General features: G+C 34.3%; 3 protein-coding genes and 1 long non-coding RNA gene across 4 annotated transcripts; all 4 read left to right on the plus strand.

Moving 5' to 3' along the window:
• The first annotated feature begins 32,165 nt into the window (after nt 1-32,165).
• Nucleotides 32,166-34,605, plus strand: LOC126702856 (putative receptor-like protein kinase At3g47110). Its single transcript, XM_050401719.1, has 3 exons — nt 32,166-32,967; nt 33,112-33,783; nt 34,506-34,605. Exons 1-2 carry the CDS (start codon nt 32,220-32,222, stop codon nt 33,252-33,254), a joined length of 891 nt encoding a protein of 296 aa, XP_050257676.1. The 5' UTR covers nt 32,166-32,219; the 3' UTR covers nt 33,255-33,783; nt 34,506-34,605.
• LOC126702855 (receptor kinase-like protein Xa21) lies at nt 33,791-35,990 on the plus strand. Its single transcript, XM_050401718.1, has 2 exons — nt 33,791-35,379; nt 35,504-35,990. The coding sequence occupies exons 1-2, from the start codon at nt 33,876-33,878 to the stop codon at nt 35,875-35,877; spliced, it is 1,878 nt and encodes a 625-aa protein (XP_050257675.1). The 5' UTR covers nt 33,791-33,875; the 3' UTR covers nt 35,878-35,990.
• Nucleotides 35,991-37,063: 1,073 nt separating this feature from the next.
• Nucleotides 37,064-39,143, plus strand: LOC126702857 (uncharacterized). The gene is made up of 3 exons (XR_007647865.1): nt 37,064-37,615; nt 37,968-38,131; nt 38,931-39,143. It is a non-coding gene; the product is annotated as an uncharacterized LOC126702857 (long non-coding RNA).
• A 20,257-nt stretch (nt 39,144-59,400) lies between these two features.
• LOC126703917 (uncharacterized) lies at nt 59,401-59,808 on the plus strand. The gene has a single exon (XM_050402970.1). It carries the CDS (start codon nt 59,401-59,403, stop codon nt 59,806-59,808), a length of 408 nt encoding a protein of 135 aa, XP_050258927.1.
• Nucleotides 59,809-60,130: the final 322 nt, after the last annotated feature.

Raw genomic sequence — 60,130 nt, forward strand, 5'->3', positions numbered from 1 at the left:
ATTTCGGCCGCCCAAAATATATTATCAAATAAACAATTATTAGCAAAATCTAAGAATTAAATTTCTATACATGCATTGCTATAAAATAATAATAATAAAAATAAAATTGCAAAAGTTAAAATTTGTCACCTATCCAATTATTTTCGTTTGGCTAACCTTTGCTTTTCTTTAAATAAATGGCATTATAGAGTACTTCTAATACAGCTATTAAGAGTACTTTGTCCACCACAAAGGATTAGAAAATAAACAAAAATTAGTAAAGTCTCATAGTTTAACATCTAAATTGAGCATTATAAAAAATCATGCTATGTAACAGAATAAATACCAAATTATCCAAATCATGCTATGTAATAGAATAATATTATATTTTTATATGCTATATTTAATTCTTTAGAACGCAATAGGATAACATTTAACAATCAAAGAGAATAAAAAAGAAAAAAGAAAACAACAACAGCAATTTAAAAAACAAAACTAAATCACAATTTAAAAAACAAAACTAAATCGCATTAACCCAAAATAGAGTTTTAAAAAATATAAAAAAATTATCAACCTAAAGTAGAGATGCAAGAAAAAAAAAATCCACCAAAAAATTTAGAGAGAGGGAGAGGGAACCTTTTTTTTTTTTTTTTTTTGTGAGGGAAAACTATACATAGAATAGAAGAGATAGTGACAAATTTATAGTAAGAGAGTGTGAATAAGAAGAGACAAAAATAATGGAAGATGAAGGGAAAGAGGAAGAATGGTATTAATGTAGGGGGTAGTGGGGAGATGAAATGGTAAGGGAGAGAGAAAGGTTGGAGAAGTGTAAATATTAAAAAAATAAATGTTAAAAACAATTATAAGAAAATTTTGGAAAAAAAAAAAAACCTAAAGCTTGAAAGGCTTCAACGTTTGTTTGTTTGTTTGTTTTTTTTTTTCTTTTAAGCTGAAAAGGTTCACACAAAACTCTAAATCTGAACTGAAAAGGTTTTGGGTTGGGCTTGATAGTGGAACTAAATAAATAAGAGGTGAGCTAGATTAATTATACAGATTTATTATAGGGTGATAGTGGAAGTAAATAAATAAGTAGTGAGCTGGATTTATTATAGGGTGATAGTGGAAGTAAATAAATAAGTAGTGGGCTGCATTTATAGGGTTGAAAATTGTAAAAACCATTTTAAAATTGTAGGAAAAATTATATTTTAAAAAAGAAAAGGAAAAAAAGAATGACGTGGCAGCTGATGTGGCGCAACGTGAGAGCAGCAGCATTAAACACTACGCTTCAGCTTTTAGTAATATATAGATTCTTCTAGTTTCCCTAGACTTAGAAAAACCATTTGTTAATGAGATTAAATTATGTATGGATGCGATGTAAAATTCATATTTTTCCCTTTCAATCCCAACATGCCACATCATTTTATCAATATTTAAGAATAAACTCAACCACACCCAATCAATTCTAATACCCATATATAAATCCAACAAAATTAGGAGTTTGTTGAGATGTTATTTAGATATGGTAGGTGTATTGAATTTTAAGAAAAATGCTGATGTGGCAATCTCTTATTGCATGATGTAAAACATGGGTTTTACACCCTATCCTTACCAAATTTGGACTCTTTGATAGTGGAGAACACAAGTTTCTTTTTTAAAGGCTAGACTACGAATTCGTTTAATGTCAACAAAAATCAGACAGTCATGCATGAACTATCAATATCATATCTTTATTCCCACAATACATACATACATACATACATATATATATATATATATATATATATTTATGGGTGCAAGTTATACCTGGTGTAACTTTATAAGAGTTACACCTTTTTGAGACCATTGATTTCTTTTAGATCTAAGGTTGAAAAAACACAGATGGTAATTTCATCATTGTTCTCTAAAAATTAGTGGTTTAGGCATTAACTATTCTTATTAATGGGAAACAACATTAACTCTCCATTCTCCTCCACATCATCATCTTCTTCCGCTCATCCTCTCTCACATCTTTGTTTCACCTCAGACTAAATTCATTTGTCCCAAAAATAAGTTGATGAAGCCAAAATCATCAGTTGGGTCACTCATCCAATCCGGAGGTTTAGATGATCTTGTAGGACCTACAAGATAAAGAGAGATAGATCGAAGAGACTATCGGGTTGTGCCCGATGGGGAAGCCTCCGATGCTTAAGTTAGTATCACCCTATATTTCTCGTATTTAGATAGTGTTTTGTTGTAACTTTTGACATACGTTAGCAAGTGAGACAGATTGTCCCTTTTATAGGTGACTTAGGTAGCTGTTGGACATAAATGAGGGTGATTATTACCCTAATTGTAACGTTCTTTGTCTTGATGAAAGGGTTTAAGGCATTTGATGATCGTTATTGAATGTGTTGGGTGGTTACTCATCTATCTTTGATGGCTTACTAATGACGCAATGACCATCCATTAAGATGGATGACCTTAATAATTTTTATGGACTCATCAATTGCCCCCCATTCCCAAGTTTGATTTTGCTTTGTGCTAGTAAGGCTTTGGGAATATTCTTGACTTGTTTAGATTCAGACTTTTTTATCTTCAACTACTTTCTTCTTCAAGAATGGTAGTATTTTTGCAATGACTTCTTAGTATCTGCCTTTTGAAGGTCTTTTTGGATGTTCGAAGGATCATAGCTTGATCTTGAAAGTAAGCTTTGGACGATTATTTTTATCACTGCTGAAGAGTCAGGTAATTTCTTTGGACGACCATTTTTTATTACTGCTGAGGAGTGAGGTAATTTCTTTTGACGACCATTTTTTATCACTGCTGAAGAGCGAGGTGATTTCTTTGGACGACCATTTTTTATCACTGCAAAAGAGCGAGGTGATTTATTTGGACGACCATTTTTTATCACTGCAGAAGAGCGAGGTGATTTCTTTGGATGACCATTTTTGATCACTTCGATGCTTCTTCTTTCATTCATTTTCTGGTTGTCACGTTTGATATTCTTGATTTGCGTGTGACTTGCGTTTATGTGAGAATCCTTGTCTGCTTACACTTGTCTAAGGGTATTTAGTCACTTAGCCACTTTTAGGTGACTTACATCTAGTTACGAGCTTTTAGCAGAATCTTGTCCATTTTTTTTTTGGTGACTTACATCCATTTAAGGAATCTTGTCACTTAGGCTTCGTCAGTGATTTACATCTGTCTTGGCGGAATCATATCACTTAGCCATTTTTTGGTGACTTACATCCATTTAAGGAATCTTGTCACTTAGGCTTTGTTAGTGATTTACATCCGTCTTGGCAGAATCTTATCACTTAGCCATTTTTTGGTGACTTACATCTATTTAAGGAATCTTGTCACTTAGGCTTCGTCAGTGATTTACATTCGTCTTGGCGGAATCTTATCACTTAGCCATTGGTGACTTGCATCCATTTAAGGAATCTTGTCACTTGTTACTAGAAAGATTCCTTGACGCTATGTCGTTTTGGACCTTCTTGAGGCCATGTTGATATCTGCATTAAGTATCACATGCACTTGACAAGACTTGGTTAAACAAGAATTTTAGAACAATTCGTATATAAATAATAAGTTACCAATAGCCTAGGTGGACCTTTTTCTTATTTCCTTGTAATCTTAGAGTTTTACCTTTTTCGTGATCTGTCTAGTAATGCATACATTTTTGCATGAAACTTTACTAGGTGTAAATTTTTATAGACGAATATAAAAGAGACAGAGATAAATGTGTGACGATATTATTTTGTCACATACCTCGATCTTCTTCTTGACAGACTCTTCCCTTTTTAAGATGATGAGCTTTTCTCTTTTCATGTTTTATTTATTTATTTTTTTAAGCTCAACATGATACTTCATGTCTAAGGCCTAGATCTCTTTTGCTTCAATTTTTTGAAGGCGTAAAAACTAGGCCACGTTTTTGCCCCCGTTCAAATGTGAAAAGTACAATTCTCGTTTGTTGATGACTAGAGGAATGGTCTATCACGATTGGAACTTTTCTTTTTTCTTTTTTTTTGGCATGCTTTGATGACTATGGTCATTGTTGTTTGTAATAGCAATTTCCTCTTCCTTCTTCTTTAATTGTACGCTTAAGTCACTTCAATAGTGCTAGCTGCATGACAATGTTCAAATGTGCAATTGTGTGCTATACAAGACGAAGTGCATTCTATACAAATCAAAGAGAAGTATAAAAATTGAAGCTATTTGACCATATGCTTCTTTAAATTGGTCTTTGTTTGGTGCTTGCACCGTATATGATTTTTAAAGCAATTTAAAAAGATTTTGGTGAGTGGAAATTTGTTGAGACTTAAACTCATGAGCATATTGTGAACACAATCATCTACATTTTAAGTTTAGGAAACTTAATAGAACTTCTTAGATTCATGATGATGAAGCATATGCTACTAATAATATAGTCATATTGATTGTGATAATTGTAACAATTTTATAGCAATATTTTCAACATGTTCCACATACACATTTGTAATAATCATGCAAGCTTGATATTATTTAGTTTCAATAAAATAATCTCATGGATAATTAAAAAGAAAGAAAGAAATGAATTACCTCAATGGAAGACCTTAAATCTCGATACTATTTTGTACATATCTCGATCTTTTCATTGTTGTGGTCTTCTTGAGGAACTCTATGTCATTGAACTCTTACTTATGGAGCTCTTCCTCGTTGGATTTGTACAACTCCATAATTTACCAAAGTTAAACTTGGCATTTGTGATGTAGGTGGAATTTTCACAACTTTTAGCTATATCTTTATTTTCTTTTTAAGGGTTTTTCTTCGTCAAGTTATGACACCCCCTTAGAAAATTTGGAATATCTATTTTTTGGAATATCTATTTTTTGCAAATCTGAAGCTAGTAATCTAGCAAACCTCTTATAGGTTTACATATTATACAAAATTTTGGGTGAATTGATATAGCTTACGTCCAAACAATATCATTTCATGTAAGAGTATGAAAACTTAGTGAGGATTAAAGCCACACTTAACGCCATGCAATCAAACTGAATTGTCTTATTTTATGTATGAAGCACATGCTCTATAGGCAATTTAACCATTTCCACTTTTTTCTTTGTTTTGACGGTAGTAGAATAGCAAAAGAAATGGATGAACTTAAGATCATTTGATCGGTTAGAGATCAAAAGTCTAAAATAGGGCGCACTATCTAAAGTAGATATTACTAATCATGCTTTTTAACTTTAGCAAGAAATTATCTAGTCTTTTGTGTCAATTGTGCATGTTTGTACTAATCTTGTGATTTAGCAATTTGCCTTCCAACAATCATTTTCATAACTATTATCCTATTCTTGTGCAACTAAATAACACTTGGCAAAGTGTTTAAACTTCTTAAAGAGTGTTGGAATTCAGTGTGTTTAATGATATTTGCCATTATGATAAATGATCATCATATTTTTCATGGTAAACAGTTATGATCTTATTTTAAATTTAGAGCTAGGTTTTTATTTGTCAATAATGATATTCGTCATTATGCCTAAAACTTGACTTCAAACGTTGTTGCAAATGAGCTAGAAGGAAAAGAAAATTTTAAATCTAACCTTAAGGCCCAAGAACTGGGCAGCATCGTTGCTATATTTTGTTCCAGCTGTTTGAAGATGTAGATATATCCAGAGGGTTTGACCCCTGTTCAGACATGAAAGGTGCAATTCTTATCTGACAACGACCAGAGGAATCGTCTATCATGGTTTGAACTTGTATTTTCCTTTCTTTGAGCTTAATCTTATTTTTGACTGGAGTGCTTTGACCATGGTCATTTAAGACGACTCACTTTAATAGAGCTAGCTGTCGGCCTTGGAGACTTTTTTAGAAATTGAATACCCGAGCCCACCTTTGCAAGGATGTTAGAGCATTCATGCTTGGCTTGGAACTACTTTGTGCACATGACAAGTGACTTGGATGAATGCTCTAACATGAATGCCTTAAACCCTCTCATCAAGACAAAGAACATTACAATTAGGGTAATAATCACCCTCATTTATGTCCAATAGCTACCTAAGTCATCTATAAAAGGGACAATCTGTCTCACTTGCTAATGTACGTCAAAAGCTACAACAAAACACTATCTAAATACGAGAAATATAGGGTGATACTGACTTAAGTATCGGAGGCTTCCCCACTGAGCATAACCCGGTGATCTCTTCGATCTATCTCTCTTTATCTTGAAGGTTCTACAAGATCATCTAAACCTCCGGATTGGATGAGTGACCTAACTGACGATTTTGGCTTCATCATAAGTTATAGTTTTCATAAACACTTTCCTTAAGTAAATTTTCATCTGATTGGGCCCTAAACCCCAATCAGATGAAAATTTACTAATCCCCTAATCCCCTATTTCACGCCTATTACACATCAGCTTTTCTCTCTCTTTTACCCTTTTCGATTACTTGAAACGGTCTCTTTCTTTTCACAAGTGGAATTTTGTAACAACTTGGAACATTACTACCATCACAGCACGCTACGCCACTCAATTATATAGAGATTTTTTTTTTTTTGAGAAGCTTATACAGAGAATTGAGTATGCTTTTTCTAAAAAATATTTCATAAGTACAAATTCTATTTTAGGATTTGTTTGGGATCAGTTTATTTCACTGAAATTGAAAATTTTTTATTGAAAGTACTATAAATAAAGGTAAAATGGGACCCATAAACAGTACCAAAAAGTGCAGTGAGACCCATAAATAGTAGTAAAAATAAGCTGAATAGTAAAATAAGCTGACAAAATTAAGTCATGCCAAATGCACACTTAGTCTAATCTAAATGTATATGTGCGCGAAGTTTCTTCTTGAAGACTTGAACTCCGACTCTTACCTCTCACACCCCACAAACATTTATATTTGTAAAGTGACCATCATGCCAAATGTGTGCAGTAGATATGATTTCAGATCTTAATTTGGAAGGATTCTAATTTGAACATGTAGTTCATTTAAGGATTTTTATAAAATTTTTTAATTAAAAAAAAATCTCTTTTAACTTGTTATAACATTAGAACATTCACAACAAATAAGTATAGAGTTTTATTAACCAAATTCATGATCTTCAAGTTACCACATTTGCATCTGTTCGTGCATAAATTCTTATCTATTTTAGCAAATAACTTACTTTATCTATTTTACAGTATGTTTTATTAAAATATTATTTCTTTATCAATTTTTTTTATTATTCTCTCTATATGAATAAAGAAATATTAAAAAATAAATTTACATGTGAATATAATTGTGTAAATATTCATGGTTACTATAATGAAAATGTAAATATACACATTTAAAAATTAATGTGGGTAGTTTTGAGACTTAAATGTGTAAATTTGACACATTTTTCTATTATACACACTAATATTTGTTGCTCTAGTTATAACTAGCTAAAAGTTTAAAAGTTTTAAAAAGTACATTGGATAGATATAAAATTTTATTAACCAAAGTACATGCTCTACCAAGTTACCATATAAGTTATAACTATCCTCTCTCTCTCTCTCTCTATATATATATATATATATATATATATCACCTTGTGGAAAAAGAGAATTTATTTTTTGGATAAATATGATCAGATTGATTTAAATATATCATTCAACAACAGAAAGTTGAAGTTCTTCATGTGTGGAATTAACCCAATCAGCATCTTGAAGTGCTTCATCCACCTTTTTCGGTTCAAATTGGGATTGATAGCATGAGTGAGTAATCACATTCAAGGCTTTTGATCTCAATCTCATGTTATCATTAAGACTACCCAATATATTTGTGGCAGGTGATTTAACTTAACTCTAGAAGATGGACCTTTGACCAGAGATGTGGAGGTATCTTTCTGTTCCAATGGAGGAATAAGCTCACTTTGTTCTTGTTGAGTTTCATGAACCGGTGTGGATGGTTCTGAACTTGATGGTACTGAAACTGTATCATTCAACAACAGCAGCTCTTCCTTACTATGCTTCCCCACATAATCAGCAGGAAGTGAATCATCAACTTCCATATTCCTCTCTTAAACTGGAGAATTGTTTTCTGAGAGACCTTCAGAACTTAATTCATCATTGATCACAACATTTGAAGATTCCATGACTGTTTTGGTTCTTAGATTGTACACTCCGTATGCTCAACTAGTGGAAAAGTATCCTAGAAAGTATCCCTTGTCATTCTTTGCATCAAACTTTTCTAGGTTCTCTCTATCTCGTAGAATGTAACAGTCACTGCCAAATATCCTGAAATATTTTACCCGAGGCTTCTTTCCTCTCCAGAGTTCATAGGGAGTTTGCTTGGAATAAAGTCTGAAATACATTCGGTTGAGTGTATGACAAGCAGTGTTAATTGCCTCTCCCCAGAAGGATTTGGGCATCTTTTTATTGTGTATAATGACACGTGCCATCTCCTGAACAACCCTATTCTTTCGTTCCACTATTCCATTCTATTGTGGTGTCTTAGGTGAAGAGAACTCTTGATGCATGCCTTGATCATTGCAGAAGGTAGCCAACTTCGTATTTTCAAATTCTCTTCAATGATCACTTCTGATTCTGGCTATCACAATACCTTTCTTAACTTGCAATTTCTTGCACAAATGGATCATCTTCTCAGGAGCCTCGGCTTTATCTCTCAAAAGCACAACCCATGTATATCTAGTAAAATCATCTACAACAACTAGAATATACTTCTTTCCACCCAAACTCTGAACTCTAGCAGGACCCATGAGAACAATGTGCAACAACTCAAGAGGTCTGGAAGTTTGAACCTCAATTGTAGACGGATGCTTGGACTTCACTTGTTTACCTATCTGACATGGTCCACATATGCACTTTTCTATCTACTCAAACTTTGGCAAACCAATAACTACATCACACTTGAAAATCTTCTCTAGTTGCTTATGACTTGCGTGTCCCAGCCGTTGATGCCATAAGTCAACTTGATTGATCTTTGTACTAAAACACTTGTTGGTTATACTTGGTATTATATCATAACAGTTGTCAGCTGTCCTTACACCAACACACATACAGTCACCTCCTCCATCAAGTATCTCACACTCATACTTAGTGAAGAGAACATTCAGACCATTATCACAAATCTGACTGATGCTGAGTAAATTAGCCTTCAACCCATCTACATACCAAACATCTTCAAAAATTGGCAACCCTGGAATGTCCACAGTTCCAATGCCTCTGATCACAGATTTGCTTCCATCTCCAAACGTGACTGTCCCAATCTTTCCTTCAAAGAGTGTCTTGAATAAAGCTTTATTTCCTGTCATGTGCCTGGAACAACCACTATCCAAATACCAAAGACAAGAATCACGTGCCTTTAAGGCGGTTAAAGCAGTATAACATACATAATTATCATCACATGTAATTATACCTAGATGCTCAAGGAAAGATTTAACAAAACCAACAAGTGACAGAAACAACAAGTAGACAAGATGGCATATAAGCAAAAAGATCTTCCAAGTAACCATGAGAACAGGGGTCAAGGATTAGCTCTTAGATCAAAAGATCTACAACAAGAGAGTAACCTGCTCTGATACCACTTGTTTGTTTTTAGACCCCTTAAAACACAACTAGATTAACCTAGTTATTTAGCCAAGTAATTACTTAGTCAAATTATCATATCTAAATTAACACAAATATATCATATCTAAGTTAACACAAATATATCATATCAATGTAAAATGCGAAAAGTAAAGAACACAAAGATATGATGACCCAAGAAACCAAACCGGTAAAAACCTAGGGAGGATTTAACCTAGCTATCCTCAAGGTAAACCTGAATCCACTATGAAAGAATTGAAATTTACACAATAGCGACTTAGACCACTAACATCCTATTGCTACCTCGAGTAGGAAACTTACTACCACGACCACGTGACAACTCCGAATTCACGGACTACTTCTTTCTTGGATTCCTAGCAAGTACAAGCACCCTCGCTTGTATTTCTTTAAGCTTCTTGAATGCAGCAACTGAATGATCACCAAGTTCTTGACATAATCTTGAATCTTGGAAATCCTAAGTATGTGTGAAGGCAAACACCTCTAGATCTCACAAAAGATTCATACACACAGCATAAGGAGCAACCTTAAAAACATGGCTAGGGTTTCCCTTTTATACCTAGGGCAAAACATAAAACCCTACATGTCATATGGGCTTAGGGCTGAGTTAGAAATTCTGAAAACAATCTGCATGACTTTCTATTGATCGAGTCTAATTCTTGATTGATCGAGCCAGACAGAATTGCACACTCAAATCTGCAGTAACTCGATTCCAACTTTTCATAAAAGGCCTATTCTTTGAGCCAGTCTAAAACAAGACTAAACCTGTTTTGATCATGGTTTGCCAACATACAAAATGAAGTTCTAATACATTAGTTCCTAATTACTTAGAACTTAACAATTATGAAAGTGAAATGAGTAGTGACCATAGAATTTCATGTGTTTAGGGAAGATAATTATAATTTCCCACGAGTTTTGTAAATAAATAAGTAGTCATGGGTTCACATGAAGATGTAACAAGCTCTAAAATAATTGCAATTATGGGTTTAGGTAATTTCATCATTAACATGTGGTTTTTTCCAAGTATCAACAATCTTGGGTTTTATACTAAATAGTGTCAATATAAATTGGGCTTTTAACATTGTCAATGAGAATTGGGTTTTTTCAATATTGCCAATGAAAATTGGGCTTTTCTTCAATATTGCCAATGAGAATTGGGATTTTAATATTGCCAATGAGAATTTGGCTTTTCAATATTGCTAATGAGAATTAGGTTTTTAATATTGCCAATAAAAATTGAGCTTTTAATAAATAATTTGCCCTGGAATTGAATCATGGTCTTTGATTATGGGATTTGAACCCTTTAGTAAAATAATTTGGTTATGGGTTTGAACTATAGGCCTCACAAAATATTGGGTCTTATAATATTTTATATTTGTGGCCCAGTTTAGTGGTGGCATGGAGAATACTTGTGGGTTAGCATGATAATAGGGTAAAACAATATTTAGAGAGGCACAATAATTTATTTGTGATGTTTAAGCATAGATAGGTGATATAGTAGTGAGATAATCATTACTTTAATTTTGTTGATTTCATAATATTGTACAACAAAATATTTCACATCTTACTAGTTGATTTGCAGCAGCTTCACATAGAAACACCAATAAGATCTTCAATGTTGGTGCAAGAGACTTTGCTTGGTTACAAAACCCAAAGGCATACAAGAAACGCAGCAAGAACTCTTTCTTCTGTAGGAGAAGGCTAGGGTTTCAAAAAGAAAATCTTATGAAGCTCTCTAGGGTTAGGGTTTTTCTTTTTCCACCTCCTTTAAATAGGAGCTTAATGGGCTCTCCTATTCCAAATAGGTTTACACAAACCTTGGGCTTTCCTAGTCCAATAAGAATTATACAAATTCACAAACCTTGGGTTTTCCTAGTCCTACAAGGATTATACAAAACCCATAAACAAATAGCCTTTTAGAGTAAAAACGTTGCTGGCTATAATATAAATCTCGTAAGCTCGATAGATCGAGACATCTGTCGAGCTTTAATGAATCTCGACAGATCGAGATTCTATTGAGGAGGTATCGAGACCTGTAGATTGCACTTTTCTTAAGCAATTCTTGAGTAATCTTCATGTCTTCAATTTAACCACTTGTAATGATCATCTTGAACCAACTTAGATTTACCCAAATACAAGTAAAGTGCGTTTTGTCAAAGGATATGCCAATCATATAGAAATATGTCCCTAACAATCACCATCGCTCGGGTAAGCCGCCACTCCAAGATCGTGTAAGCTTCTTGAATAGTTGGTCACCTCCAGCTTAAGATTCCCAGCCAACCATACCAACTCCTCATACTTTTGGATGGTAGGCTGCAATTCAAAGAAAGAGGGGTTAGTGACCAAAAAAAAAAAAAAACAACAACAACAACAAAAAAGAACATAGGGAAAGAAGAACTCACCGCCCGGGTGTTTGGAGGAAAAGGGTAGCCTATAACATTAGGATTACGGTGCATAACGCGCTCCCGAGTAAAGCCATCAAGGCCGTAAGTATAAACCGTCTAAGGAAGATGTGGAGAATCAATTAGCTCACTGATAACAAGCTCCTTCTGCTACAAGTTTTCCACCATTAGAAGCCATGACAAACAAGGTAAAGGAAAAGGAAAAGAAGAAGAAAAGATTGAGTATATACTTGAGCAGTAAGGGAAGGCATAAGGCGGGTGATGTTGAATTCCTCATAGTCCAATCCATCGAGGAGTCACCCAACGTATGGAACGCCATTCCCCCACGAGTTGTACTCAGCGTTGGTCATGGAGTGTGAGGCAAGCATGAACTCTAGAGGATCAATCGGAATTTATGGGTCATCTCTACCCACTAGTTGACACCGCACCCTCTCCGCCAAGTAGAGTGCCCTCAAACCCGCTCCTTCGAAGGGCCGGGTAATCTTCGAAGCAACGATGGCAACGGCTTCCAAATTCGGAAAAGCAAGAAGGGGCTAGCCGGCCCATAAAGCCCAATTGACCTATAGTGATACAAGGTTAGAAGAAGGGTATCCTAAGGGAAATGCATGAAGAAACATGAAAATTGGACCTTTTAAACTTACCTTATTCAAAGTTAACCCAACAAGGTAGGCCCTCACTTGAGGGAATTCCCTCAAACTTAGATCGGTGCTCAGAGTTATGAGGCCATACCTAACAATCCACAGCTGCAAAAGGAAGCACAAGCCACAAGTTAGATACAAAATGGTACAGTTTGCATGATGATAGTTTGCAAGATGACAGTTTGCAAGATGATACAGTTTGCAAGACAACAAGCTACAAATGAAAATACCAGAAATGGAAAGAGAACTAACCTCAAGGAGCTTCCAAGGCCCCAAAGCTACCCCAAGGTGCCCCGACTAAGAGTGTCGAGGGTAGAGTAAAGATAGGCAAGACATGCCTACCCTCAGTTGGCCCTCAGTGCATCTGCAAAGTCTTGAAAGAGGGTCAACCACCTTAAGGACACCATTTTCCCACCATTAGCGAAGAGATAAGCTCCCAACAAGTGTAGAAGAAAGGCCTTAGCCATCTAGACGTGTTCCTCCATAGTCTTTTGTGGAAGAAGCATGTAATCCGACGCCAAGTCAAAGTAGCATATGGTCTCGATGGAATACTTCCTCCCCAACATGTCAAGACCCAACTGGATACCCGACACGCCGTCCAAATTAATGATGGCCCCTTCAAAGCTAAGGTTGTTCATGCGGTAAAAGTCATAAGGAGTCACTGTCATCTCCTGCTCAGCAATATGGAAGGTATGAGTGGTATCCCACCACCTCTCAATGTGGCCACCTCTCAATGTGGCATTGCACCAAAGTAGCACTTACGGACCTTTTCAACAGGGGGCTAAGGATAGGCTCGAAGCCCGTTTCTCAGATGTAAGCCCTTGTTTCCAGAACGAGGAGGTTATACCACTCCACCACCTTGTTGGTGCTTCCCCTACCAGCATAAGGGGATGAGGACTGCAAAAGAATAAGATAACATTAGCTTCTGGATTCAAGCAAAAATGATGAAAAATGATGTTTTCGATGCAAGAATAGAGATAAAAAGAAGGATGCAGTGATGTTCAGGTGCAAAAATGACAAAAATGGGTGTTAAGGTTGCATATAGAAGTGAAACAGTTGAAAAAGAAGTGAAAATGGCCAGAATAAGGCCTCTACTAGGCGTCTCACGATGCGGGTCAAGGCCTATGCACGCAAAAGCACAAACAGGAAGTGTCCTTTGACATTTTCAAACATATATCATCCAAAATCAATCTTAAACATGTTCCTACCCCTCCTAATGTGTCAGGTTTTCATCTAAACCCATCCCACAACAAAACCCAAGCATTTACATGGCCAAAAACACATCAAAACGGAAGATCAAAGAGAAACTTGAAAATGTGAAAAGTTTGAAAAACTTACAGATTCAACCATAGGGATGTGATTCTCTGGCCGGTATGTCAATGAAGGATGCTCCATCAATCTCACTGCTCCACTCCAACAGGTGAAGACAAATGCATCAAAAGAAAGGACGTAGGAAGTCTTTTTGGCCTTGGGTGCCATTGAAGGAGATGAAGAGAGTCTAGAGAGAAAATGAGAGAATAAGGGAGTTTTGAGAGAATGGGAGAATTAGATGATGTGAGGAAAAGAGAGAAGGAGGAAGTTTTTGTAGATAAAAAAAATGGAGAAGTTGAAGAGTTATGAAGAAAATGAAGAGATGAAGGAGATGAAGAGAATGAAGAAGAAAAAGAAACAGTTGGTAACCGTTGGGAAAAATGAAGAGGCGGGAACACACCTAATGGCTAAACTACATGTAGTTTAGGCCTCACCACTAAATTATGTGTAGTTTAGTCATGAAAAGTAAAAAATCCAAAAAAAATCTCCAGATTGCCCCAATCAGGCTCAAAGTCACTAAGGACCCCGTAGTGAGCAATAAAGGAAGTAGAAAACCCTTCCCCCAATGAAGTATGTACACCCTAAAACCATTTCCAGCAGATCACATAAACTCAAGAACATTATCCCCAATAAGGAAGCAAAAGATTCTTCCCCAGTGGATCAAGCATATCTATAACATCATCCCCATGAAGGAGGCAGAAGATTCTTCCCCGATGGATCAAAGCATACCCCAGTGTAAAAGCAGAAGATTCTTCCCCAGTGGATCAAGTACACCTAAAATATCCCCAGTGAAGAAGCAGAAGATTTTTCCTCAAAGTCCTCAACATACCATGAAGGAAGCAGAAAATTCTTCCCCAGTGTATCACACATCTACAAAAGTTACACTACTCCTCAGCGAGTCCATTTCTACTACTCCTTAACGAGTTTCTTATTCCCAAGTAAGTCATGAACAAGGCAGAAGATTCCTCCCTATACATACCTACTCCTCAACGAGTTTTCACCACCCCTAATAGATCCAACAATCAAGACTACTCATGCATATATCCTCTAGGAATTGAACACGCAGTCACGGTAGAAAAAGGTAAAGATAGAGATAGAGATAGAGACCAAGGTCAACCCAAGGCAAGAGCCTCACCAAAAAAGGTAAAGAAAGAAGTGAAGAAAACAAGAAGAGCGAGTCACCCGAAGAAGTTTGAGGCAAGAGCCCCAGATGGACACCACAGAGACTGTATCCTTTTGTTGTCCTTTTTAAGTGACTCTAGGATAGTGAGTCACTCGTCATTTGCTTGCAAATGGCAAAACAGGTTCTAGGATAGCGAACCTATCGTTGCTCGTTTCCAGAGTAATAAAGGTGGGACTTCCGAGCCGTACGTCGAAACAAAATGTTTTGTCTCTTCTTCTTTTGATTCCATTAGCAAAGCTCACAAATCAAAAGAGGGGCATTTGTAGACATCGTATTTTGTACCCCTTACAACTCGAGCCCCCGTTCCCCAATGATGCCCAAACTCTAAGGCCCAATGCCAATTTAGAGCCCAATCAGATATCAAATTCACTTAAAGAGTGTTAAAATGGAAAATATAACCTTTTAAATGAGCAAAAATATATTTTTTGGAAATAAAATGACTAAAGTGGCCCTCGGCCCACGTACGTAGTTAGCAGCCTACGTTTGTGGGCCAAAGCATGCATACGTAGGCATAATCCTACGTACGCAGCTAGGGTTTCTGAGACATAAAAAATGTAAGTTTTCTGCAATAATGGCTGAGGTTTGAAATGAATCTCACATCATCTGGGAGTCATTCCAAACCCCATTTTTTCCACTATATAAAGCCTTACATGGTAAATTTTCAAGACAAAGAAATCCCACAGGAAAAATACAAGATTCACTAGAAAATAGTGAATCAAAAGGGAGGTTTTTACAAAACACCCTCAAGTCAATTTTTTTTTTTTTTTTTTTGGACCTTTTCTGGCCCCAATCCTTTTAGTTTAACGTAGCTAATCACTTTCTTATTGGTTTGTGAATAGATCTGACTGAGAAGAACGGTAAAAAATCAAGCTTAAAGAGATTTTCTTTGAGGTATCAAGTTTAAACTCTTCTTTTCCTTTCTTTCATTTTCTGCCTTTAAACCTTTCTGTTTGTTTGTTTCCTTGTTTTAATATGCTTTAACATGTTTATCTAGTGTAGGTCTGTGTGTTTGTATGTTTAAAATGCATGCTAGGTTATTGGGACCTTTTCTGGCCCCAATCCTTTTAGTTTAACGTAGCTAATCACTTTCTTATTGGTCTGTGAATAGATTTGACTGAGGAGAACGGTCAAAAAGCAAGCTTAAAGAGATTTTCTTTGAGGTATCTAGTTTAAACTTTTCTTTTCCTTTCTTTCATTTTCTGCCTTTAAATATTTCTGTTTGTTTTGTTTCCTTGTTTTAATATGCTTTAACATGTTTATCTAGTGTAGGTTTGTATGTTTGTATGTTTAAAATGCATGCTAGGTTGTTAGAATTCTACTTTTGAGGTTCTGCCCTATATTTGGCGTTTTTAGGGTTTCTAGGCAAGAACCTACGTACGTATAATTTTGGTTGCGCATGCAAGCTTGATTATGCGCACGTAGGCTTGCTCTTATGTGCGTAAGCTGCTACCCAGAAACCCTAATTTTTGTTTTCTATTTTTTTTTGCTTTTGCTTTCACATGTTTGTTTGTTTAGCTTCTCTTCCCCATGCTTTTATGCTTTCAATACCTCTGTTTCACATGTTTGTTTGCTTTTTTGCTTTCACATGTTAGAATTAGGGTTTATCTTGTGTTTGCTTTGTTTCAATGCCATGATCATGCATTCATATGCTCATGCATAATGCCATACTTGTTGAGGTGCTGAGTTGCTGTAAGGTAAGTAAAAGGTAAGTCATGCATTGGGAATGCCCACGCATCCGTGATATGGTCTTACTTTGATGATAGAGACGAATATGTTTGTTTGATGTGTGGTTTCATGTCTAAGAGTTTGGAATACATGTGATGATCTATGTTTGCTCACCATGTCTACTTTGCTGCCTTATTTTGTTGCTGCCTTGGTATAATATGATGGAGTTTGTGATGGAGCATGCTTAGATGTATGATTAGGGTTTTTAATGTGATAAATGGCTTGATGCCATGATTAGATGAATGCTAGGGTTGTATATGTGTGGATTGGATTCCTTATGCTTTATAGAAGGATATGTATGTGTTTTGGGATGAATCATGTCATGTTGTATGCTTAGATGTATGCTAGTGTGTGTATAGTTTAGAATACAAGTATTGAACATAATTTTATTGAGGTTAAGACGTAAGACACAATGATGGGAGGCCAGCCTTAGAGTTGGGTGGTCTTGGGTGCCTAACTCCTTCCTAAGAACGTACCCAAACTCCGAACCCATATCTTTAGTAGTAAGATTAATGGTCCTTACTCGAAAGGACGCTATATATATGGTTCCTAGACCATAACAAAAACTAGGTGGCGACTCCAATACTCTTCCGTTGTGTCCACACCTATCAAAAGCAAAAGACCAAAATCAGCTAGTGCAAGCATACGTCATGACCAAAAGCTGACAAGTGAGAACGGACATACTAAGCCCACATTATGATGCCAACATCATCTAAGACTCTCCTACCTTCACACGACTATTGATAATGGGATAGCTCCCATCTCCTACAAATTAGTTAAGGGATAACTCCCCACCTCCTACAGATCAACTATGGGGTAGTTCCTAACTCCTACAAGTTAGCTGAGGTATAACCCCATATCCCATATCCACAGACCCCTATATAAACACCAAGACACCCCAATTTCGAGGTACACAAAAAATATTATTCGGAAACTCCTACTTCAAAGTTCATTACGGGTTTTTAACTTAACCTTCGGAAGGTATTAGGCCGGCACCACATCGATGCTCTTTAAAGGTATATTTATTTTTTGCAGGTTCACTACTCTTCAGCTTCTTGAAGAAGACTGGGGGCTTGGGTGATAAACCAACTGACGATTTCAACATCATCAGTTGGCGCTGTTTATGGGGAGTTTGAGTGATAGGCCATCGCTCTACTCCTAAGAGAAAAGGCCATATGGTCTAAACTCGATCAATGGCATCAGTCAACCTAGAAACCAAAAATCCACCTACCACTGTAGAAAGACAACTATAGACGCTCTCGGCTACAATTGAATGACTTACACAGTAGAATGAAGCCCTAGTGCAGCAAAACCAAGCGCTGGAGGTTCGATTCATACAATTGCAAGAGCATCGGCCTAAAGCCAACAACCACCAAGTGCATAGCGACAAACACCAGTTAGGAATGACTATCGCGAAGAGGACAATGAGGAAAGCAACGCACCCAGTAGGCGGACCAAAAGAGAAGATGCACCACCTCACAAGCCAGAAGCAGGCAATACACGATGGAAGGCTAAGATGAAGGCGATGAAGGACAAAATGGATCTTATGATGAATTCTATGAAGGGACGAACAACCTCGCTAGACGACTTGGTACACCACACTGATTCTCCTTTCGCAACACAAGTCACATCTTGCCCTTTACTGCCTAAGTTTTGGATGCCATCCTTGGAGTCTTATGATGGGGCAAAACACCCACTTAACCATCTTGAGTCCTTCAAGACTCTCATGCACCTCTAAGGCATCCTTGACGAGATAATGTGTCAAGCTTTCCCTACCACCTTGAAAGGGTTAGCACGAGTTTGGTTTAGCAAGATCAAGCGAAACTCCATATCAACCTTCAAAGAGTTGAGCAATAGCTTCATCACCCATTTTATTAGGGGACAAAGGCACAAATGCTTGACACATGTGTTGATGCAAATCAAGCAAATAGAAGAAAAGAGCCTAAGGTCACGTTGCCCAATTCAACAAGGAAGCTCTACTAATAGATAAGGCAGACGAGATGGTCCTTGTGACAACTTTCTCTAGTAGGCTCAAAGAATGAGAATTCATCTTCTCTGTGCTGAAGAATGAGCCAAAGACCGTGGCTGATATACTTTTTAAAGCAACAAATTACATGAATGCGGAAGATGCGCTCATTACTTGTAAAGATTGAAAAGGTAAGAGGTAGAGAGAAAATGCAAAAGAGGCCCGATTTGACACTAGGAAGAAGACCTCCCAGCTTGATGGGAAGAAGGATGACAGGAGGACAAGGTCTCCCTCTAGGCAAATCATCAACTTCACCCCCTTGAATACTCCCCTGGATTAGGTATTGATGCAAATTGGAGACGACCCCGTGCTCTCAAGTGGCCAAAAAAGCTAAAGGGAGACCCAAAAAAGCGATCCAAGGATAAGTATTGCCGCTTCCATCGTGACCATGAACACGATACCTCCAATTGCTACAAGTTGAAGAGTCAAATCGAGGCCCTCATCAAGAAGGGGAAATTGCAGCAATTTGTCAAAGGCAAGACCGATATACAACCTCCTCAAGGAACAAAACAACTAGGGAGAGCGGAGAAGCAACCTAGAGCGCCCCTTAGAGAAATAAGAGTGATTGTAGGAGGCTCTGCATCAAGTGGAACTTCAAAGACATCAAGGAAGGCTTACTTGTGCATGGTGCAGAATGTCTGAATTACAAGACAACCTCCTAAAAAAATGTAGGATGGAAGATTCCCCAATCACTTTTACTGAAGAGGACGCTCGGCAGCTCCATCACCTTCACGGATGATGCTTTAGTAATCACCCTAATGATAGCTAACTACACTACTAGACGAGTCTTGGTAGATAATGAAAGCTTTGCAGACATCATTTATTACCCAGCCTTTCAGTAGATAAAGATTGATAAGGAGCTACTCAAGCCAGTAGACACCTCGTTAGTTGGCTTTGGAGGAACGAATGTGCACCCAGTTGGGACTGTCACCTTACCCATCACCATAAGTGCCTACCCAAGACAGCAGACTAAGGAAGTCAACTTCCTGGTAGTCAACTACTCATCTACATAAAATGCTATAATTGGAAGACCAACTCTTAACTCACTAAGAGCCGCTACTTCAACATACCATCTCATAGTTAAGTTCCCTACAAAGTATGGTATAGGGGAAGCAAGAGGAGATTAAACTGCTGTAAGGGAATGCTATGTAGCCATGCTCAACATGGACGAATAGTTGTCCACCATGAACATTGAAAACCGACAGTCAATGGTAGAACCGATGGAGAAACTGGAAGAAATCACTCTAGATGACAACCACCCAGAAAGGATCATACGATTGGGAACCCACGCAGCAAACACAACTCGACAGGAATTGGTACTCTTTTTCAAGAGTAGCATCGACGTGTTTGCAAGGAGTCATGAAGACATGCTTGGGATTGATCTTAGAGTAATGGTTCACAGACTCAACATCTCACCAGCTTGACCTCCAGTCTATCAGAAGAAACGTATCTTTGCCCCCAAAAGGAACGAGGCCATAGTAGAAGAAGTGCAAAAACTACTAGTCGCAGGGTTCATCAAAGAAATTTATCATCCAGATTGGTTGGCCAATGTGGTGATGGTTAAAACAGCTAACGATAAGTGAAGAACGTGCATAGATTTCACTGATCTGAACTAAGCTTACCCGAAAGACAGCTACCCCCTTCCGCGCATAGATCAACTGGTAGACTCCACAGCTGGACATTAGCTCTTAAGCTTCATGGACACTTTCCTAGGATATAACCAACTCAAGATGCATGAGCCTGATCAAGAAAAGACGTCCTTTGTCACCAGCCAAGGGCTATTCTGTTACAAAGTCATGCCCTTTGGACTGAAGAACGCCGGGTTTACCTACCGACGGCTGGTGAATAGGATGTTCCAGCCCCAAATAGGAAGAAATGTGGAGGTGTACATAGATGACATGCTAGTGAAGAGCAAGGAGGAGAGTCAGCACTAGGCCGACTTACAAGAGACATTTGAGACACTTCGACGCTATAACATGAAGCTCAATCCTAACAAATGCGTGTTTGGAGTCTCATCGAGCAAATTTCTAAGCTTCATGGTTTCACAACGGGGCATTGAAGCTACTTCAGACAAGATTCGAGCCATCTTGGACATGGCACCCTTAAGAACATCAAGGACGTACAAAGCTTGAATGGGAGAGTAGCAGCACTCAACAAGTTTGTGTCGAGAGCAGCAGATAAATGCCCACCATTTTTCAAGACATTAAAGAAATCATTTAAGTGGACTGACAACTGCCAAAAAGCCTTTGAAGAACTAAAGGCTTACTTGTCGTCTCCCCCTTTACTCAGTCCATTAAAGCCAAACAAAGTGCTTTTCCTCTACTTGGCGGTATCACCTACAGCCATTAGTTCGGCCTTGATCAGAGACGAAGAAAAGGCACAGATGCCCGTATACTACACCAGCAAAGCTATGAGGGGAGCTGAGGAGAGGTATCCCCCTATTAAGAAGATGGCACTCGCTCTAGTTACAGTTGCCCGTAAGCTTAGGCCATATTTTCAAGCTCATACAATAATTGTCTTGACAAATAGACCATTAAAGAAAGCCACGAATAGCCCTAACGCGGTAGGAAGAATGGTCATTTGGGCCATCAAATAGAGCAAACTTGATGTCCACTATCGACCGAGAATAGCCATCAAGGCACAGGCTTTAGCTGATTTCATGGTGGAATTCACACCTATTGAGGATGGAGAAGGCAAGAATGAAGGGCACCAACATGGATTGTTAACACTGACAGCTCATCCAACAAGCACGCTAGTGGAGTTGGCATTGTACTGCAATCGCCAAAAGGCGATGTATTAGAGTGTGTTGTGAGGCTTGAATTCCAGAAAACAGACAACAAGACCAAATATGAGGCACTCCTTACTGGCCTCGACTTAGCCAGAGCTGCTAGAGCATCTTCCATGGTTATTCACTGCAACTCCCAAGTAATCACTTGACAAGTCAATGGAAACTACGAAAGGAAGGAGAACGCATGATGAAATATCTACATCTTGTGAAGCAGTACATAGGCCATAACTCAAATGTGAAATTCGTGCAAGTTACAAGAGAAGAAAATACAAATGCTGATCGTTTAGCCAAGGTTGCTTCAGCTGAAGGCATGATACCAGACAGAAGAGTACTTTCTTTTGTACAGAAATGCAAGTGATTCCACCAGGGGACGACTGGATGACCCCCATCACCTTTTACCTAAAAGAGGGATGACTTCTAGATGATCATGTCAGTGCAAAAAAGTTGAAGATTCGGGTTTCACATTTCTTCTTGATGGGGGACACACTGTATAAGAGAAGTTTCATTCTTCCATACTTGACGTGTTTGGTTCCGGACGAAGCAAATTATGTGATGAGAGAGGTACATGAAGGGATTTGTGGTAACCACACAGGGGCCACTCCTTTGTTTAGAAGCTTAATGGAGCTAGATACTACTGCCCTACTATGCCAAAAGATGCCCAATCCGATGTTAGAGCATGCGATAAATGCCAACACTTCAGTAGCATCCCTCGATAGCCACCAGAGAAACTCACCCCAATGACATCTCCATGGCCTCTAGCATAATAAGGACTAGACATAATGGATCCGTTCCCAATAGCAATTCGATAACTCAAGTTCCTCGTAATTGGCATAGACTACTTTACAAAGTGGGTGGAAGCTGAGCCTCTTGCAACCATCACCAAGAGAAATGTTAGGAACTTTGTGTGGAAAAACATTGTCTACCGCTTCGAAATATCAAGAGTGCTAGTCTCCAACAATGGAAAGCAGTTTGACAATGAAGCATTTCGAGATTTCTGCCAACAACTCTCAATTAAGAACCACTACTCTTCACCGGCACATCCACAAGCTAATGGACAAGTGGAAGTGGCGAATCAATCCTTACTCAAACTGATTAAAACTCGACTTGAGCAAGCAAAAGGAATATGGCTAGATTGATTTAAATTTATTTTATAGGACCATCGTATCTCCTTACGATTTCTCATCTTTTTTTCCTCTGATAGTTGTGGCTATAAGAAAACTATAGCATCTTATAAATATTTAAGTGTAGTATTTTAATCAAGGAAAAAAACTTATTTAAGTTTTTTTTTTTCCACATATATTTTTTAATTCGCTATCTTTTTTTTATGCCAACCATCATTTTGCTATCATTTTTTTCATATATTTCTTTTAATTTGCTATCATTTTTGTTTGATTATAAGAATTATATTCTAATTAAATTATATTCAATCATGATTATAGGTAGCAAGCCCATGGTGGTGGATGCTAAAATGTGCCAAGTGGACCGGTTTCCATTTAGTTCTACATCGGATTGCTTGACGAGAGACTGCAACGCAGACTGTAAAACAAAGCACCCCGGATCTACTGGACTATGCGAGTCTACAATATATTGCAGCTGTTACAAGCCTTGCTAATTCGTTTCTATAATATAAAAAGAAATTATGACAGGAATGGTAATTTTATTACTGAGAATAAATGATTTTAGGATTTGTGCCCTAAAATCCTATTGTTTGACATTATCTATTGAATAATAATATTTATTTTATTTTTGACACTATTTGGACATTAATTTATATTTCATGAGATGCATAGTATGTGATTTAGGAATAGGGAAATGATGTGTGTGACGAAGATCAAAATACAAGTTCTTTATAAACTTAAAAAAAAAAAAAAAAAAAAAACCCTAATTCACAATCTGACATTTCCACAGTAAACACTTTTTTTTTTTTTCTTTTGCAAAAGGTCCCTAGTAAAGACTAGTTGTAAAAAGTTCAACCATTGATTCAAAATCCAATCTTAATAAATTAAAATGCATTGGACCTTGATCCAACTATTGAATATAATATACGGACAAAACTTCTTTTTTTTTTTTTTTTTTTTTTTTTTTTTTTTTTTTTTTCTGGAGAAACCCCTATCAGTGGGGAGTATTCTTAAGTACTAAAACGAAGTTTAAAATTGTTACCATTAATCGTGTCTGGAGGAAAAGACTCCATTCAAACATCCAATGGACTTGTTACAGCTCGTCTAGCTAGTCTATGAGGCTAACAATTACCTAGCCTCTTAATATGGCAGAAAAATACATGACTAAAAAAAGAACAAAGAATAGTAATGTCTTGTAAGATATGCCCATACTCAGATTGAGGCATATTGCCACAATTGATTGAGTTAATAATGACTTCTGAATCACCTTCAACTATCAATCTTCGAAATCCCAACTCCGTTGCTAACCAAAGAGCTCAGCTCGCTGCTAGCAATTCCACCATCTCTGTTGAAGCAGGTAGTGCAATCTGTTGTGTTAAAGCAGCCATAACCAATTCGTTATCATTACGGATTATAATGCCAAGGCCAGCCTTGTTTTCTTCTGCAAAGAGTGCTCCATCAAAGTTAACTTTAAGTAGACCTAACAGTGCAGGATGCCATCTGACTGACCTCGCTGTGCAATGGATCTTGGTGTGGATTGGACGCAGTTGTTGGTACTCCTGAAGACCTTCACAAGCCATAGAACTGATCTTTGCCAATGGGACTGTGTCTTCCTCTAGTCGGAGTTTGTTTCTACACATCCAGATCAGTGAAGTCGTCCATGCAAACAGAGGAAAGCGATACCTGTCTTGTTGTGCCCACTTTTATTTGGACAAAACATAAATGAGAGAATCTAATCTTATTATTCTTTATGGCACATTTCACTAGTTGAAAAAATCCAATCAAACATAATTTATTCTTGCCATATATTCATGTAATGTCTGTATATATTTAAACGTATTGTTATTCACTACCCAACTACCCCTCGCCTCACTTTTCTTTCATTGGCAAGATTCAACAAGAGACCTAAATTGAGAGAACTCTCTGAAGAAAGTCAATACCGTACCAATACCAATCGTACCGGGGAAATATACCATGCTGGCTATTAAACCGGTATCGGTACTCCTTCAAAACGCACCGAAAAAAATACTGGGTTGTATCGGCCTGTATCGGACAATATTGGCGTTTCGGCTGATACAATAAAAAAAATTCTTAAAAAATATTTTCTTTAATCTAATATATTGGTTAATGTAATTAAGCTAATACGTAGGCTTATAAAATATGTGGATTTTAATTTTATTTTGATAAACATAAAAATTCATAAATTCATACTTACACAAATAATACAAATATATATTTACGTATAGAAATATATAAATAGCAATAATCCCGAAACGGTACACCGGCATCAAGAAACACACATCTACAAGTGGTTAAACGTTCATCTTGGGTAGTTTTAACATTTCATATAATTTTACCTTTACATATTCATCTATTTTAATTTAGATTTTTTTCCCAAAAAAAAAGACGTTAATTTAGATATTTATAAGTAAACAATGAAATAATGATTCATGGATAATATTTTTTTAAAAAAAATTATCTATACATATTTATCTTGTGCGGTTTTAACTTTACATATAATTTTGCATTTATGCATTCATCTACTTTAATTTAGATGTTTATAACTTAATAATGAAATCTATAAATAAGGTAATTAAAACAATCATATTTCTATAATTCAAAAAGTCACAGTTTCTTTTTACAAAAAAAGGCCTTTTACATTTCCTTGGAATTATTTTTAAAATTTTTTTATAAAAAGTTTGACATACCACTAACCTAACCACTTCATACATTAAAAAAATTTAAGGCTCATTATTACTTCCGTTAATGTAATATGGATATCTTAATTGATTGAGACCAAATTAGAGAAATGCCATTCATATTTCCTTGAAAATAAAGAAGGGGGAAAAAAAAAATTCTTTGACATACTACTAATGTAACTACATCTATAACTATTTAAGCCATCCATAATATCTATTTCTTATTGATAACCATAAAATTTACAACTAGCAAGGGAATATACAAAGTAATAAAGAATAAATGAAGGAAGGAAAAAAAATAAATGAAATTAAACGTCATAATAACCCTTTTTTGGAAAATAAAAAGGTGGTCGAGAGGAGTAAGAAATAAAATAGAGATGGCTATACAGAGGACATTGAAAACTTTATAGTGCAATAAAATCAACAATTAAATATAATAATAATAAATTTAAACTTAAAACTAATCAAACTCTACCTAGGGAAATTATATATATATATATATATATATATATATAATCATAATCTTCATACACCATGACTTGAAAAAATTTAATATATAGTTCTACCTCTTATTTAATGTCTATGTTATGCAAATTAACAGTAAATATATAATAATGGTAAAAAATGTTATAGACAAGATTATGAAAAATATGATAAAAATATTTATAAAAAAAAAACTCTTTATAAAGTCTAGGGACTAAAATAGTATTTTATCTAAAAAAATTATTACGCACAATGCGTGGGTCTGCGATTAATTGATAATTAAAAATAGTACTTATTAAGATGGTGGTTTGATGTGTCAACAATCCCGTTTTATTGAATTAGACCAAAGGAAAGGTGGGAACCATGATGACAACTTGAATTTAAAAGAAAATCATTAAATGCCCATTGAACAAAGAAGGAACCATTAAAAATTCATCAAGATTTATACAAAAAGATCATTTCGGACCATTTAGCAGCATTCGATGAATAAAACTGATGCAAAATTCAAATCTAAAATTGAGTAAGGAAGACCAGTTTCGTCAATTGGTTTAGCATTAGTTCATGGTGTATGATTTTGCATATACCAACACTACGCAAGAAATCATTGTTCATACCAATATTTCAAGCTAGACTTTGAAAATTTTCCCCACTGAGACTGTTAGAAGTGGATCTCTATCCACTTCACTATCCCCACTTAGACTAATTCAAGATACTAAGATGCTACTACCATTATTGAAAAAATAGACTTTTTAAAAATAAAAAATAAAACAATCCGAGGATTGCTCAACTCTTTCGTTGAAGCACCACAACACATTCATTGAAGCGCCATAGCACAAACTGCTCAACTCATTCTAAGCAACATGCAAAATGATACGAGGACTTCTACCACTAAATTACAGCCATCGTGTTATTGAAAAACTAGATAGCATTTTTCATATTTTATTCTCTTGCTAGTATCTATTATGAACAAATTTGTAATAAGGAAATCACGTAGACCGCAAGATTCATTTTTTTATAAAAAAATACATCTTCTTACTGACCCCTCTAAAAATATATCCTAGAGTCGCCACTAATTTACAAATTTTTAGAAACTCGAGTTTACTGTATAACTCAAGTTCTAGAAACTTGAGTTTTCAGAAGACCTGTTAACAAGTCTTCTGAAGTATAAAAGAAGTTTGAAGCAAGACCAATCTACTAGAATTAAATTGACTCCATTTAAATTGACCAATCTACATATTTAATGTTTCTACGTTCACGTTGAGCCATATCAGCAGCCATGTTATCATTTTTTGTTTCCAATTTTTCTTATATATTTTTTAAAACATTTTCTCATTTAAGGAGACTTAAAAGCTCCATTATTTAAAAATTAAAATATCTTTTAACCATTATTTTTATTATTAATTTTCCATAACTCTCCCTCTCTTTTACCTCTTCATCTCCCCACTACATTCTACCTTAATATCATTCTTTCTCTACCTTTTTATCTTCCTTTATTTTGACTCTTCTTATTATCAACATTTTACTATAAATTTGGCATTTTCTTTTTCATTCTATGCATAGTTTTCTCAAACAAAGAAATGTTACTTCTCTCTCTCTCTCTCTCATTTTTTTGTTTTATTTTTTTTATTGCATCAATTCTTTAGGTTGATGAATTTTTGTGTTAATTAGAATTCTATTTTGGGTTGATGCAATTTAGTTTTGTGTTTTAAGTTGTTATCTTTTATATTCACTTTGATCAAATATTATCCTACTACATTATACATATAGTATATAATAATATGATGTTATTATATTACATAAAATGACTTGGATAATTTGCTGTTTATTGCTATATATTTTATTTTTACTCTTTTTTCCTCTCGTCTTATTTTATTCAACATTGAAATTCAGTCACATCCTCCATACTATTAAATTATGCAACACAAATCAAGAAAATGGCTAGATACAAACCTGCCTTCCTTTACCATACATTGGGGGAATCAATATATTTATGTGATAAAGGGTCATATAATTTATAATTTAGATAGCACCCTTTGAATGTGTCTAGGCCCATAGATTGAGCAATTTGTAGACTTAAATGGCTATTGAGAATGAACTTTTTGAATCAAGTCTAAAAAAAATGAACTACTATATATCATTTAGATAAAAACTTTCATGATAGATACATTAATATTTTTTTTGCCAAAAATTTAAATCACGCAAACTTAATAATTTTATATTATGTGTTTGCATCGTCTCTGCTTCTTCTTCTTCTTCTTCTTCTTCTCAAAAATATTATGTATCATCTTTAAAGGATACCAACAGTATTGATATTATGTGAAAAGTTACATAAAATATTGAGAAAAAAAAATTATATTACAATCTACTAATTAAAAATGTTTTTTAAATATTTAAATCTTTCGATTTTTATATCACTGACATGTTTTACAACTACCACATGTGTTAACTTAAGTCTTAATATTCTTAAGTTGTTTCGGCAAAAAGAAAAAGAAAGAAAAAAAGGTTGTCACAAAAGAGGAGTTCATGTAAAGTTTTTTGCAAAATGAAATATCTGTTTTGTAAAGCCACCAAATTTGATAATTTGCAAATGATGGAACCACTCGCAACAATATTTGCATAGTTATATAGTTCCAGCTAAAGCAATTGTGTATACTTTTAGTCGTCAAAAAACACAATCTACAAGTGGTTAAACATTCATCTTGGATAGTTTTAACTTTTCATATAATTTTACCTTTACATATTCATCTATTTTAATTTAGATATTTATAACTGAACAATGAAATAATGATTCATGAATAATAATTAAAAAAAAAATTATCTATACATATTTATCTTGTGCGGTTGTAACTTTATATATAATTTTGCATTTATGTATTCATCTACTATAATTTAGATGTATATAACTTAATAATGAAATCTATAAATAAGGTAATTAAAACAATCATATTTCTATAATTCAAAAAGTCACAATTTTTTTTTTTTTTTAAAAGGCCGTTTACATTTCCTAGGAATTATTTTTAAAATTTTTTTATAAAACCTTTGACATACCACTAACCTAACCACTTCATACATTAAAAAAATTTAAGGCTCATTATTACTTCTGTTGATGTCTTATGGATATCTTAATTGATTGAGACCAAATTAGAGAAATGCCTTTCATATTTCTTTGAAAATTCAGAAGGAAAAAAAAAAAAAAAAACTTTGTCATAATACTAACGTAACTACATTTATAACTATTTAAGCCATCCATGATATCTATTTCTTATTGATAACCATAAAATTTACAACAAGCAACATAATATATAAAGTAATAAAGAATAAATGAAGGAAGAAAAAAAAAAGAAATTAAACGTCATAAAAACCGTTTTTTCGAAAATAAAAAGGTGGTCAAGAGGAGTAAGAAATAAAATAGAGATGGCTATACAAAGGACATTGAAAAACTTTATAGTGCAATAAAATCAACAATTAAATATAATAATAAAAAATTTAAACTTAAAACTAATCAAACTCTAACTAGGGAAATTATATATATATATATATATATATATATATAAAATCATAATCTTCATACACCATGACTTGAAAAAATTTAATATATAGTTCTACCTCTTAGTTAATGTCTATGTTATCCAAATCAACCAATAAATATATAATAATGGTAAAAAATGTTATAGACAAGATTATGAAAAATATGATAAAACTATTTAAAAAAAAAAAAAAACTATTTATAAAGTCTAGGGACTAAAATAGTATTTTATCTAAAAAATTATCACGCACAATGCGCGGGTCTGCAATTAGTTGATAATTAAAAACACTACTTATTAAGATGGTGGGTTGATGTGTCAACAATCCCGTTTTATGGAATTAGACCAAAGGAAAGGTGGGAACCATGATGACAACTTGAATTTAAAAGAAAATTATTAAATGTCCATTGAACAAAGAAGGAACCATTAAAAATTCATCAAGATTTATACAAAAAGATCATTTCGGACCATTTAGCTGCATTCGATGAATAAAACTGATGCAAAATTCAAATCTAAAATTGAGTAAGGAAGACCAGTTTCGTCAATTGGTTTAGCATTAGTTCATGGTGTATGATTTTGCATATACCAGCACTACGCAAGAAATCATTGTTCATACCAATATTTCAAGCTAGACTTTGAAAATTTTCCCCACTAAGACTGTTAGAAGTGGATCTCTACCCACTTCACTATCCCCACTTAGACTAATTCAAGATACTAAGATGCTACTACCATTATTGAAAAAAATAGACTTTTTAAAAATAAAAAATAAAACAATCCGAGGACTGCTCAACTCTTTCGTTGAAACACCACAACACATTCATTGAAGCGCCATAGCACAAACTGCTCAACTCATTCTAAGCAACATGCAAAACGATATGAGGACTTCTACCACTAAATTACAGCCATGGTGTTATTGAAAAACTAGATAGCATTTCTCATCTTTTATTCTCTTGCTAGTCTCTATTATGAACAAATTTGTAATAAGGAAATCACGTAGACCGCAAGATTCATTTTTTTATAAAAAATACATCTTCTTACTTACCCCTCTAAAAATATATCTTAGAGTCGCCACTAATTTACAAATTTTTAGAAACTCAAGTTTACTGTATAACTCAAATTCTAGAAACTCGAGTTTTCAGAAGACCTGTTAACAAGTCTTCTGAAGTATAAAAGAAGTTTGAAGCAAGACCAATCTACTAGCATTAAATTGACTCCATGGCAAAGCTGGATTAGCCATATAGAACAACTTTTTATTATTATTTTTTTTTTGGTAAGTAGAAAAAAACCCACTTATACTATACCATTGAGTCACTGTCCAAAAAAAAACCATTGATTCATTCCTTCCTTTTCACTCTCACAATCTGACCTTTTTTCATTGCCCCAATTTATTTATTTATTAAAAGCAATGAATAAAAATAACATCCATGTCTTTTAATTTTTTAAAATAAATAAATTTTCTTGAAAATTCGGAACCTGTTGAAATGTAAGAGAGCTACTTAATAAGAATCCTTCACGAAAATTTCAAATCCTGGTTGTCAAGGTGATCAATCCTATGCTAATAAATTGTTTCATCTTGTTTAGGCATTCTGTGAATAACTTCCTCCATTAGTATGTTTAGGGTGATAAGTTCTACAATCTTTGCTCCTTTTCAATAATTTCTTTCTATCTAAACATAGAGTAAAAATGAAACAAACCATAAAGCTTTAAAAGGTCCAAACTTGAATAGAAAAACAAAATCGCATATAATTACATCTTTATTCTTTGTAGAATCTGAATCAAACATTAGACGGTTAATAATAATAATATATAACTTACTAAATTTCATACCATTATCTACTTTCTAGTCACCTACACCTCCACTCCAGTACAAGAAGGATCAAGGTTTCTATACAAGATTTGAGGAGGATTAGATTATATTATTATCAACTCTACGTTGAACTCCTTTGAAAATAGAACTAATTCACTATTGTAGAAAGCATTGAAAAGAGTTGCATATTCTTTTAACTTTTTTTTTTTTTTTTGAGAAATAAACTCATGCACACACAAGAAGGACAAAAATTCTAACAAAAAGACATACCACAAAATCTATTCAAAAGCCATACATATTCTCATAACCTAGTGATTTTAGAAAATGACATTATATATTGAACAATTACCTACTCATATGATTAGCTGATATTCTATTACTTTGACACAGGCCAATTATTTATTTTTCTGGTGAAACTCTGAATTTTGAATTTTGTACCATGCAATTATGTACTTCCAAAATCCAAATGTTTTGAATGCACAAACAATGAATTAGTTTTATTTCCATGGGAATCCTAGTGCACCCAATTCCTAATGAATTAATTAGTTAATTATCATCAATAAAACTGGTTACCTACTAAGATTGGAAGAAAATTTTAATAAAAATGGCGATTGCAGTTCAACCTCAACAGCCACCTCCAAGGGCAAATGGGTAATCAAAGTTAGTCATCAACCAAATACTGCCAAAAGAAGTCTTGGTCTTGGTCTTTGTCTCAGTAGGGGAAAAAATGTATAATTAATTGGTTACCCACAAAGAATAATTGTAGCTCAGCCTCAAAAGTTGACTTCAAGATCAACATCAACGGCCCATGGACGAGAATATCTTGTATGTCGTCACAAGTAAGGCATCAACCATATCCCACACCAAAAGAGTCTAGGTCTTTGTAGGATTGACGCCTATTTTGTCGTCATCAGGAGGCTGGTGCACCCATATTTCTACTTTATAAACGCCTTATTTTGTTAGGTAAACGTAAATTTTGCATACTGGAAATGAAAATGCAAGCAATGAATCTGAGATTATTGTGCTCAATTCAATTCCAAACCATCCTTCTCTTGTTGGTTGTACTTCTACATATTAAAACTCTTTCTGTTTCTGGTATTAGTATTGCCACCTCAACTTATTTCGGTGGGAATGAGACTGATCATCAAGCTTTGTTGGCCTTCAAGAGACAGATAACACGTGACCCTGAAAACGTTTTCAGCTTATGGAATGATTCCTTCCATTTCTGCGAGTGGGAAGGTGTTACTTGCGGCCGCAAGCATAGAAGAGTTACTGTATTAGATCTGAGTATCAGAGGTTTGGTGGGTTCCTTGTCTCCATACATAGGCAACCTCAGCTTCATTAGGGAAATAGTGCTGGCAAACAACACCATTGGAGGTAGAATCCCTGATGAAGTTGGCCGTCTATTCAGGTTGCAAGTATTGTGGTTGTCTAATAACTCCTTCCAAGGGGAAATTCCTGCAAACCTTTCCCATTGCTCCAACATTAAGATTCTTAGAGTCGGTAGAAATAAACTTTCGGGGTCAATCCCAAAGGAGCTTGCTTCTTTATCAAAGCTGGAGTTTCTAGCTCTTCGCGCTAACAATCTTGGGGGAGGAATCCCACCTTTCTTTGGGAACTTTAGCTCTCTCCAAGTTTTATCTGCAGGCGGCAATGTCTTGGGAGGACACATTCCAAATGCCTTGGGTCACTTAAGAAGCTTAACGGTCCTTGAACTGTCTGACAATAAACTCTCTGGTTTGATCCCTCTATCTTTATATAATCTTTCGTCCATTACTGAATTATACTTGTACAGAAATAACCTCTAGGGAAAAATTCCAGCTTTTATTGTGAATCTTAGCTCTCTACAATTATTAAATGTATTCGACAATGTTCTGGCAGGACATATTCCAGATACCTTGGGTCAATTAAGAAGCTTAACGTACCTTGCACTGGATGGGAATAAACTCTCTGGTTTGATCCCTCCATCTTTATATAATCTTTCGTCTATTACTGAATTATACTTGTACAGAAATAACCTCTAGGGAAAAATTCCAGCTTTTATTGTGAATCTTAGCTCTCTACAATTATTAAATGTATTCGACAATGTTCTGGCAGGACATATTCCAGATACCTTGGGTCAATTAAGAAGCTTAACGTACCTTGCACTGTCTGGAAATAAACTCTCTGGTTTGATCCCTCCATCTTTATATAATCTTTCGTCTATTACTTATTTTTATCTCTATGAAAATAAGCTTAGTGGAAGTCTTCCTACAAACTTATTCCTCACCCTTCCGCATCTCCAGTGGTTTCTAATCTATGAAAACCAATTTACCGGATCTCTTCCAGTCTCATTATCTAATGCTTCAGAGCTACAACAATTCCAAGTTAGCAATAACAATTTTACGGGAAAAATTTCAGTCAATTTTGGAGGCCTGCACCGTTTGGAGGTATTATTAATTGAAGATAATAATTTAGGAAGTGGAGATGATGATGATGAAATGAATTTCTTTCAATCTCTAGTCAATTGTAGCAGTTTACGAAAAATAAGTCTTTCAGGGAATCAACTCAAAGGTACATTGCCTAATGTTTTGGGTAATCTTTCAACCCAGCTTACCACTTTTGCAATTGACGAAAATCTTCTTTTTGGAGAGATACCTATAGGGATGGGTAATTTGGTCAACTTGACAACCTTACGGATGAGTGGTAACAAGTTTTCAGGGACAATCCCAGATGATATTACTGGTCTTAAAAAGTTGCAGCGTTTATGGTTAAATAACAATAGGCTCTCAGGAATATTACCAATTACCCTCGGAAACCTAACATTGTTAAATGAACTGTACTTATATAATAACAAATTGCAAGGAACTATCCCATCAAGTATAGAAAATTGCCAAAATTTGTTGTTGTTAGATCTTTCACAAAACAATCTCACTGGCATCATTCCAAAGCAACTCTTTGCGGTTTCCATGCTGTCAATTGGACTTGGTTTAGCTCAAAACTTTTTCTTAGGATCACTACCTTCTGAGGTCGGCAATCTTGTCCATTTATATGAGCTGGACTTATCTAAAAACAAGTTGTCTGGTAAAATTCCAAGCAGCCTAGCCTCTTGCACAAGCCTTGAGTACCTTTACCTGGAGGGTAATTTATTTCAAGGAGAAATTCCAACATCCCTGAGTTCTTCGAGGGGTATTCAAGTCATGGATCTTTCTCGGAACAACTTCTCTAGTCAAATTCCAAATTTCTTGGAGAAACTCTCCCTCAAGAATTTGAATTTATCCTTCAATGATTTTCAGGGAGAGGTTCCAACAAAAGGGGTTTTCGCAAATGCTAGCGCAATATCACTCATTGGAAATAGTAGATTGTGTGGGGGCATATCGGAACTAAACTTGCCGAGGTGCTTAGTAAAAGAAGAGAAGAAAATAAAGTGGCCTTTTTCAGTCAAAGTGGTAATCTCAATGGCATGTGTGATTTTGGTAATAACCATAGTGTCATTTTTCTTATTTTATTGGCGCAAAAATAAAAGAAATGATAATTCTTCAAAATCTTCCTTGAAGCAATCATTTTTGAGAGTGTCTTACCAAATGCTCCTTAAAGCAACTGATGGATTTTCATTAGCAAATTTGATTGGTGTTGGTAGTTTTGGCTCAGTGTATAAAGGCATCCTTGGTGACGATAGATCAATTGTTGCAATTAAGGTACTAAATATTCAACGTCAAGGAGCTTCCAGGAGTTTCGTCTCCGAGTGTGAAGCCTTGAAAAATATTCGTCACCGAAATCTTGTGAAGATCATAACTTGTTGCTCAAGTATGGATTTTCATGGCAATGATTTTAGGGCTCTAGTTTACGAGTTCATGCCAAATGGAAGTCTAGAAAATTGGTTGCATATGGATCTAGAAACAAATATCATGCAGGTAGAGATACGAAATCTGAACATTCTTCAAAGAACAAACATTGCCATTGATGTCGCTTGTGCACTTGATTACCTACACCACCATTGCCCAATGCTAGTTGTTCATTGTGATAAAAAGCCAAGAAACATTCTTTTCGATTGTGATATGATTGCTCATGTTGGAGATTTTGGGCTTGCGAAGTTTCTTTTAAGACTTACCGATTTGAAAGAAAGTAGTTCGATTGGAATAAGAGGAACAATTGGGTACACCCCTCCAGGTAAACATGATTTACTGTACTTTTTAATTGTTAACATATGCTTTCCCATATTTACAATGATTATTTTTGAGCTCCCAAAATATAATGTGAATACATTATCTATATTAAATATTCTTAATGACAGAGTACGGTTTAGGAAGTGAGGTGTCAACCAAAGGAGATGTGTACAGCTATGGAATTTTATTGTTGGAGATGATAACAGGAAAGAGACCCACAGATAGTGTGTTTGAGGGAGGCCTTAACCTTCACAACTATGCTAGCATGGCCGTACCAGACGGTGTAATGGAAGTTGTGGATCCAAAACTTTTAAATAATGTTGATGAAGTTCTTGGAAGTCACAATGGTTGCCTTGCAAATAAAATAAAGGAGTGTTTGATATCCATGGTCAAGGTCGGAGTGGCATGCTCTATGGAGTTGGCACAAGAACGATGGGACATTAGCAAGGCCATCTCTGAGTTGCATTTGGTTAGGGACATTATTCTTGGTGCTAGGATTTAGCACATCATGCTTGGCTATATGGAAGGTAAAAATCAAATTTAGCTTCTCACCATCTTAATGTTGGTATTAAGTTGTTTACTTATTTTGATCTTTTCTCTTAATGTTGTTTACTACTAACTATTCGCAGGTCCGACTCCTTCAAAGTGTTACATTGGATGGAAAGACTTTTCTGACAGTCTAGATAGGCTTGCCTATGGTTATTCATTGAATAAGAAGTATTTTGCATGTTTCATATACCTTGTCTTCTATATGTTTCTTTTATACGCCTGAGTAGCTCAAATAATTTCCTACAATCTCGTATTAGTGTATTAAATCTATTGTTATATATTATGCTTGGAAAATTAAATACCAACTTTGTAGATGTAAAATAATTTTCTACAAATAAGAAGAATTATTTTTCCCTTGCTAATTTCCATTCTTCAAAGCTTGAGCTCATAAAATAGAGGGATGGTCGATTTGGCTTATCAGTGTAAATTACATAACATGCTATGTTTGCCTAATTTTCAATAACAAAAGTAATCTGATGATCATGCTTGACAAGATAGGGCACACAGTAGATACCATACACATAATTTCAAGATCTTGTTGGCTAGTCAACTCTATTATGGATTTAATTCTATTATAAAAGTCGAGCTATAATTGTTAAGATGAAACTAAAAAATTTGGAGTCACCTAATCGTGTTGAATAACAGTTAAATTAAAAAGACAGTTTATTAATTATACAAGACTTTTTTTAGAAGCTCCACAAGTAATTAATGCTCTTGTTGGTCAGCTAAGATGGGTTTGTGTTTGACCTTGACGAGTACAAAATCATATCGGGTATGAGCAACAAGTGTATTAGATTAAGATAAGTTGTTATTCTGATAGCCTTTACCTGGTATTTGACGTGAATGACAAGAAAAAGCCAATAGATGTGCTCAAAGGATTTTTGATTCTCAGTGGAGTCTTTCTTCAAAGTGAAAGTGGTATCATTCCTTAACACATCATGCCCACAAAGACCACCACTCCACTCCTATGGGATTTCCTCCCACTATCCTCAAGTTGGTTTGTCTCTGTTTTCCATTTTCTTCCATTTTTCCAAAGATGCCCATTTGTTTTAATTAATTAATTTATTTTTGTGGGTTTTGTGCAGCTTGATGATTCATTATTTGTAGGAATTGAGATTGTTTTATCCTCAGGTTTGTCTCTGTTTTCTACTTTCACTATCACGGTTTTTGATGTCAATCAGTGCCTTGGTAGTCTAATTAATCACGGCTTTGTGTTGTATTTTGCTCATCTGGGTTTTGTAGAAATTGTCTTATTGTTGGATATTGCATATTACACGTATGATTCTTTGGTTATACAGGTTTGATTTTATTATATGTATGATTTTTTGTTTTTCGTCCAAGTTATTTTTTGGAGGAAAAATTCTTACCATTAGCAAGAGGGTCAAAGGCAAGTTTAATAAATACTAGCTTATAACTATAATAAATAAATAAAAACCTATAAAAATCACAAGGATAAAAGTATCTGATTGTATATGAATTTGTCAAAAAAAAAAAAAAAAATGAACGAGAAGCCCTTCTCCATCATTGATGATGATTGAAATTGTAGGTAAAAATGATCGAGAAGCCCTTCTCCATCATTGCTCTGCAGCTTTGTTAATTTCTTTATGGTTATTAAATAATGTGGCTTTGTTGGCAGGGACATCGACATGGCTAAACATGTACATTTATCAAGGTATTGAAAGATTCACATAGTAAGAATACTCTGAATTTGAAACTTTCTAATAAATTTGTGTTACAGTTTTACCAAATAACGACTATGTTTGATGATTGTTTTAAATTGAAATTTAAGTCAAGCACACAAGTTGTTTGACGAAATGCTTCTTCAGAATATTGAACTTGCTTGCTAAGATGTTTCTAACCTATGCAACTCATTGCACCAATTGTTAAGTTTTGATTGTTAATTTTTACAAAAGATAATTTTGTTTGATTACTTCTTTTCTTGTGTGTTTTAAATTTTGATATTGTTTATTGTCATAGATGTTTCTTTACTTTAATTGATTCACTGAATAATATTACTTAGATTGTTCATTATTTTATTGAAAGGTAAATGACAACCGGACAAGAATGCATTGAACTTGTTGTCAAGAAAAGTGAAAATCAAATTGGCACTAAACTATGGCTTCAAAATGGGCCACTTGTTCTTTGGTTATCCTTTCTCAAAGAAGCTATTGCAGCAAGTTAAGTCATATTGTGTAATAAAATCCAAGGTATATAACTGGTACTAAGTAGTTCTCTGATGTAAAAATAAGTTGAAGGGCAGAAGTTTTAGAAGCACCATAAGCAAACTTGCTAGGTTTGCAATGGTTTATTATGGTTGGCTTAACATAAATGCTTGTGTATTCTTCAGCAATGTCAAGTCTAAGGAAGCATTAAGGCCAATGAGTTTGTAAAGAGAAAAGTTTTTGTTACTGTATAGAGTCATGTTGTAATTTGTTTTTTAGGGGGTGGGGGCAGTGGGGAGGTCCATTTCTATGATTTTGATGGTAGCATAATTGATCGATTTAGTTTGATTCTTTGCACGTTAATTGCAGCTTCTATTTAATTTCCTGCTTGCTCTGTTTTTGTTGTTAGGTGTTTGCTGTTTGTATAGTTTGTTTCGTTAATAAATTTAATTTTTCATCAAAAAAAAAACTTATGGTTACCTATGATTTTCCTTGAGGACCTTGGCCTTTTTCTTTTTTAGTTACATATTTTCTACGTTGCTAAACAAATCAAAGAAGGTGTGGATGCAAACCTGAATTCTCTTGCAGCCAAACCTCAATTTTAAGTAACTTTTTGTATTGATTGCATTGCTCCTATGGTTACTGTATTTTTCCATTTACTGTCTTTTTTTCTTTTTTCTTTTTGGTTTAGTTGTTGAGAACATGCAACATTTGAGAAATATGTGTTGTGCAATCCTTTTTTTTTTTGGGCGGGGGGGTCAATTTCTATAGTAGCCTTTCTTTTCTTCTTCTTTTTCTTTATAATGTATCTTATTGTTAAGATATTAAATTTAATGATGAACAGATGGTGTTTCAAGATCAACTCTCAAAGACCAAAATGCTTTAGATCTATCCAAGCAAGCTGAATCACGTAATGCTCTGTGTGGTAAAATGTTGAAAGGTCCTATTAGTCTAAAAGTTTAGCTTTATTGTTTCTTTTTACTTTTAGGTTTGAATTGTTAGCGGGAATTCCAAACCCCTGAGTTAATACCAATTTTTTTATTTTGTGGATCTCCATCTTTAGTGATTGATGTTTTGGTGAATATTCTTGGATGGGAGGATCAAAACATGGTTGATGAGATAAATTGCAATCTTCTCTTAATAATTCACTGATATTGAACTCTCTTCTTTTCTTTGAAAATCTCTTATACCAGTTTCCCCTTTCATTCAATTGCATAACAATTAACAATACATAATTTATTTCCCCGTTTTGGTTCCTAGATTCTACTTCAAGAGCTAAGGAGTCATATTGGAAGAGAGGTAAAGAGTAAACTCCTTTGCTATGGTACTTTCTATCACTTATGATTTAGGGATTAAATTATTTTTTATACAAATTAATTGTTTTAAATTTTCGTTTGCCTGTTTGTCTAGGAATGTGGAGCAGCCTTTAAAGGACAAGATCCTATGTCAAGGTCATCAAGATGTACTTTTCTACAACTAAAAGGTAGGTGATTCAATTAGAAACTTTTAAAAAGGCATCTTTCAAAGTGCACCTTGCTCTTAAGGTTCTAAAAAGTTAATAGAGTTTTTGGATCACAAAATAAGACAATAAATTGATTGTTAATCTAAATGACAATCTTTGGTTAGTTTTCATGGGAAAACACAGAAAGGTGTTTGCTGAGATTTTGGTTTTGTTTAATACTGAGTGATTTGCACTAAAAAAGAGTTGGGCATAAAAATTTTCATAAGAATACTCTGAAAGTTCAAAAACGTGTACAAAACACCTTTGAACGTTTAGACCCCCAAAAAACAACTTAACCAACTCAAGCAATATGTCAAACAACTAGTGTGCGGAAACTTAACACATGCTATAATATGAAATTGGTTATAAACTATCTAAGCCATAACAAAATAAAACCACAGCAAATAATGTAAAGGCAAAGATAGAGAGGAAGGAAGATGCAAACACAAAGACAACACACGATGTGTTATCGAAGAGGAAACCGAAGTCCTCGGCGAAAAACCTCTCCGCCGCCCTCCAAGCGGTAATCAATCCACTAGAAAATACAGTTGGGATACAAGGACAGCAATAGACCCTCCAAGCCTAATCTACCCAGTGCACCTAAGCCCTCCAAGCTTCTTGCTCCAACGAGGTTGCGCCGAACCTTTTTCTTTTCTAGCTTCCTGGATTCCGCTACTAGACCGTAGCATCAACCAATGAAGATTGGCTCCTTCCTAACTGCTTCCCAGAAATCCAAACAACTGTCTCACAGTGAAGACGATGGTGAGAACCAGGTTTGGTATAATGCCTCTCAAGGATTTGACAATGGAGAGGAAGAGAGTAGGGGAATTTGAAGAGACTCTAAGGTATAGATTGTGGGTGAAACAATCTTGTTTTTCTTTAGGGTTTCTCTCTCAAAATTCTATTTGGAAGCTCTCTTTCAATCATGGGTAAAAGGGGTATTTATACTGGAGTGGGAGAGGAATGTGAAACGTCAGGTTTTACAAAACAGGGGTGGCTCGCGGCTTGACCTCGCGGCTTGACCAAGTCGCGAGATCCAGTCGCTAACAACTATACAGTTAAATATATAGAGTCGTTACGTGAATATATGGCAAGAATAAATTTTGTTTGATCAGATTTTTTCAACTAATGAAATGTGCCATAAAGTATTGTAAGATCGGATTTTCTCCGTTATGTTTAATTTGTCCAAATATTAAATTTAATAATTTTCACATTTATTAGTATAATAATATTTCTTATAGTTGTGTATGTATATAAAATTATCTATTCCATCTTTTAAAGAAAATATAATATGAGAATATTTTAATATAGGTTTAAATATAGAATAAAATTTCAACATGTACTTAATTATAAAATTTATACTAGAATAATAATGTGCAAAATTTTAAGACATGAATCTGTATATGGCAATATCTATTCCACCATTTCAAGAAATATGAAGTGATAAGATTTTAATAGAGGATTTCAAGATATATACACACACACTAGCCTCATCACATGTGCATTGCGGGTGCGATGAGGCTTTATTTATTTATTTATTTTTTGTTCTAGTGTTGTAATTTTCCTTTTTCTAAAAACAGACTTTTCTGTAAGGGTACGTTTGGTACATTGAATGTGGATGACAACAGGAATGGTAATCTTTATTACCAAGAATAAAATGTGTTGTAATGGAATAACTAAACCTATTCATTGGTTTGGTTGTGAATTGTAATATTAGAATAAAACTTATGATCTATTTTAGGAAAAATCGCATTCATACTATTATATTTCCTGGAAAATAATATATTTTAAATTTTAGAGAGATGTGTTATTTTTTTATGATTTTTTATTTCCATAATTGTTAGGTGGATATGGAAAGTTTATTTATTTGGAAATATATTAATGTTAGAGATTATTACATCTACTAAGGAATAACTATTACAACCCTTTTAGAGAGAAATAGTTATTCCTCATTTTAAAGAATAGCTTTTCATAAGGAATGACTATTCCCTGTAATAAAAACATAACCAAACTATTGAATAGCTAAACCATAGGAATAAGTATTACATTACAGTGCCTATTACGGTCTACCAAACGTGCCATAAGTGATATCATGGTTGGGATAAGAAAAATGATAGCAATTTTTTTTTTAAAAAAAAAAAAGAAAAAAATGAATGTTATGAAACTTGAATAACAAATAAAAAATAGAGACAATATGTTAGTAGCAAACAGGTGCTTTGCCTTGATTAAAATTATACTCTCTAATATTTATAAGATGATATAATTTTCTTATTGCCACAATTACACACAGGAACAAAATGTGAGAAATTGTAAGGAGATATGATGGTCCTATAAAATTACAAAGGTAAAGAGATATGATGGTCGATTTTTAAATAACAGAAAATATCTAACTTATATGTAAACTAACAAAGCAGAAGAGCATGAAGTTTTGAATGAAGAGCATACCAATAGTAATGAAGAGAATAAGCAAATAAAGGATATATGTAGAAAATCGGAGTCAATTTCGTATTCAAGATTTTTTCGGTTTGGCCAGAGAAACGAAATATTTCGGTACCAGTTGATGACGGTGTATCGTTTCGGGATTATTGCTATTTATATATTTCTATACGTAAATATATATTTGTATTATTTGTGTAAGTATGAATTTATGAATTTTTATGTTTATCAAAATAAAATTAAAATCCACATATTTTATACGCCTACGTATTAGCTTAATTACACTAACCAATATATTAGATGAAAGAAAATATTTTTTAAGAATTTTTTTTCTTGTATCAGCCGAAACGCCAATATTGTCCGATACAGGCCGATACAACCCAATATTTTTTTCGGTACGTTTTGAAGGAGTACCGATACCGGTTTAATAGCCAGCATGGTATATTTCCCCGGTACGATTGGTATTGGTACGGTATTGACTTTCTTCAGAGAGTTCTCTCAATTTAGGTCTCTTGTTGAATCTTGCCAATGAAAGAGAAGTGAGACGAGGGGTAGTTGGGTAGTGAATAACAATACGTTTAAATATATACAGACATTACATGAATATATGGCAAGAATAAATTATGTTTGATTGGACTTTTTCAACTAGTGAAATGTGCCATTAAGAATAATAAGATTAGATTCTCTCATTTATGTTTTGTCCAAATAAAAGTGGGCACAACAAGACAGGTATCGCTTTCCTCTGTTTGCATGGACGACTTCACTGATCTGGATGTGTGGAAGCAAACTCCGACTAGAGGAAGACACAGTCCCATTGGCAAAGATCAGTTCTATGGGTTGTGAAGGTCTTCAGGAGTACCAACAACTGCGTCCAATCCACACCAAGATCCATTGCACAGCGAGGTCAGTCAGATGGCATCCTGCACTGTCAGGTCTACTTAAAGTTAACTTTGATGGAGCACTCTTTGCAGAAGAAAACAAGGCTGGCCTTGGCATTATAATCCGTAATGATAACGAATTGGTTATGGCTGCTTTAACACAACAGATTGCACTACCTGCTTCAACAGAGATGGTGGAATTGCTAGCAGCGTGCCGAGCTCTTTGGTTAGCAACGGAGTTGGGTTTTTGAAGATTGATAGTTGAAGGCGATTCATAAGTCATTATTAACTCAATCAATTGTGGCAATATGACTCAATCTGAGTATGGGCATATCTTACAAGACATTACTATTCTTTGTTCTTTTTTTAGTCATGTATTTTTCTGCCATATTAAGAGGCTAGGTAATTGTTTGGCTCATAGACTAGCTAGACGAGCCGTAACAAGTCCATTGGATGTTTGAATGGAGTCTTTTCCTCCAGACACGATTAATGGTAACAATTTTAAACTTCGTTTTAGTACTTAATAATACTCCCCACTGATAGGGGTTTCTCCAGAAAAAAAAAAAAAAAAAAAAAGAAGTTTTGTCCGTATATTATATTCAATAGTCGGATCAAGGTCCACTGCATTTTAATTTATAAAGATTGGATTTTGAATCAATGGTTGAACATTTTACGACTAGTCTTTACTAGGGACCTTTAGCAAAAGAAAAAAAAAGTGTTTACTGAGGAAATGTCAGATTGTGAATTAGGGGTTTTTTTTTTTTTTTTTTTTAAAGTTTACAAAGAACTTGTATTTTGATCTTCGTCACACACATCATTTCCCTATTCCTAAATCACATACTATGCATCTCATGAAATATAAAATAATGTCCAAATAGTGTCAAAAATAAAATAAATATTATTATTCAATAGATAATGTCAAACAATAGGATTTTAGGGCACAAATCCTAAAATCATTTATTCTCAGTAATAAAATTACCATTCCTGTCATAATTTCTTTTTATATTATAGAAACGGATTAGCAAGGCTTGTAACAGCTGCAATATATTGTAGACTCGCATAGTCCAGTAGATCCGGGGTGCTTTGTTTTACAGTCTGCGTTGCAGTCTCTCGTCAAGCAATCCGATGTAGAACTAAAGGGAAACCGGTCCACTTGGCACATTTTAGCGTCCACCACCATGGGCTTGCTACCTATAATCATGATTTAATATAATTTAATTAGAATATAATTCTTATAATCAAACAAAAATGATAGCAAATTAAAAGAAATATATGAAAAAAATGATAGCAAAATGATGGTTGGGTTAAAAAAAGATAGCAAATTAAAAAATATATATGAAAAAAAAAAAAAAACTTAAATAAGTTTTTTTCCTTGATTAAAATACTACTCTTAAATATTTATAAGATGCTATAGTTTTCTTATAGCCACAACTATCAGAGGAAAAAAAGATGAGAAATCGTAAGGAGATACGACGGTCCTATAAAATTAATAAAGGTAAAGAGTATAATGGTGGATCTTTAAATAACAAGAAATATCTGACTTATATAAACTAACAAAGCCGAAGGGCATGAAGTTTTGTATGAAGTGCGTACCAACAGTAAGCCAGAAAACAAACAGACAAAGGATATAGGCAGAGAGAGTTCTCATGATTTAGGTTTCTTGTTGAATTTTGCAAAGAAAGAGAAGTGAGACAAGGTGCAGTTTGGTGTTGAAAAACTATACAGTTAAATATATAGAGACGTTACGTGAATATATGGCAAGAATAAATTTTGTTTGATCAGACTTTTTCAACTAATGAAATATGCCATAAAGTATTGTAAGATCGGATTTTCTCCGTTATGTTTAATTTGTCCAAATATTAAATTTAATAATTTTCACATTTATTAGTATAATAATATTTCTTATAGTTGTGTATGTATATAAAATTATCTATTCCATCTTTTAAAGAAAATACAATATGAGAATATTTTAATATAGGTTTAAGTATAGAATAAAATTTCAACATGTACTTAATTATAAAATTTATACTAGAATAATAATGTGCAAAATTTTAAGACATGAATCTGCATATGGCAATATCTATTCCACCATTTCAAGAAATATGAAGTGATAAGATTTTAATAGAGGATTTCGAGATATATACACACACACTAGCCTCATCACACGTGCATTGCGGGTGCGATGAGGCTTTATTTATTTATTTATTTTTTGTTCTAGTGTCGTAATTTTCCTTTTTCTAAAAACAGACTTTTCTGTAAGGGTACGTTTGGTACATTCAATGTGGATAACAACAGGAATGATAATCTTTATTACCAAGAATAAAATGTGTTGTAATGGAATAACTAAACCTATTCATTGGTTTGGTTGTGAGTTGTAATATTAGAATAAAACTTATGATCTATCTTAGGAAAAACCTCATTCATACAATTATATTTCCTGGAAAATAATATATTTTAAATATTAGAGAGATGTGTTATTTTTTTATGATTTTTTATTTCCATAATTGTTAGGTGGATATGGAAAGTTTATTTATTTGGAAATATATTAATGTTTGAGATTATTACATCTACTAAGGAATAACTATTACAACTCTTTTAGAGAGAAATAGTTATTCCTCATTTTAAAGAATAGTTTTTCATAAGGAATGACTATTCCTTTTAATAAAAACATAACCAAACTATTGAATAGCTAAACCATAGGAATAAGTATTACATTACAGTGCTTACTACAGTCTACCAAACGTGCCATAAGTGATATGATGGTTGGGATAAGAAAAATGACACCAATTTTTTTTTTTAAAAAGAAAAAGAAAAAAATGAATGTTATGAAACTTGAATAACAAATAAAAAATAGAGACAATATGTTAGTAGCAAACAGGTGCTTTGCCTTGATTAAAATTATACTCTCTAATATTTATAATATTATATAATTTTCTTATTGCCATAATTACACACAGGAACAAAATGTGAGAAATTGTAAGGAGATATGATGGTCCTATAAAATTAAAAAGGTAAAGAGATATGATGGTCGATTTTTAAATAACAGAAAATATCTAACTTATATGTAAACTAACAAAGCAGAAGAGCATGAAGTTTTGAATGAAGAGCATACCAATAGTAATGAAGAGAATAAGCAAATAAAGGATATATGTAGAAAATCGGAGTCAATTTCGTATTGAAGATTTTTTCGGTTTGGCCAGAGAAACGAAATAGTTCGGTACCAGTTGATGCCGGTGTACCATTTCGGGATTATTGCTATTTATATATTTCTATACATAAATATATATTTGTATTATTTGTGTAAGTATGAATTTATGAATTTTTATGTTTATCAAAATAAAATTAAAATCCACATATTTTATAAGCCTACGTATTAGCTTAATTACAGTAACCAATATATTAGATTAAAGAAAATATTTTTTAAGAATTTTTTTTATTGTATCAGCCGAAACGCCAATATTGTCCGATACAGGCCGATACAACCCAGTATTTTTTTCGATACGTTTTGAAGGAGTACCGATACCGGTTTAATAGCCAGCATGGTATATTTCCCCAGTACGATTGGTATTGGTACGGTATTGACTTTCTTCAGAGAGTTCTCTCAATTTAGGTCTCTTGTTGAATCTTGCCAATGAAAGAGAAGTGAGACGAGGGGTAGTTGGGTAGTGAATAACAATACGTTTAAATATATACAGACATTACATGAATATATGGCAAGAATACATTTTGTTTGATTGGATTTTTTCAACTAGTGAAATGTGCCATAAAGAATAATAAGATTAGATTCTCTCATTTCTATGTTGTCCAAATAAAAGTGGGCACAACAAGACAGGTATCGCTTTCCTCTGTTTGCATGGACGACTTCACTGATCTGGATGTGTAGAAGCAAACTCCGACTAGAGGAAGACACAGTCCCATTGGCAAAGATCAGTTCTATGGGTTGTGAAGGTCTTCAGGAGTACCAACAACTGCGTCCAATCCACACCAAGATCCATTGCACAGCGAGGTCAGTCAGATGGCATCCTGCATTATCAGGTCTACTTAAAGTTAACTTTGATGGAGCACTCTTTGCAGAAGAAAACAAGGCTGGCCTTGGCATTATAATCCGTAATGATAACCAATTGGTTACGGCTGCTTGAACACAACAGATTGCACTACCTGCTTCAACAGAGATGGTGGAATTGCTAGCAGCATGCCGAGCTCTTTGGTTAGCAACGGAGTTGGGTTTTCGAAGATTGATAGTTGAAGGTGATTCAAAAGTCATTATTAACTCAATCAATTGTGGCAATATGACTCAATCTGAGTATGGGCATATCTTACAAGACATTACTATTCTTTGTTCTTTTTTTAGTCATGTATTTTTCTGCCATATTAAGAGGCTAGGTAATTTGTTTGGCTCATAGACTAGCTAGACGAGCCGTAACAAGTCCATTGGATATTTGAATGGAGTCTTTTCCTCCAGACACAATTAATGGTAACAATTTTAAACTTCGTTTTAGTACTTAATAATAGTCCCCACTGATAGGGGTTTCTCCAGAAAAAAAAAAAAAAAAAGAAGTTTTGTCCGTATATTATATTCAATAGTCGGATCAAGGTCCACTGCATTTTAATTTATAAAGATTGGATTTTGAATCAATGGTTGAACATTTTACGACTAGTCTTTACTAGGGACCTTTAGCAAAAGAAAAAAAAAAGTGTTTACTGAGGAAATGTCAGACTGTGAATTAGGGGTTTTTTTTTTTTTTTTTTTTTTTTTGAAAGTTTATAAAGAACTTGTATTTTGATCTTCGTCACACACATCATTTCCCTATTCCTAAATCACATACTATGCATCTCATGAAATATAAAATAATGTCCAAATAGTGTCAAAAATAAAATAAATATTATTATTCAATAGATAATGTCAAACAATAGGATTTTAGGGCACAAATCCTAAAATCATTTATTCTCAGTAATAAAATTACCATTCCTGTCATAATTTCTTTTTATATTATAGAAACGGATTAGCAAGGCTTGTAACAGCTGCAATATATTGTAGACTCGCATAGTCCAGTAGATCCGGGGTGCTTTGTTTTACAGTCTGCGTTGCAGTCTCTCGTCAAGCAATCCGATGTAGAACTAAAGGGAAACCGGTCCACTTGGCACATTTTAGCGTCCACCACCATGGGCTTGCTACCTATAATCATGATTGAATATAATTTAATTAGAATATAATTCTTATAATCAAACAAAAATGATAGCAAATTAAAAGAAATATATGAAAAAAATGATAGCAAAATGATGGTTGGGATAAAAAAAGATAGCAAATTAAAAAATATATATGAAAAAAAAAAAAAAAACTTAAATAAGTTTTTTTCCTTGATTAAAATACTACTCTTAAATATTTATAAGATGCTATAGTTTTCTTAGAGCCACAACTATCAGAGGAAAAAAAGATGAGAAATCGTAAGGAGATACGATGGTCCTATAAAATTAATAAAGGTAAAGAGTATAATGGTGGATCTTTAAATAACAAGAAATATCTGACTTATATAAACTAACAAAGCCGAAGGGCATGAAGTTTTGTATGAAGTGCGTACCAACAGTAAGGCAGAAAACAAACAGACAAAGGATATAGGCGGAGAGAGTTCTCATGATTTAGGTTTCTTGTTGAATTTTGCAAAGAAAGAGAAGTGAGAGAAGGTGCAGTTTGGTGTTGAACAACTATACAGTTAAATATATAGAGACGTTACGTGAATATATGGCAAGAATAAATTTTGTTTGATCAGATTTTTTCAACTAATGAAATGTGCCATAAAGTATTGTAAGATCGGATTTTCTCCGTTATGTTTAATTTGTCCAAATATTAAATTTAATAATTTTCACATTTATTAGTATAATAATATTTCTTATAGTTGTGTATGTATATAAAATTATCTATTCCATCTTTTAAAGAAAATATAATATGAGAATATTTTAATATAGGTTTAAATATAGAATAAAATTTCAACATGTACTTAATTATAAAATTTATACTAGAATAATAATGTGCAAAATTTTAAGACATGAATCTGTATATGGCAATATCTATTCCACCATTTCAAGAAATATGAAGTGATAAGATTTTAATAGAGGATTTCAAGATATATACACACACACTAGCCTCATCACACGTGCATTGCGGGTGCGATGAGGCTTTATTTATTTTTTTTTTGTTCTAGTGTCGTAATTTTCCTTTTTCTAAAAACAGACTTTTTTGTAAGGGTACGTTTGGTACATTCAATGTGGATGACAACAGGAATGGTAATCTTTATTATCAAGAATAAAATGTGTTGTAATGGAATAACTAAACCTATTCATTGGTTTGGTTGTGAATTGGAATATTAGAATAAAACTTATGATCTATTTTAGGAAAAATCGCATTCATACAATTATATTTCCTGGAAAATAATATATTTTAAATTGTAGAGAGATGTGTTATTTTTTTATGATTTTTTATTTCCATAATTGTTAGGTGGATATGGAAAGTTTATTTATTTGGAAATATATTAATGTTAGAGATTATTACATCTACTAAGGAATAACTATTACAACCCTTTTAGAGAGAAATAGTTATTCCTCATTTTAAAGAATAGCTTTTCATAAGGAATGACTATTCCCTGTAATAAAAACATAACCAAACTATTAAATAGCTAAACCATAGGAATAAGTATTACATTACAGTGCCTATTACAGTCTATCAAATGTGCCATAAGTGATATGATGGTTGGGATAAGAAAAATGATAGCAATTTTTTTTTTGAAAAAAAAAAAGAAAAAAATGAATGTTATGAAACTTGAATAACAAATAAAAAATAGAGACAATATGTTAGTAGCAAACAGGTGCTTTGCCTTGATTAAAATTATACTCTCTAATATTTATAAGATGATATAATTTTCTTATTGCCACAATTACACACAGGAACAAAATGTGAGAAATTGTAAGGAGATATGATGGTCCTATAAAATAAAAAAGGTAAAGAGATATGATGGTCGATTTTTAAATAACAGAAAACATCTAACTTATATGTAAACTAACAAAGCAGAGGAGCATGAAGTTTTGAATGAAGAGCATACCAATAGTAATGAAAAGAATAAGCAAATAAAGGATATATGTAGAAAATCGGAGTCAATTTCGTATTGAAGATTTTTTTGGTTTGGCCAGAGAAACGAAATATTTCTGAATCACATAAAAGTCTAGTCCAAAGAGGAGAATCATCTTTTATACTAATATATATATATATATATATATATATATATATATTCAACTAATGAAATATTCAATAAAGTATTGTAAGATCGAATTCTCTGCTTTATGTTTTGTCCAAATATTAAATTTAATAATTATGACATTTATTAATATAATAACGTTTCTTATAGTTGTGTTTGTGTATAAAATTAATATTCTATCTTTTAAAGAAAATATAATATGAGAATATTTTAATGGAGGTTTAAATCTAGAATAAAATTTAAACATGTACTTAATTATAAAATTTATATTAGAATAATAATGTGCAAATTTGTAAGACGTGAAATATTTTTGTTGTACAATGTTATGAAATCAACAAAATTAAGGTAATGATTTTCTCACTACTATATCACCTATCTGTGCTTAAACATCACAAATAAATTATTGTGCCTCTCTAAATATTGTTTTATCCTATTATCATGCTAACCCACAACTATTCTCCATGCCACCACTAAACCGGGCCACAAATATAAAATATTATAAGACCCAATATTTTGTGAGGCCTATAGTTCAAACCCATACCCAAATTATTTTACTAAAGGGTTCAAATCCCATGATGATAGACCATGATTCAATTCCAAGGCAAATTATTTATTAAAAGTTCAATTTTTTATTGGCAATATTAAAAACCCAATTCTCATGAGCAATATTGAAAAGCCAAATTCTCATTGGCAATATTAAAATCCCAATACTCATTGGCAATATTGAAGAAAAGCCCAATTTTCATTGGCAATATTGAAAAAACCCAATTCTCATTGACAATATTAAAAGCCCAATTTATATTGGCACTATTTAGTAAAAAACCCAAGATTGTTGATACTTGGAAAATACCACATGTTAATGATGAAATTACCTAAACCCATAATTGCAATCATTTTAGAGCTTGTTACATACTCATGTGAACCCATGACTACTTATTTATTTACAAAACTCGTGGGAAATTATAATTATCTTCCCTAAACACATGAAATTCTATGGTCACTACTCATTTCACTTTCATAATTGTTAAGTTCTAAGTAATTAGGAACTAAAGTATTAGAACTTCATTTTGTATGTTGGCAAACCATGATCAAAACAGGTTTGGTCTTGTTTTAGACTGGCTCAAAGAATAGGCCTTTTATGTGAAGTTGGAATCGAGTTACTGCAAATTTGAGTGTGCAATTTTTCTTGCCATTCACTAACTTTTCTCCGCCCATATCGTTGGGCTTCGACCTGCTATTGGGCCAAAAATGAGCATCAACAACCTTTAACTTCTGTTACCTTCTCTTTTATAGTTGAGTGCCTAATCAATGGGCAATGAATTGCTATATTTATGTTCAACGGCTAGTGCGTTACAAAATCTTTCTCTAAAGTTCACAGCTCATTCTGTGACCATTGCTCCGTCTGTTACGTGTTGTCATCAATGAGCGTAATAATTGCCTGACATTGTCTCTTAGTTAATGACGGTATCATCTTAATGACGATCATAAATTTTTGACTCATCACTGCCAATAATCATGATTGAATATAATTTAATTAGAATATAATTCTTATAATCAAACAATCTCATCATGGTTGGTTTGTTATCACATCATCTTAACAACTTTAGATAAATGTCAAGAGGTTTGTAACCCGTTGATATTATATGGTGTTCCTTATAAGGAGAACTAGATTTTGAATCCCCGTCTTCCACTTATAACAAATACACACATATATATACTACTCTGAATAAAAATGGTTGGGTATTCTCTATGTGTGTGTGTATGAGAGAGAGAGAGAGAGATGCAAATTTTTATTGTTCATGTTAAGTATTTTAATTTTTATCAACTCCTGAAAAAGATTTTAGGGGTTTCCTTTTTTGTGGTTGTGCTTTTTAATATACCATATTGTTAGGACATATGTGATTCACTTGTTAGGAACATATGCCATTATTTTATGTAATTGGCTAATCCTTTAACAAAACACACTTTACTTGTAATTGGGTAGATCTAGGTGTTTTTAATACTTCAAGAAACTGTGTTTCAAGATCAAGTGTTGAAGTCATGAAGTCTATCCAAGAAACAAGCTAAGAAGTGCAAGTTCATTAAAGCTCGACAACTAGCATGTGTCGAGGTTTAAGAAGCTGTTTAGCCCGTGTGGTCAACAGCTGCTTGACACCTTTTATGTATCGAGGTTTAAGAAAGAATCATAAATTCTTATCTGTTTTTTTGGAATCCGCGAATGTTTCTTTGGGACTCCTTTTCTTGTAACCCTTGACATATAAAAGGATTATTTTAAGGGCCATCAAAGAGTTCACAAGTTGCACAAGCTTTGAGAAAAGTCTGTTCAAGCAAATTGTGACCTGAGACAAAGTTTTTCCCTAGTTCATCTCTTCGAAAGAAGTTGCTATGTTTGTGCACCGTAGGGTTTTGTGACCAAGAATCTTCTTGATCTTCATCGTGTGGATGAACTGAAGAACTTTGCAGCCAACAACCTTCTTTGGTTGGTGATTGAAGTCACGTACTGGGATCCGCGTAATTGGTTAGTCACGTACTTGGGAGCCATAGAACAAAGGGAGAAATTGTTACTACAGAACAAGTCTAATTGAGTATTGGGGTAAGGGTTCAACTGTAGGTTGGTATAAGGTACTGGAATTCCTTTACTTGTAACCGCTTGTTGTGATAATAGTGGAATTTCGGGAGTGGTGACCTTAAAATCACCCGATAGGGTTTTTGCCGTGTTGGTTTTTCCTATTCGTAAACAAATCACTGTGTCAATTTAATTTCCACTGCACTTAGTTTAATTAGTGATTTGTTTGTGCTACCACGCGCTTTGCATGTTAATTTGATTAATTAATAAACATGGCTAATTAAGTAATTAATTGAATCATAAGGGGCCAATACATTTTGGGCTTATCAAGTGGTATCAGAGCAGGCACACTCTGATTAGAGTTAATCTTTGTTGTGTTGATCCATGGACCCCTGTTTGTCATGGATAGAGGACAGTCTTTAATCATACCTCCTTTATTTGATGGAACTAACTATGCATATTGGAAAGTATGCATGAGAGTTTTCTTGCAGTCTTTAGATGAGAAAGTGTGGCAAGCTATTGAGATAGGCTGGACTAAGCCAAAGGAAGCGCCGGCCGATTGGGATGATGCCAAGATTAAGGCGGCAAACTTCAACTGCAGGGCATTGAATGCTTTATTCAGTGAGATCACCAATGAGGAGTTTAAGAAGATATCCTCAACTGAAACTACCAAGGAGGATAGGACCATTCTCCAGACGACCTATGAGGGAACAAAGGCTGTCAAGGATTTGAAGCTACAGAGGCTCACTACAAGTTTCGAAGAGATTAAGATGGAGAAGGATGAGTCATTTGATGAGTTCTATGCCAAGCTTAAAGACATAGTGAACTCAGCGTTCAATCTTGGGGAAACCATTCCTGAACCCAAGATTGTGAGAAAGGTGCTCAGATCTCTGCCCGAGAGATTCCATGCCAAGATCACGGCGATTGAAGAATCAAAGGATATTGACAAAATTCCTTTGACTGAGCTAGTTGGTAATCTACAGACCTACGAGCTAGGGTTAACTTTGATTGGAAAGACGGGTAAAGGCAAGAGCATGGCACTGAAGGCCAAGAGCAGTGAGACAGATGAGTCTTCAGACGATGAAGATTCTAAGATGAAGTCCTACATCAATAGGCAGTTTAAGAAATTTATGAAGAATGCCAGTGGAAAGGGCTTTGACAAGGACCGCAGGCAATCCAGTTCTTCTCAGTTTAAAAACCAAGACAAAGGGAAGAAGGATGCTAAGGATGGTGGTCAGTACGCTATTCCCGTAGGACCTAAGTGCCTTGAGTGTCATGGCTTCGGTCACATGAAATAGGTGTGTCCTACATATCTCAAGAGCATTGGGATGAGCAAGGCACTTACTGCTACTTTGAGCGACACCGAGCCTGAGGATGATTCCTACAATGAGGATGATGGAATCTTGAATGCCTTCATTGCCACTATCAATCCTACTGATGGGATTGTTGAAGATGTCGATGAAGAAGAGGAATTGGTGGAGTCCAAGTTTGAGGAGATGGATGATCAAGATGATATCCATACAGCCTATGAGAAATTATACAAGCCTTCTGAGAAACATGAGAAACTTTATAGGCTGACCACCAAGAAGCTCAGTGTTGTGGAATTTGATCGTGAAGAGCTTTCCTCAAATTTTGATGAAGCAAATCAGACTATTGGAGCACTAAGATTCGAGAACAATTTCTTGGCTAAGAAGACTATGAAGCTTGAAGTGGAGTTGTTTCAAGTCTGAACTCAATTGGAGAGGACTTCAAGTGCAAAGCTTGATGAGATGCTTAGTCTTCAAAAATCTGCTTTTGATCGAACAACTTTAGGGTATGGTTTCTCTTCTTCTAATATTGCTTCAATTAGTACTACTATTTTTGTTCCTCCTATTAATAATGTTGAAATTGAAAACAATGATGTTAAAACTGATTTAGTTAGTGAGAACATAGACAAGGGTAAATCTATCTTAGGAGCACCCCCTAAGTAAGATAAGAAGGAAGCTAAGAACCCTAGGGCTAAGAAGGCTAACTCTCAAAAGCTTAAACAAAAGAAGCAGCATCTCTGTCATCATTGTGGAGTTGCCGGTCATACTCGACCAAATTGGTATAAGTGGCAAGCCACTTAATAGAGCAACGGCATGATAGCATCTGGGAACCAGAATCAGCTTCAATCCTCTCTGGCTCCTCTTGGAGATCTTCTCAAAACCCTCATGTTCCTTTCGAACTTGAATGGTTTTAATTCTTCCCCCTCACCACCGCTTTAAGGGTGCACTCAAAGGAAAGGTTCTTCCAAAGCGTGGAAAGAAAAGGGCTCCAAGTGATTCTATTACTTTCTTCTCTCTCTTTGAGTTTTTGTTTTTGCGTATCTTATGCGTTTTGCTTCTTTTTTTTTTTTCTTTTTTGAGTCAGTCTAGTTTTTATACTTTGTTTTGTTTAACATGTTTTTGTTTGTTTTCAGTTTTGTTTTGTTTTTTTTTTTTTTTTTTTTCATAAAAAAGAAATTTGAGAAATCATAAAAATACAAAAACAGTGTGTATTTGTGTACATTGGTACTTGTGTACCTTGGATGACCATTGAAACAAAGTTTTCTAAACTTTGTATCTTTTGTAGCTTAGATGAGCATCTCCATGCACAACTAAGTAAGTGAGCTTTGTGGCTCTTCTTTGTGATGGGTAAGATTAAGTTATCTCTTGTAGTTAACACTTGTATCACTCTTTTTGACATCTGTATGCTTAGGCATAGCAAAAGTGCAATGTCAATGACATTTGTGTGCTTCAGCATAGCAAAATTGGAATGTCAAAAGCTTAACATAATTGGGTATTTCTTTTCTATCTCTTATATGCCCATTCATGATTTGCTTAAAAAGAAAAATATGCAAAGAAAAATAAAAGCAAAAAGATCAAAATGCTTTTAAATATGATTGCAACTGTGTATTCTAGGAGATGTGGGAGTTATAAGATGTACCTCGAAGGTGATAGTCCCCATCAAACAGTTATGATTGTGTGTGAGTAAAGGTGATTTTCTCATATCTCAAATCGTCATAACATGTATACACTTATGCAATCTTGCGATGTTTTTCACATACAACACGCAATATTCTTTGCTACTCTTGATACATGTGTAGGTACAATGTGATTTGGCCATCACAAGGTTTTACATGTGTTAATATATACTTACTAAACTGTCTTAACTTATTTTTGAAATATAAAATTGGTTAGACCTGTTTAGTGTGTGTGTGTGTGTGTTTTTGGGATCCCTGTGCTTAAAATTGCTATTGAGAGATGATTTTGAGAGGTTAACATGGTGTTAGGATCATTGGTTGAGTTGCATGCATGATTGCATTCATGTTTGTGTTTTTCTCTTCTCGAAAAACTGTTTTTAAAAGCTAGCTCGACACCTGGCTATCTGTCGAGCTTCCAAGCTTTTCTTATTGCAATCTCGACACCTCCTTGACACCTGGTGGATCGATCGAGAAAGTTCCTATCCCCTCGATAGCTTCTCGACACCTGCTGGATCGATCGAGCCCCATCTCTTATGTCTGATGTTTTTGTACCTTGACACCTATATCTGTCGACGGCTAAATCCTCGACACTTGGCTCGACACCTCTCAACACCTTCATCTGTCGAGCTTTACTAAGGTTTTACATATTCTTCCTCATGCAATCCGAACCTCATTTCTCTCAATCTCTCTCTTAATAGCCCTATCTCTTCATCTCCCAAACACTCTCATCTCACTCCCAATCTTCTCCTTAAGGCTTCTTCAAGCTTTTTCAAGAGTTTCTTCACTTGGTAAGCTTCTAATCTCTCATTCTTCATGCATTTCATGTTTTGAAACCTAGGTTTTGGGGATTTTGAAAAATTTTGGGGTTTTTCAAAATTGATGAGAGTTTGTTGAAATTTTGGGATGGGTTTTGCTTAAATGAGTTTAAAATCTCATGCATTGCATCACATTAGCATAATAATAGTATTATCATGCATTTTAGATGTGTGCAATTGATTGTGTGCTGGTAGGATTGGATTGGGCTAAGCTCATAATGCAATTTATGACTTCTCTCATATGTTCATTTGTTTGTTGTGGTTTTGTCACGGATTGCCAAAGGGGGAGATTGTTAGGACATATGTGATTCACTGGTTAGGAACATATGTCACTATTTTATGTAATTGGCTAATCTTTTGACAAAACGTACTTTACTTGTAATTGGGTAGATCTAGGTGTTTTTAATACTTCAAGAAACTGTGTTTCAAGATCAAGTGTTGAAGTCATCAAGTCTGTCCAAGAAACAAGCTAAGAAGTACAAGTTCATTAAAGCTCGACAGTTAGTGTGTGTTGAGGTTTAAGAAGCTGTTTAACCCGTGTGCTCGACAGTTACTCTACACCTCCTATCTGTCGAGGTTTAAGAAAGAATCAGAAATTTTGATCTGTTTTTTTCGGAATCTGTGAATGTGTCTTTGGGACTTCTTTTCTCCTAATCCTAGACATATAAAATGATTATTTTAAGGGTTGTCAAAGAGTTCACATGTTGCACAAGCTTTAAGAAAAGTCTGTTCAAGCAAATTGTGACCTGAGACAAAGTTTTGCCCTAGTTCATCTCTTCTGAAGAAGTTGCTGTGTTTGTGCACCGTAGGGTTTTGTGACCAAGCATCTTCTTGATCTTCATCGTGTGGACGAATTGAAGAACTTTGCAACCAACAACCTTGTTTAGTTGGTGATTGAAGTCGCATACTGGGATCCGCGCAATTGGTTAGTCATGACTTGGGAGCCGTGCATCAAAAGGAGAAATTGTCACTACAGAACAAGTCCAATTGGGTATTGGGGTAAGGGTTCAACTGTAGGTTAGTATAAGGTAATGGGATTCCATTACTTGTAACCGCTTGTTGTGATAATAGTGGAATTTCGGGAGTGGTGACTTTAAAATCACTCGGTGGGGTTTTTGCCTTGTTGGTTTTCCCCATTCATAAACAAATCACCATGTCAATTTAATTTCCGCTGCACTTAGTTTAATCGGTAATTTGTTTGTGCTACCAATCGCTTTGCATGTTAATTTGATTAATTAATAAACTTGGCTAATTAATCAATTAATTTAATCACAAGGGGTCAATATGTTTTTGGCCTATCACATATTTCTAGTTCCATAAAGGCTGCATATCCATAAATTGGTAATTAGATCTCTTATTATGTACAAAGAAGAATAATATTAAACTTACGATACTCTTAGTAAAAAATTAAAAGTGTTTCAAAGATTTTGGATTGATTGCAATGTGCACATATTGAACGTAATATTATGAGAAAAGAAAGGGTTATCCTTATTTAGTTCATTCTTTAAAATCAACAACTTTTAAAAGCCATACACTGAAAGGCAAAAAAAAAAAAAACACCTTTCTAGTTACTATATTTTATTTAACCCTATTTTAAAATTGGTTTTCAAGATTTGACAGGTTTATTTAGATCGTTATATTTTTAATTTTGCTATCATTTTGGTTTTTTTAAGTTTGCTATTACTTTGGCCCCCACCGCCATTCCACCTACAGGAAATGCCTAAATGGCTAATCAACTGCATTGTTAGTTTAAAAACAGACTTTTCTGTAAGTGATATGATGGTTGGGATAAGAAAAATGATAGCAAATTAAAAAAAAAAAAAAAAACAATGAATGTTATGAAACTTGAGGACCAAATAAAAAATAGAGACAATATGTTAGTAGCAAACAGGTGTTTTGCCTTGATTAAAATTATACTCTCTAATATTTATAAGATGATATAATTTTCTTATTGCCAAAACTATACATAGGAACAAAAGGTGAGAAATTGTAAGGAGATATGATGGTCCTATAAAATTAAAAAGGTAAAGAGATATGATGGTCGATTTTTAAATAACAGAAAATATCTATCTTATATGTAAACTAACAAAGCAGAAGAGCATGAAGTTTTGAATGCAGAGCGTACCAATAGTAATGAAGAGATTAAGCAAATAAAGGATATATGTAGAAAAATGGAGTCAATTTCGTATTAGAGAATGTTTCGGTTTGGCCAGAGAAACGAAATATTTCAGTACCAATTGATACCGGTGTACCATTTCGGGATTATTGCTATTTATATATTTCTATATATAAATATATATTTGTATTATTTGTGTAAGTATGAATTTATGAATTTTTATGTTTATCAACGTAAAATTAAAATCCACATATTTTATAAGCCTACGTATTAGCTTAATTACATTAACCAATATACTAGATTAAATAAAATATTTTTTAAGAACTTTTTTTATTGTATAAGCCGAAATGCCAATATTGTCCGATACAGGCCGATACAACCCAGTATTTTTTCTGATACGTTTTGAAGGAGTACCGATACCGATTTAATAGCCAGCATGGTATATTTCCCCGGTACGACTGGTATTGGTACGGTATTGACTTTCTTGAGAGAGTTCTCACAATTTAGGTCTCTTGTTGAATCTTGCCAATGAAAGAGAAGTGAGACGAGGGGTAGTTGGGTAGTGAATGACAATACTTTTAAATATATAGAGACATTACATGAATATATGGCAAGAATAGATTATGTTTGATTGGATTTTTTCAACTAGTGAAATGTGCCATAAATAATAATAAGATTAGATTCTCTCATTTATGTTTTGTCCAAATAAAAGTGGGCACAACAGGACAAGTCCCGCTTTCCTCCGTTTGCATGGACGACTTCACTGATCTGGATGCGTAGAAACAAACTCCGACTAGAGGAAGACACGGTCCCATTGGCAAAGATCAGTTCTATGGGTTGTGAAGGTCTTCAGGAGTACCAACAACTGTGTCCAATCCACACCAAGATCCTATGCACAACGAGGTCAGTCAGATGGCATCCTACATTGTCAGGTCTACTTAAAGTTAACTTTGATGGAGCACTCTTTGCAGAAGAAAACAAGGTTGGCCTTGGTATTATAATCTGTAATGATGACGGATTGGTTATAGCAGCTTTAACACAACAAATTCCACTACCTACTTCAGTAGAGATGGTGGAAGTGCTAGCAGCGTGCCGAGCTCTTTGGTTTGCAAAGGAGTTGGGTTTTCGAAGATTGATAGTTGAAGGTGATTTAGAAGTCATTATTAGCTCAATCAATTGAAGCAATATGACTCAATATGAGTTTGGGCATATCTTACAAGACATTACTTTTCTTTTTTCTTTTTTTAGTCATGTATTTTTCTGCCATATTAAGAGGCTAGGTAATTGTTTGGCTCATAGACTAGCTAGACGAGCCGTAACAAGTCCATTGGATGTTTGAATGGAGTCTTTTCCTCCAGACACGATTAATGGTAACAATTTTAAACTTCGTTTTAGTACTTAATAATACTCCCCACTGATAGGGGTTTCACCAGAAAAAAAAAAAAAAAAAAAAAAAAAAAAAAAAAAAAAAAAAAAAGAAGTTTTGTCCGTATATTATATTC

Source organism: Quercus robur, chromosome 10, assembly GCF_932294415.1.
Source record: "Quercus robur chromosome 10, dhQueRobu3.1, whole genome shotgun sequence".
NCBI classification, from domain to species: Eukaryota; Viridiplantae; Streptophyta; class Magnoliopsida; order Fagales; family Fagaceae; genus Quercus; species Quercus robur.

Bases quoted from the DNA above. Each gene is read 5' to 3' on its own strand.
- LOC126703917 (XM_050402970.1), top strand. From the start codon at position 59,401: ATGCGTAGAAACAAACTCCGACTAGAGGAAGACACGGTCCCATTGGCA.
- LOC126702856 (XM_050401719.1), top strand. From the start codon at position 32,220: ATGAAAATGCAAGCAATGAATCTGAGATTATTGTGCTCAATTCAATTC. The intron at 32,968-33,111 runs GTTTGATCCCTC...ATGTTCTGGCAG, and splicing joins GTCTGACAATAAACTCTCTG to GACATATTCCAGATACCTTG.
- LOC126702855 (XM_050401718.1), top strand. From the start codon at position 33,876: ATGGGTAATTTGGTCAACTTGACAACCTTACGGATGAGTGGTAACAAG. The intron at 35,380-35,503 runs GTAAACATGATT...TCTTAATGACAG, and splicing joins AATTGGGTACACCCCTCCAG to AGTACGGTTTAGGAAGTGAG.